Source organism: Sphaerodactylus townsendi, linkage group LG08 (assembly GCF_021028975.2).
Source record: "Sphaerodactylus townsendi isolate TG3544 linkage group LG08, MPM_Stown_v2.3, whole genome shotgun sequence".
Taxonomy (NCBI): domain Eukaryota; kingdom Metazoa; phylum Chordata; class Lepidosauria; order Squamata; family Sphaerodactylidae; genus Sphaerodactylus; species Sphaerodactylus townsendi.
Genome location: NC_059432.1, coordinates 47,499,919 through 47,571,125, shown reverse-complemented (window position 1 = coordinate 47,571,125; position 71,207 = coordinate 47,499,919). Strand labels below are relative to the sequence as shown.

The 71,207-nt window shown below is 45.4% G+C and overlaps 3 protein-coding genes across 6 annotated transcripts in view; all 3 read left to right on the top strand.

Annotated features, from left to right (window-relative positions):
- Positions 1–15,189: 15,189 nt before the first annotated feature.
- Positions 15,190–18,303, top strand: HMX3 (H6 family homeobox 3). Its single transcript, XM_048504990.1, has 2 exons — positions 15,190–16,010; positions 17,492–18,303. Exons 1-2 carry the CDS (start codon positions 15,668–15,670, stop codon positions 18,163–18,165), a joined length of 1,017 nt encoding a protein of 338 aa, XP_048360947.1. The 5' UTR covers positions 15,190–15,667; the 3' UTR covers positions 18,166–18,303.
- Positions 18,304–19,699: 1,396 nt separating this feature from the next.
- HMX2 (H6 family homeobox 2) lies at positions 19,700–51,284 on the top strand. The gene is made up of 3 exons (XM_048506269.1): positions 19,700–19,745; positions 48,920–49,206; positions 50,192–51,284. The coding sequence occupies exons 2-3, from the start codon at positions 48,921–48,923 to the stop codon at positions 50,743–50,745; spliced, it is 840 nt and encodes a 279-aa protein (XP_048362226.1). The 5' UTR covers positions 19,700–19,745; position 48,920; the 3' UTR covers positions 50,746–51,284.
- Positions 51,285–61,216: 9,932 nt separating this feature from the next.
- BUB3 (BUB3 mitotic checkpoint protein) overlaps positions 61,217–71,207 on the top strand; it is an 18,803-nt gene continuing 8,812 nt past the window's right edge. For 2 of the 4 annotated variants that reach the window (XM_048506358.1, XM_048506359.1), the window contains exons 1-5: positions 61,312–61,431; positions 63,764–63,958; positions 64,723–64,792; positions 66,573–66,724; positions 71,031–71,189. In XM_048506358.1, the coding sequence (XP_048362315.1) occupies positions 61,366–61,431; positions 63,764–63,958; positions 64,723–64,792; positions 66,573–66,724; positions 71,031–71,189 (642 nt within the window). In that variant the 5' untranslated portion in view covers positions 61,312–61,365. Of the gene's footprint in view, positions 61,432–63,763; positions 63,959–64,722; positions 64,793–66,572; positions 66,725–71,030; positions 71,190–71,207 lie in introns of all 4 variants that reach the window. The other 2 variants (XM_048506360.1, XM_048506357.1) reach the window with 2 other exon arrangements.

Here is a 71,207-nt window from a genome sequence, read left to right as displayed (position 1 = left end):
ATCTTGGACTTTCTACAACTGTTTCAGTTCTTGGCACTAATTTAAACACTGCACTGGAGTCTTTAAGCAAGCGGCACAGATTAATTTAGCACCATCTCTATAAATTTTAAATAATTATAATAACCCTTTTTATTCTCCTACTCTGCCAACTTCTGCGTGTTCAGAAGTTTCTTTTTAAGAACATCATATTCTTTCTTTAATAAAATTTATTTTACTGAATAAGATAGCATTGAAATTTTGATTTAAAATATATGTAGAGGTGGTGGGAGTGATGGTATTTTTATATTTAGTATCAAATGGAATGCTTTAAACGTTCTTGGATATAGGAAACCAACAGGAGATTTTTAAAAAATCATTTTTACCTAGGATAAATTTGTAATTGTCTAAATAAATACTTCATCCATATTGGAAGAACTTGGGTGTATTTTTTAAACATGAAATAAGAGGATGGCAAAGTAGTGGACATTGCTGAAGCAAACATCTCCAGTAATAGCCAGATCTGTCAAATATTCAAACCCAGATCTTGACTTGAAGGGGAGAGTTCCCAGGTTTCCTGAGCTCAGTGCTAGAGCTTAAGTCCAATGAAAAGCATGCAGAAGGTACCAGTCATTTTGAGAAGACAAGGGGAGAAAGCTGGTCTAATATTTACACCAGCTGTAGCCAGTTCAGAAGTTTCATACAATCAGTCAGTCACAGGCACTGAAATTTACATCCACCTGTTATGTTCATGTCTTGAAAGAGGTTCTCAGGCCTGAGTCCATACCACCCTAGAAATTCACAAGTAGGCCTCAACCTTAGGCCATACAGTTTGTGAGTCCAATCTTGAGGTCTTTGACAGGTTAGTAGATGTGCTGCTCCTCTTTTTCTTTTAAGCAGGAAAGAATGATTGGCATACAAGCATACACAAGGAGGAAAATGCTGAAGTCTGCAAAGAAAGGAATTGCAGGGACAAAACTCAAAGCAAAATGTTGACCACAAACTGTCAGTTTGCTGTTGGACCTACTGCTAACACTGAAGCACCTGATGGCTTGTGGGACCACTCTTTGAACTTGGAGCCTGGTTTGAAATGGAATCAGTGAATCAGTATTGTAAGCTTCCCATCCAATGTGATTCTAGCCAGGGGAAACAGTCTTGAGAGTCTATGTGACTTCCTCTAGCTCTCCCCTTAATCTGGGGAGACATGTAGCTCCCTTGAACTGCTTACTGGAGCTTTGGTTCCCAGAACAATGCTTAAGACCAATCATCTTATGTCATGACTAGACTAGAAGTCCAGAAGAAGCAGTGATTTGTAGCCCTGACAGAATGTCTAAAGAGGTGTTCTGCCTCCCTGAGGTGAAAATCTGTGATGTAACAGAGAGGCTGAAAAGACTCATCAAGCCCACTGACTGTTATCCCTTTTTTTGATCCAAATGGAACCAATGACATTGCAAGACATAACTTTCAGAATATCACAAGGGATTATGAGGCTCTGGGGAGCTGAAAAACCATGATACACAGGTCGTCATCTTGTCTCACTTCCCAGTTGAAGGATGTGGCCTAGGGAAGGAGAGAAGAATAGTGAAGATGAACTTCTGGCAAGGGACGGGTTGCACCTCATGGCAGTTGGCAGAAACATTTTTGCCAGAAGGCTTACAAACCTGATCAAGAGAACTTTAAACTAAGTTATATGGCAGAGGATGACAGTATTCAAGAGGGTAGAGGTTAATCAAGTACTGGACATAATAGTATGGATGTTACAGATATAACTGAGCAAATAGTTCAAGAACCCAACATGAGGGGAGACCTTAAATAAGCAGCCAGGGGGGATCACCCATGGTCTTAGGTGTCTCTACACAACTGCACAGAGCACAGGAAATAAACAAGATGAACTTCAACTCCTAACACAGCAAAGCAAATATTATATAATAGGCATCACTTAACCTGGTTGGATGAGTCTCATGATCAGAATGTAATAATTGAGGGGTATGACCTATTTCAGATAAATGGACCAAATCGGAAAGGAGGAGGAGGAGCACTATATGGCAGGGATGATTATACCTGTGAGGAGGTCCATAACTAAAATCCTGGAAGCCATGTTGAAAGCATCTGGGTGAAAATTAAGAAGGAAACAACAGTGATGGCATAGTAGGGGTCTGTTACATATCTCCAAACCAGACTGAAGATGTGGATGATGCCTTCCTGATAATGGGATATTTCAATTATCCTGATATTTGTTGGAAGTTCAACTCTGCCAAGACTGTCAAGTGCAACAAATTCCTCACTTCCCTTGCAGTCAATTTCATTGTCTAAAAAATGGAAGAGGTATGAAGGGGATCAACTATTTTAGATCTGATCCTAACCAACAGTGATGACCCGGTTAATGGGATGGAAGGAATGGGATCAACTGAGAGTGACCATGTTCTGCTGATGTTTGTTATACATCAGAAAAAGGTAGTGGTATAGTGTAATCAAGTAATCCTGTAACTGTATCTGTAACTGTATTAGAAGAAGTCACACTAGCCTGACAAGCTGTTTGGCTAGTGTTTTGGCGCCCCTGTAAATATAGCATATCTTGATTTCAGTAAGGCCTTTTGCAAGGTCCCCCATGATATTCTTGCAAAAAACCTAGGAGAATGTGCTACTGTTAGGTAGATTTGTAATTGGTTGACTGGCCAAACCCGAAGGTTGGATAGTGGGATACAAAACCTCTTTCTTTGGATGACCTGCAGAGTATTTTTCTCTGAACTTCAAGACAGTATGTGTCTCAAAAGGCAAAGTCATGCTGATGCATCTTTATATCATCTCCATCACTAACTTAAAAAACAACTTTTCAGTATTGCATCCATTCTGTCTGCCAGCTAGGCTTTCTAAAAGTAAAGTACAGTTTCCTTTTGGAAAAGAGGCCATGCCTGAAAGTTAAGTGAGAAGAATGCTGTAGTTTTTATTAGTCTGCTTTCTGCAATATATCTGGCTTCTGTGCTGAGGAAAGCCTAAGCAAATGGCAAGTTATTGGTTTTTCAATAACAAGGTTAAAAAAAAGGAAATAAAACAGCGTATCTTACCAGCCAGTATTTATGAAACAATTAATATTGCCAATGTGTTTTCCATTTTCTCAGTGTTTCATATACTGTATCAGCTTTGATATACCTAAGAGAGAGAGAGAGAGAAACACCAGCTTGAAAGCTACAAGAGAAGCAAAGCCAATCTCTTGGGCAGCAATACAATTTCCATGCCATCTTATCAACTTCTTTGATATGAAATTTAACAAAGTTGTAATTCTATTGAATTTTGAAGAGGGTTTTCGAAAGGCACAATCGACCACAACATCTTGTTTTAAGTCTGTTCTCTTAAAATTTATACCCAGATGTGGAAAATTTAATTATATTGTTTTTGAGATTTACAGTCCTGACATATTTCTAATTCCTTGTTTTTTGCCTCAAGTGACAGAAACAATTTAATACTCTCTCGCACAGAGAAAAACACACAGTAGGTCTCATCCTGCATCTTATAATACATGGAGTAATATTGAAGGCATCTCTACAAAACCCTTAAATATTTCCATATACATATCCTAGCATTGTACATTGCCATGAGTGCAGAACACTTTTTGATATTCAGTTAAGCAAGATTATGAAATGACTGTGGAGTATCAATAAGAGTTCTTTAGATAAAGGAATAAGGAACAAGTAATGATCTTCAGACCAAAGTAAAATAATTTGGGTCTGAAGATCTTTGCTTATTCCTTTCAGTGTATCTAGGAGGATTTCAAAACAAAACCAGTAGGAATAGCACCTAGGCCAAAAACCCTGATGTGGTCACTATCCATGGTGCTGAAAAACAAAACTATGTCATTCCCGGTTTTTGTGAAGCAGGTATCATATCACCTGGAAGGAAAAAAGTGGCCATTTTTACCACAGTACCATTAATAAAAACAGGAATTATCTTGTATTTGCATACAAATCACAAGTGTGTAAAGTTTATTACATCTTTAAAGTACTGCCATCTTTTTAGGGTTGCCATCTTACATTTAGGCAGATTCCGCATGGGCCAAAAACAGCAGTGTGAAAATGGTGTGAAAACAATGTAAGCCCTTTTACACCATTTTAAACCATTTTATACTATTTTCATACTGTTTTCACCCCACTGTTTTTGGCCCATGCAGAATCCACCTTAGAGTTGTGTTCCTTTCAGGTTGATACAGCACTCCTTCAAAATCTCCATTCATTTAGTGAAGACTGATGTAGCAACAACATACTAAAGGAATGTTATGATTAGAAGCTATTTGGTTTATTTTGTATCTTTGGAGTTTGTATCACAGAGGTTTTACAGTATTTGTATCATTATTGTATATTATACACTCTCATACACGCACGCACGCACACGCACACGCACACGCACACGCACACACGGTGTTTATATTTAGGATTTGCTAGCCAAGACCCTGATGGTACTGCTTCTGTTTACCCAGGGATATCTTTTAATGTAAAGTTTAACAGCTCCTATGTTCTTACTAGAGTCTGCAATATAAATCAGATATGAGAGGCTTTTTAAGAAACTGATTTTTGGCTCAATAGACCATAACCACTTTGAAATCAATGGTTATTTAGGAACTCTTAAAACTGTAGATAATTTAGCTGCTGTACACACAGATATTGGTTCTATTTTCTTCTTATTGGTTTACATGTGGATAATCTATAGTTATCTGGTCTCTACTACACAAGTGGTTGAGTATGGATTATACCAATGATTTTTTTCAACTCCAAGCAGTACAGTAAAATGCTTCAACACCATCCCCTTAGACAAGGATTTAGAGGGCAAACCTGGAAAAGTTTCATGTTACAGTGCTATTTTATTTCAATGGAACAGAAGAAAGTTCAGCATCATTCAGAAGTTACTTGGCATTTTGTAAGGCATCCAGTTCTTTTCATAGTTCCGGAAGTCTACATGGCTATGGTGACTTCTTGATAGGTCATTTTTCTTGATGCAAAGGTCATTTTTCCACCATCACTAGCATCTTCTGCCAGTAGAAAGATAACTTTTGCTGATTTTTTCCTTTGCTGCAGTCTACTGTCTCTCCGAAGTACTGTTCCTAGGAACAGAAGACCAAAAGGAACAGCATGGGAAATAAAGTGGAAATCTGCAGCAGGAAGACAGAGTCAGCAAAAAATTGCCCCTGTCCTGCCGATAACCTTTAGATCTCCGTCACAGAGGCCAGGAGTAATGAAAGGAATCTGGTAGCACCCTAAAGACTGATAGGTTAATTATAGTATAAGCTTTGTGAAATAAAGTCCACTTCATCAGATGTGTGAAGTGAATCCTCAGACAGCTTTATCAGACATGCATGCACAAACAAGTGGTGGGGATTATTGCAAACCATGAATGAGAGAGAATGAGAAATGGATGAGAAATGTCAGTGTCCAAATTTAAGCTCTGATTAATACAATTAAACCAATTGGTAAATTCTAACTATTTCCCTTCACAGTCTTCCTTTGAAGTCCCTTTATTGACAATTGGTGACTTTCAGGCCTAGTGTTGCAGTTGGCCCCTATGTCAACTTGGTTTTATGCCATTCAAATTTTCATGTATCGTTTGATGTGTGCATACTTGCAAGATTAAAACTGTCCCATGCCATCTAAGGATAAAAAAATGAGAAGGGCTTCAAACAGGAAAAATTGCCAGGAAAATCTCTTCACAGTACAGTACAGCAAGCAGTCACTCTAAATCAAATGAAGAAACTATCTCAAACAACACATTTACACAATTGATCCATGTAGAGATTAGCCAATTAATTCTGGGTTGAAGTAGCAATAAAAGAATTGTTTGTTGTTTAAATCCAATGTTATGTGAAATGCTATAAACACTAATTAGGCCTAGAATATTATTTATGAATGATGGAAAGATGCTAATTGATAAGGCATAAAAATTGGGCCCAGAACTACTTGAGAGAATAATGCTAGGCTTTCTTCAAATGGCCATGAGCCCTGGGTTTACACATGCTTCCCTAATCTAGCCTAAATATTATCTGAATAGCTAACATAATGAAAAACACAGATTAATCCCTCATGCTTATTTGCCGTTTAGTTACACTAAACAATCATGAAATGGATATTCTTTTCCTTAAAGGAGGTAATCCAGGTAGTTCGTTATTATTAAGTCCCACTGAAAGCAGTGGAATGGCAGAGTTGCAACTATTTATTTAATGGGACATCATGAATAACCAATAAATGGCTTCTGGAGATTTCATCTAGGGGACCCAAGAACTCAAAACCTGTCCAGTGTGGGGCTGGAGAAAACTAGGCTCGGTACCTTTCATGGACAGTAGAGAAAGGCCTCTCATTCCACACAAGAACCAGATGTGTTGCTATGAGTCTCACACAGTAATTGCTCAACTGAAAGTTGGCAAAGAAAGGAGAGGGAAATAAAAAATAATAATGGCCACAAGTGTAGTGCCACACTGGAACCAATTGATTATACCAATAACTATGGCAGCAAATGTTAATTAACTAAAGTGTCAACTGTAACTTAAATTGAATGAAAACTAAACTTTGAAACGTTTATTTCAAATTGAAATTTAAAAAATATTGAAACGAACTTCTATTGCTAAAATTAAATTCTATTACTAAGCCCCAAGCCTAAGCCCCATTCCACTGACGGTAATAACTAACTTTTAATAGATTGTGTCTCACATGGATAAGAGGGGCAAAGCCACAGGTAATTTATCTGAGCTCAGCACAAACATGTCATGTGGCCCTCCACCACATGATCCTATCACATGAATCATGAAAGAAAACAGATTTTATTTCTGACGTTGCATAAATAGTCCTAGTGATGGTAAAGGGCTTGCAGTTCAGTCTATGGTCCCATGAACCTAAATAAAGTGGAGCAATTCCTCTCCCCCAGGCTTGGGCTATGAACAGAACAGCATGGTTAGTAGTAGAAGAAGAAGAGAAGAAGTTTGGAGTTATACCCCATCTTTCTCTCCTGTAAGGACACTCGAGGCAGCTTACAAACTCCTTTCTCTTCCTCTCCCCACAATAGACACCTTGTAAGGTAGATGGGACTGGGAGAGTTCTCAGAGAACTGTGATAGACCCAAGGTAACCCAGCAGGCTTCATGTGTAGGAGTGAAGGAACAAATCCAGTACACCAGATAAGACTCCACCACTCATGTGGAGGAGTGGGGAATCAAACTCGACTCTCCAGATTAGAGTCCATCTGCTGTTAACCACTATACCATGCTGGCTGGTTTATGCCAATTACCCAGGGAATAGAAAAACACAGGAAAATGTGGTATTTTTACATGTGCAAATTAAATGCTAATTATTCTTGACATTGTTAGAAATACTGTTTTCTTTCCCTCCCTTTTCTTATATGTATAACTTGAACAAATAGATCATGCCACAAATAAAATAAAATAAAATAAAAAACAAAATGCATCATGCCACAAATAATACTTCAGTCCCGACCCCTCTACCCAGACATCACCTTGCTGAGCAGAACTACCTTGCTATCAAACAGATATGTCAGACTTTTCCCTAATCCCCTTGGCTGGTACAGCCAAATGCCCACCATCTCGCAACACAAAGTACCTTGGCAATATTTATTGCAGCATTCTGTGTAAGTAGACCTCATTCTGTTGTGTTCTATTACTCACAGTGTTCTAAAAAAAGTTATCTCAATTGAAAAATATATGATCAATGTTATTAGTGTAATCCATTCATAGCTTTATAGACCCCAAGTCTTTCAAGGAGTGTCATAAATCTTCAGGATGACCCTGGCAGGCAGGCATTTGCTTCACTGCTGTGATTCAATGGATGGTTTAAAAATCAGACTGCTGGACAGCTCCTGGTGAGATTAGAAAACCTGACAGCATTTAGCCCATCTTAATTAAGCAGCAGGAAACTCCCGTCAGCTCCCATGTTAATATATAGAACTATGGCCCACACTGCAGTAGTTGAAGACATCACACATACTCCCTTTGTAAACACTGCCATTGAATGCATATCCCAATAGCTATGAATGGCTTTTAGTCTTGATTGGCAGTCCAGAAACCACCATCCCCAGAAGTAACACATGAAGGTTCCAAGTTTCATACAGATGATCTAGTGGAGAATGTGCATATGAATGAATGTGTCTGTACATGTAGGCAAATACTGATTACTAGTGAAGTGGGGTGGCAACCCACATCTTCATGCAGAATTTGTAAGATATGTACATGCACGGACACATAAGCACACACATAAGCACACACATTTATATTGGCTTTACATAATAGCTTCAGAAATAGCAAAAAAAAACTTTAATGAAGTAAAAGTGGCCACAAGGAATATGTTTTGGCCCCTGAATGATTTCCACATCATGCTTTGACACAGGGGGACTCCAAAGCATACTGGGGACCAGTGTAGCTCTGAATAACCAAGCTCTATCTGATAGCTGAAGTGGGGGTACTTTACATGGGGGGTGGCAGAGATATAATAAAAATGAATGCTGCATTTAATCCAGTGCTGGATCATATATTTCCTGTGAAAGGTTGTGGTCTTGCATAGAGGTGGATTTATGCATTTTTTAGCTTCCTTCTTCTTCATCCTTTTTCTTTTCACCTCTGAACTGGTCACCCCCCAGGTTGAATGTCTCTCATTAGGTGTTCCCTTAAGGATGTGTTGGATTGTTTTGATAGGATGTGTTTTCACACTATGATTCTCTACTGCCATTTTTTCATTCCCAGACACTGCACATGTAATAATTGCATAATAAGCATGAGCATAGCAAGTAAAACTTTCTGTGACTACACCTTCATGCTGGAAAAAGTCTGTTCAGTGCAGTGGTTATGTCAGACTAGGATCATGGAAACTTAGGTCCAAATTTCCACTCTGTCATGGAAGCTTACTGGATAACCCTGAGACGGTCACACAGTCTTCATCGAAAGATCTACAAAATAAACCCGGCAGGCTTCCTAACATTAAGCTTCAGAATATAATGACATTTTTAGCAGCAGCTAGATAAAATTAAATAAAAATAAACCAATCAAGAAGCTTAAACTATAATTTTATTCATGGTTCCAGATCTTAGCATACTTCTTTAGGTGTAAATCCCAGTGTATGTTAGTTCTAAGTAAATCTGTCTAGGATTGGGGCCTTCATGTGAAATTCAGGGGTGTAGATTGCTCCCTCTACATTTCCCTGCTTTTGTGCCCCATCCCCTTTTCTGGTGCCATCTCTGCCTTTTTATATTATGCAGAGAAAGGCAATCCATATTTTAATGGTCAATATGAAGTGACATTTCTCTGGTCCTGTTAGTATTATTTCATTTTCTATGGTTCAGTGTTTCTTTCAGCATTGTTGTTGTCAGTCTCTGGGTTTCTATCATCATTCCTAAGCTTTCAAAGGCAACATTTAGTATATTCTGGCAGATTTTTTTAAAAACCCTGTTATCCAATAAATGCAAGCAGCACACAGTAGCCAACAAATAGGCACCTATTGCAGAAATCTGCAACATCACACTCAGCAACATTGCTAAGTTGAAAGAAAGTCCTCCTTTCATTTTTAAAATTTTGGCTGTGCTCCGGACAACTACATAGTTACAGCCCATTCTAAATAGAGTTATAACCTTCTAAGCCTACTGATTTAAATTGACTTAGAAGGGTGTAACAGTATAGAATTGCACCATGCATTCCACCACCTCAAGAGGCTCTGGGCTTATTTCTACCCAGCAGCTTCCCCAGTCCTTTGCCAAGCCACTGATGTGATATACTGGTGTTCAAAGAGGGGGTAAATGTCAGAATGACCTGTTTGTTTGCTGTGTTTATATACAGCCTTTCTGCTAATGCACATAAGTCAGTTTACAATTCCAAATATTAACTTTTTAAAAAGCTAAAAGACAAAATAATAAAACAACAAAGCAAAATTCTCTCAGGCCACCAGTGGATGCTAAAAGCCCTCCCTGGACTGGGCTGCTCTGTTATTGCCAGCAGGGTTTCTCTCTGGCAGGCTTTATAAGATGAGTTCTCTGGCTGGGATGAGTTCTCTGGTTTGAATTGTTCACCAATAAGTAACACATCTGATCCAAGCCTGCATTTTTATTACATAATTTATATTCTTAACATTTAACATTGGCCATACATTTAAAAATCAACTTAACAAGTTAAATACAACAGAACACGAACATCCCACCCCCGTTTCTGTACAACATAGGTGTCAAACTCGCAGCCCTCCAGATGTTATGGACTACAGTTCCCATCATGCTGGCAGGGGATTATGGGAACTGTAGTCCATAACATCTGGAGGGCCGCGAGTTTGATACCTATGCTGTACAGCAAGAAAACAAAGAACGTTTTCAGCTTCACTTGCAAACCTAGAATAACCTCTTGCCTTAGAACTTGTGAAGGGCAGTGTACCTGCTAATTTGGTTACATATCCCAGGTCAGCAAACCTCATTGGATCTTGGTTTAATCTCTTTGAAATCTAAGAATGTCACCTTAGCTGGGCTGGGTCTCAGAGGTGTTTGCCTCACTTTGCACTGTGTCCTGTTGCTTTCCCAGTCAAGTTTTGTCCATCTCCGCCTCCTTCTCAATCTCTTTCCTTCTAGGTGCCCATTCAAGATCACATGAACATATGAAGCCATTTTATGCTTAATCGGACCCTTGGTTCATCCAGGTCAGTACTGGCTACTCAGACTGGCGGCAGCTCTCAAGGGCTGTCCAATACTTGATCCTTCTTTAAACTAGAGTTGCTGGGGATTGAACCTGAGACCTTTTACATGCCAAGCAAATGCTCTAACGTTGAACCAAAGGCCCTCCCAGCCTTGATCCACCTTGCAGTTACAGGGTGGATTTTCTCCCCACCCTTTCAATGCCTGGGTGTGATAGAGATTCTAAGCCATGTTAGTGACATCCAAAGAATGCTGTTATTGTGGGGAAACTGGCATGGCGCACCAGAGAATAAAAGGATGCGTGCAGTGTCCAACACAGACTTCTTGGTTCATCCTTTGACTTAGTATTCTGTACACCTCTGCCTACTGTGTGTGTAAATATTCTCATATAAAGCAGATCGGAAGAAGGACTATTTCAAACAGTAATGCTTCAAATGCTCCAGAGCGCTTATACCACTTTGCTTACAATAATCTCTGTAACATTCCCTGCACTGAAGCTCAGCAATCGTCTCCCTGTAATGCAGACAGAGGCTTGTCTAAGCCTCTGAGACACAACACCTTTATAAGGTGTCAGTGCAACAGTGCAAAGAACACTTTCCTGGGAGTAAGCCCCGTTGACTAGGCTGGAGCAGACATGCTTAGGATTGCTCTCTTAGTGAGTTTTTGCCCCTGAGTTGACATTACACCACAGACCTTCCAAGTTACACTTAGCCATACTTCATTGCATCAAAAGAATCATGCAGTGAATAAATGAGAAGAAATCACTTGTTTTTCTTCTATACATTCACTTCTATCTTGCCTATCCAGCATGGTGTAGTGGTTAAGAGCAGAGGACTCAAATCTGGTGGCCCAGGTTTGTTTCCCCCACTCCCCCACATGAAGTCTGCTGTGTGACCACAGGTAGTCACAGTTCTCTCAGAACTCTATCATCCTCACATACCACATAAGGTGTCTGTTGTGGGAAGGGGAAGGGGCGGAAGGAAAGTGAGCCACTTTCAGTCTCCTTACAGTTGAGAAAAGCAAGATATAAATCCAAATTCTTCTTCTTTCTTCTATTTTAGCTGAAGCTGTCTCTCCTCATTTCTGTTCTTTGCGATCTATATTGCTGGGGGTTGTTGTTGTTTTTTTACACTTGTAGTACCATTGACCTGCCTTGTAACACTTCATTATATTTTTATTACAAATGTGGAGGACTGCATTCCAGAGAGAGCTAAGGACTCAAGTTCCACTGAGATAAATGGACTTTAGTTCAACCTACATCTGCAAGACCCAAGCTCTCCTAACTTTCTCCGCCTTGCACCTTCAGTGACCAGAGCTTTTAGTCCTTAGCATACATTTTTACTTTGTTTGTCTGTGTTTATAAATCTGCACAGTGTGATAGCTAATACTGCTTATATTGCAAACCTGTAATAGCATGTATATTATGGATACTTTCCCTTTCCCACAAATCTAGACACTTGGCAGTGTTTGGTATAAGCATACTGTATCTTTAAGTTGACAAAAATAATTGATACCTCCCTGACTTTTCTGCTGTGCCATAGTAAACTTAGCTCAGTTACAGAAGACATCTCTTAGAAATATCATTGCTGTTGCCCTACACAGGAGGTTGCTGAGATCTCGTTGAAGTCAACGGGATAGAACAGCCTGAAGGTCTGTAGGATTCGGGTCCCACGAGACTTCATCAGTTCTTAGCGAGCCCTCAAAATAGAAAGGCTTTCTGAAGCTAGAGCACGCTGTTCGGCCATAAATACTGCACAAAGAGGCTAGTCCATCCTACTCTTGGGCTCTTTCCTCCCTCTCAGCGATTGCCTGACCTTAAACTGGTTCTATTTTATTAAGTGGGCTACAGTATTTTGAAAAGTAGCCCGGTGTGACAACAGCCACCAGCATTACAGACGACATTCGGGACTCTTTTATGATGATAACATTAAGACCATTGATCTTTACAGAAGATTTTAGTCTCTTTCCTAGATCTTCGGGGCCGGGAGATTCTTTATACCGCCGTTTGTCCTTATTAATCTTCCCGAATCAGATACGTAAAGTTGTGATAGGAAATTCCAACAGAGGGCGCTGCGTGATTTAATTTTGCTGAAGGGAAACTTTACAAAGGGAAAGAAAATGCGGAGGATGTAGGTTTTTAAGATAAATCCATTCCCCAGCCCACAAACGAGAACGGAAGGCGCTTGAAACGCCATTCAAAACAACGTGTATCACATTATTGCGATATTTAAAAAAGAACTTGTGCAGCAAGCTTCGCCTGTTTTGGTCTTCGGTTCTCCCTTTTGAAAATAAGACCTGGGCTTGGTCTGACCAAGCTTTAATTTTTGATAAGTTCGGTGGGGAGATGAAGTGCCTGAAAAGATCCTGGTAAAAGGGAGAAATTAGTATATATATTTAGACAGGAAGGAAGGAAGGAAGGAAGGAAGGAAGGAAGGAAGGAAGGAAGGAAGGAAGGAAGGAAGGAAGGAAGGAAGGAAGTTAAATCTCATTATTTAGTTATTTAGATTGTGGGACTCAATTTCTATGTTTTTAATCTGTTGGGAATTTTTTCCGCGAGATTTCTGGCGTTGTGTCTCTTCGGGTTCTTCATCCGGATTGTCCTCCCCCAACCCCCACCCGAGCATTTGAAGAGTCCGAGATAAGGCAAGGCATCCCTGACTGTGGAGACGATGGAGACCCGTGTCAGCCAAGTTTGGTAGTAATTCGTCTCCAAAGAATGGCATGATCCATGTGAGCCTCCGCTACGCTTTGCTATTTATTGTTTTTATTAAAATCACCCGGGTTGGGCGTCTCAATTCAGAAAAGGAGGGGTACAATTACAGGGCTTTTGTTGATGAGAGTTAGGGGAGGAGCCTACCTGTTTTATCTGTTCACAAAACAACCTGACCCCTGTTATAAAAATAAGGAGGGCTTATTTCGCACCCTTGGTGCAAATACATCGCCAGGACGGGTGATGGAGGAAATGTGGAAAGGCAGGCAGACAAACGCAGCGGTTGTATTTTGACTGACTGTATTAATATACAAGCTGACCAGTACATTTGAGCCACTGCCTACCATCCCACCCTGATGGGGACCAAAACAGTTGGCTTTTAAATGAATGCGTGTGCTCTGGGATGCTGCAGAAGTATCTTTTGAAGCTTTTTTTCTTGTAAAGGGGGGCACAACTTAAAGAAAGATTTGCTGCCTCCCGATCTCTATCATGAACACTTTCCTTCCAACCTCCTTCCCAAATAAATTGCAAAATGCAGGACCGGGAGTGGGAGAAGAGTCTAGGATTAGCAAAAACCCACTGAACGGATTTCATGATTTTCTATGGTTTTCTTTTTAATTTTAAAATGCACGTTTTGATCTGTACAAGGTAGTTGCCTTTTTTTCAAGAAAACTCCCCAGACTGCCTGCACTAAATCTTGTGAGGCGTTGCTGGGGGAGCACCTGCAAACAGGAGACAAATCTCTCCCGCCCCCCTTAATGTGCAAGCGCACCTGAAATGCTGGGAGAGGTTCGGCGCCACCATCAAGGGACCGAATAACGGGTTTGATGCGCCTGAACCTAGAATCCACTCGAATTTTAAAAATCCCCAGAAAACTGGTCCTCAGAGGCCTCCACCTCCACTCCGCGCCAGAGAAATGCGCTTAAGTGGAAGACAAAACCTCTGGGCCTACACCAGTCCGAAGTGCTTCTGGGAACCGGTGCCTGACTGTTACTTGTGCGTAAATGCCGCGCTTTGCACACTTTCCGCCTGACTCAGGTCTGTCCCTATTAGAGTTGGCGACCCTCTGAGTCCATATTTATTTGACTTCAGTAGTATCCATCTGTGTTTTTTTTTAAAGAACTGTTGGAAAACAAACAACTCTTTGGAAAGTTTTCCCCCCCATGGATAAATTTGGCACGTAAATAGCACCTTTAAAAAAGAGGGTTGGGGAGGCTTGTAATGACTACAGGTGAGGTTCCCCTGGAAAAGGTGTAGGCGCCTTGCCCCGCACTGAACGATTCAGGAGATGGGAACCGGAGGACGTGGCGTGTGAACTCCTCGAGTTCAGGCACCGGATGGGAAGAAACTCCGGAGGGTCGGCGGCGCGCTTCGGCGCGCACGGGACCGGTTTGAGACCAGCTATCTGCGGCTGATGGGAGCTCCAGCCCGGTGGCGGGACTCTGACCTGTCAGGTTGGGAGCCGCCAAGCCGTGTGCCTCTGGCATCCTCCCCGAAGGTGCCCATGGCCTTCCTGCGTCCTCCCCACCCGTCCCATATTTAAAAGGGACGGCCGGGCGGACTGATCCTCGTCCTTCTCCAGCCAGGGGAGCTGCTGGGGGGGGGGGGGGGGGGGAAGAAGCTGGCGTGCGCACTGGAAGGGGGTGGCGGTGGGGGGGGCTGCTTTGTGGCAGGAGGAGCGCGGAGCACCGTGTCGTCGTCCCCCCTCCTGTTCTGGGAGCGGCGCTTCAGCCGAGCCCAGCTCCTTTTGTGCTAATAGGCCTGTCCTCATTTGCTGCCTAATTGGACTATATGAAGCCAATAAGAGGCGAGCTCCCGCCGCCCGGAGCCAGAGCCCCAAATCGAAGGGGGGCGTGGAGGCGCGGGAGGGGGTGCCTGGGCGGCCGGGAGGGGGCCGCCTGCCTGGCGCGCGCCCTCACTCGCTCCCTCGCCTTCGTCCTGCCGAGTGGGGCTGAGGGAACCCCGCGGTGGCCCAGCTGCAGCCGCTCCGGCCCCGACGGATGCCCATTTGCCAGCCCACCGGCCCAATCGCCGCCGCCGCCGCCAGTTAACTCGCCGTGACACTGGGATTTCATCATTCGCATTCGGCGCCGGATTGACGCAGGAGAAGCCGCCGCGCCTCGCCAGCCACCGGCAGCAGCAGCAGCAGCAAAGGCGGCGGCCCCCGAGGCCCCCGCTGGCTCGGCCCTCCAGTCGGCTGAAGGGCCGGGGGGGTCCGGGCGCAGACGCTCGCCGCCGGCTTCCCCCTTTCCCCTCATGCCCAGGGCCCCTCTGGAGCCGCCGCGGAACGCCGCCTAAACGCCGCCCCGCCGACAGGCGCTGAGCCGGCAGGATGCCCGAGACCGGCCCAGACGCCCCCGGCAGCCAAGCGCAGCCCCCGCCGCAGCCGCCTCCGCCACCCCCCAAGGAGTCCCCTTTCTCCATCAAGAACTTGCTCAATGGGGACCATCCGAAGGCGCCCCCCAAGCAGCCCAGGGCACTCTTCCCTCCCGTGGCCAAGGGCGCTCTGGAGGGGGCCGGCTTCGCCCTGTCGCCCATGGGAGACCTCACCTTCCCTCGCTTCGAGATCCCAGCGCAGAGGTTCGCCCTGCCGGCCCACTACTTGGAGAGATCCCCCGCCTGGTGGTACCCCTACAGCCTGACCCCCGCTGGAGGCCACCTGCCTAGGCCCGAAGGTACTGGAGAGACCCCCTCCCTCCCCCCCCCGCGAGCCCTCCATCCTGCCCTCTAGCCCGTAAAGTCCGGGGAGCCCTTGCGGGGGGGTCAGGATCTCCGTCAGCGGGCTGCGAGCTCCTCCCAAGCCACCTTCTCCCGGCTGCTCCCTTGGGTCCTCTCTTCAGGGTGCGTTAGGTCTCCCCAGAAGACTACTTGCCCAGCCCAAAGTCAGCCCAAGGGGGAGCTGGTTACGTGCAGGTCGACTTGAGGGGAGGAGGGGGCTCTATATCACTCGGCTCCCTCAAGAAGGAGGGATAGTCCTGGATAGGAGAACCGGCGCGCCACCCCGGTCCGTTTCAAACTCTTGAACTCCAAGGAAGACTCTTTCCAAACCTGTCCACCTCCCCGGCCCCACCTCTCCCCTCCCAGATTTGGGAACTTCCTTGATACTTTTGAGAACTTGATTCCCAAAGGATTTATTACCACCGTCTTCCCCCCACCCTCCCAAATGGTCGACGATGCTGTCCAAAAGATTACCTTGGTTGAGTTCTGCTCTAAACCCCATCATGTTTACTGGGAAGCAGCCTATTAAAACCCCGCGAACTTAGTTCCGGAAAAGTGATTAAAATGTAGACAGGTCGAAGCGTGGCGAGGAAGCGGCGGGGATTCTTTATGAGAAACCATCAGGGGTTGAATTTGTCAAAGGCGAGGCAGGAAGGAACGGGTTGGAAGTTCCATTTTTCCCCCAAAGCTGATTGTGACACTCATAAGAAAGTGAGTTTAGGGTCAGGGGGATCCATTGCGGTTATTTGTGTTCCACAAATGCAATTGTTTGAGAGTCAGTTCCACAGAAATAGAAACGGGCTGGCTTTGAAATACACGCAGTCAGGATGTGGAAGGGTCAGGTAAGAAGGAAACGGATGAGGCTGACTTCCGTGTGGTGAAGACCGCCAGCTGGTTGAACAAGTGGGGTGTAGTGGTTAAGAGTGGTCGACTCTGATCTGGAGAAGCGGGTTTGAGTCCTCACTCCTCCACAGGAGTGGCAGACTCTAATCTGCTGAACCAGGTTTATTCCCCCACTCCGCCAAATGAAGCCTGCTGGGTATGCTTGGGCCGGTCACCCTTCTCTCCAAACTCTCTCTGTCCCACCTGCCTCAGTCTGTTATGGGGAGAGGAAGGGAAGGGGAAGAAACTTGGTAACCGCTTTGCATGTTCATAAAGGTTGAGAAAAGCGGGGTATAAATCCGAACTCTTTTTCACAGCAAAGAAGTCTGGCATCGACAGGGAATAACTTCCAAGGAGACGCACTTAGGGAAAGTTTGCTCAGAAAGGGACTGCCCTTGTGTATACACCGGCTTGGGAGCAAAGGCCCTGAACTTCAATGGGGGGCGGGGGCGGGGGCGGGGGGCTTCTCAGTCAGGGCCATCAGGGCTGGCCTGTGGAGGCCCGGCCGGGCTCTTGACCCCGGCGGTGTGCCTGTGGCTTGTGTCTCCCTCTGCAGTTTCCCTGGACAAAGCCCTGCTGCGGGACTCGTCGCCGGCCTCGGCGGGGACCGACCGGGACTCTCCGGAGGCGCCGTCGCTGAAGGCGGAGAGCGAGGCCAAGGAGCGGGACTGCAAGAGCCCGGCCGAGATCGTGCTGGAGGAGAGCGACGCCGAGGAGGCGCGCAAGGAGGAGAGCGGCGCCGAGGACTGGCCCCACAAGGCGCGGGAGGCCGGCGACGAGGGCGCCGACAAGAAGCCGTGCCGCAAGAAGAAGACGCGCACCGTCTTCTCCCGCTCGCAGGTCTTCCAGCTCGAGTCCACCTTCGACCTGAAGCGCTACCTGAGCAGCTCCGAGCGCGCCGGCCTGGCCGCCTCCCTGCACCTGACCGAGACGCAGGTCAAGATCTGGTTCCAGAACCGGCGCAACAAGTGGAAGCGCCAGCTGGCCGCCGAGCTGGAGGCCGCCAACCTCAGCCACGCCGCCGCCCAGCGCATCGTCCGCGTCCCCATCCTCTACCACGAGGGCGCAGGCCCCGAGGGCGGCGGCGGGGGCGCTGGAGGGGGGCCCGGCGGCGGGGGGCCCTCGGCGGGCGGCGGTGCGCCCTCCAGCCAGCCCTTGCTCACCTTCCCCCACCCTGTCTACTACTCGCACCCCGTGGTCACCTCGGTGCCGCTCCTGCGGCCCGTCTGAGAAGGCTGCTCGGCCCAGCGGGACCCGCGAGGGCGGGCAGGAGGCGGGAGTCCTCCTCCGGAGCCCGGGCCGCCCTCGCCCGCCTCTCCCAGCCAGGCCCGGAGGCCGCCCCCTTTTCCCGTCGAGCCGGCGGGGGAGAGACGCCAAGCTGCCTTCGGGGCCGGACTGCCAGCCCGCTGGCCCTGCGGGAGACGCTCGACGGCTGCCGGGGGGGAGAACCGCCGCCCGGCCTGCTTGGTCCTTGTGGGGTTTTGACAAATGATGATGATGATTGTTATTATCGCGGTTCTTTTTATAAAAGCAACAAAACAAAACGCTGAGCCGAGGAATCGTCCCGGCTTGAAACGCCGCTCGCTCTCCTCCGGTGCCAAAACGCAAAGAGAAGCCGAGCTGATCGACCTCCCCGCGGGGCGCTTCGGCAGAGCCGGCGGGTCCGAAGGCCTCCCTGGGGGTCTGTTTGCATCTCCGGGGCTCTGGAGTGGAGCTCAGTCCCTAGAGAGAAATGCAGCCTTAGCTCTTAGAAAGCTCCACGGTCTACACGTTTTCCCTTATTTATGAACCTTATTTTATTCCGGGCGGATTTTTTCTTTAAATGAAAAAGGTCTTGTGTGTGTGTGTGAGGGGGGGGGGAGCTATAGCTTGATGCCCCCTCCCTTTTAAAAGAAAGCTCCTTTGGTTTGTACCGCTGACCTGTGCAATATTGTCCAATTCTGAAAGCACTGTTTGGGAGGGAGTGTTTGAATGACGAGGAGAGGGTTGCGTTTTATTTCCCACCGTCGGCTCTTCGAGGGGAAGGGGAGGAAGAGCACAGAACTGATGGGGGGGGGGAGCGATCAAAAGGGAGAAGAGGCCGAGGGAAAGGCAGTTGCTACTGAACTCTAAACTTCAAAAGGGGTCGAGTGGGGGGGGCGGGGGGAGCTTTAAGTGATGGACAATCAATCCGTCTGAGAAGAACTGTAATTTATTTGCTATCCTGTACAGATTTCTTGTCAGTTTCACGAGTGCGTGGGTGTCAATAGGCCGGCTGGAATGGGCCGCTCCAATTCTTCCCTCCCTGTCATTCTCACTTGTTGTCTGACAAAATCGGTTTCCCCCCCCCCCATATAATTCCTCCCCCCTCCCACCCTTCTCCCGTTCTCCCTTTCTAGTAGGGGATCAGTCCTATTTTTAAAAAAATATATTTAAAAAAGAATTGTCACAATAATTCAATGTCGTGATTGGAGAAGTAAAAGAAAAAAAACAAATAAAGAGAAGCTGTTCCTTAAGGATGCTGCTGACGCGCTTTCTTGATGGGTGGGAGGAGGAGGGGGGGACTTTGGGAAGCCGAGAGGGGTCTGGAGCCCTCGAGCGAGGGGGACCCGCAAGCCCGCCCCACCGGCACCCGGGGCTGGCTGAACCTGGAGCCCCAGACAGAGGAGCCATTGTTCTCCGACTGCAACCCGCCGGCCAAGCTGCCCACCCTGCGCAGCGACGGCCTTTCCTCCGCCTCTTGCCTTCCCTCCACGCCTGGGGCGGGACTCAGCCGCCTCCCGCCGGCCCTTCCGCTCCACCGCCTGCCTTTCCGGACCTCTGCTGCTCAGGTAAACCTTTCCCCTGCAGCTGGGCCAGTGCCCCCCACCCCCCGGCCAGGGATCCTGAAGGTCGGCCGGTTCTTGGGCTCCCCAGTCTCCAGGCTTGGTGGCCCGGGAGGGAGGGGCTGCTGGGGCTGCTTGGAGCCCTCATTCCCAAAGGAGACTTCAGATGCGGAGGCGGGGGAGAGCAATGGGGTGTGTGCGTGTTTGCCACGGCGGGGGGCGGTCGGTCTGATTAGGACTCTGGGGGCACTCTAGATCTGGTGGCTAGAGATTGGCGCCCCTCTCCGCCCGGGGTCTGGGAAGCGAGCTCCTGAGTGGTAGCCAGCAAAGGGTTAAAGCCCCTCCAGCGTCACGGCTAGGCCCGGAGGAGGGCGGGGGTGGGGGTGGCTGGCGTTGCAGCCCCATTTTGCGTCTGACGGGGTGGCTTGGGCCGCTGTTCTGGCCGAGCGAGACCTCGGAGACTTCCCTTCCCCTTCCGCAGGGCGACATTCGAACTCAGGACCCACCTGACTGCCCTTCCAGGGGCCTGCAGGCCAGCCCGCGCCTGCCTTTCCCGGAGCGGCCGGCGCCCAGGTAGCGCTTCTTTGCTGGAGAGCTCCAGGCGCTCCAGGCCCGGCTGAGACTGGAGCACATCCCGGAGCGCTCAGGGGAGGCGGGCTGAAGGTCGGACTTCCCGGGGCCAAGCAGACCCCCCCCCCCCCCGCCTCTCCTGGGACAGCCCTGCTGAGCCTCTCTGGGGATCTGCTTTCCCACCCGGTCTCCAAGGCAGAAGCCACTAAACGTCCGAAAGAGACGCTGCCCGTTTGGCACAGGAGGCAACAACTCGCTGGACCCTCTCGGGGCTGACCAGTCGGGAGCTCATTTCGGGAATTTGCTTTCGAGCAACTGGAAAGTCCAGTTCGTGTGTTTCTGTTGCTCCCACCACAGAAAACTTACCCGGAGAGTTCCCTTTTTTTGTTGCTGCTTTCTTGGCGGTTGTGTTTTGTTTCACCTTTTCAGCTCGATTGGTGCAGGGAGTGTGTTACTTAGCGGAGCTTTTTGGCCCGCGCTGAAAGATAATCTCGTTTTCCGTTTATAGAAAACGGGCATGAATCATCCTTTTTTTTTTTTTTGGTATGTGTATATACAGTTGAGGCAAGTTTTCACCATTAAAAAAAAACCCGACTGTAGAGAACAGTTCGCCATTTATTTCCCTTTCGTTTGGGATTGAAACCTTTTGGCCTGAGTGATAAATGGAAAATAAACAGACATTCCGAGTCAAAATCCGGTCTTCCTTGTGTCACCTACAAACACGCTGATGCCTTTTTGCTGTTTGCAATACTAACTTGGGGCCAAGCCACTGGCAATCCATTAAAAAAGCCTGTTGCAATAGCAAATACCTCCTTCCATTGGCCAGCGCCCGGCTGCAATGTTATCAAACGCCGAGAAAATAACTTCTCTATTTGTGGTTAGTGCCTGGAAAACGGTTCCTGGCTCACCCGGTCTTTACTCAATCGAGAAAGGACCAGTTGGAGGCGAGCACAGCTTGTCCCCCTCTTATTTCTCGATCTGGCTTTTATATGTTACACCTGCTGCTGTTGGCTACATTCCTCCTCCTCCTCCTCCTCCTCCCCTCCTCCAGCCACCCCTGAAAACATCCCAGATTAAGACTGCAAGAAGAAAACAACCCAGAGCCCAGCCTGGAGCCCATATGGACTTTGTTACGTTTATTATTATTTTAATAAAGGATTATTTATTTTTTTTGCCAGCCAAGAGCCAGGCGTTCCTTGAAACGCATTTCCTTTTCGCTCCTCTGATGTTCCCAGAAGCTTTCTGGGCAGGGAAATTTTGGACAGGCAGTTGCACGGAGTAGAGAAAGGGAACGACAGCCCCAGATTTTGAAAGGGGGGGGCAGAATGCCTCCTAGAGAGTGTAGATGCTGCCCACGGAGTCCCTGCTAGGAACACTTTTCTGGAGCTCTCCTCTCCTCCTTCCTGTCTGTTAGGCCAGAAGTTCCGTCTAGTGAACCTAAGGAGCCGAGGAGGGGGTGAGACAGACTCGCCTTTCCTTTGACAGTCCAACTTCTCTCCAATGGCCACCCCTTCCTCCAAAGTGCTCAGAGTTCCCCAGTTCTCTGCTTCTTCAAGCAGCCGAGCTCCTGTGACTGTTTTTAAGGCTGGTCCTATCCCAATGGAGGACGAACGAGTTGGCCAAGTCAAGCCAGCTCTTCCAAACCCCCAGAACTGTCCTTTTCCTTCCATTGAACAAGAGGTGCTTTTACATTGGGGGGGGGAGTCTTCCCACAAAGAAACACTTGCTGTGCGAGCGTGCGTCATGGCGCCGACTCCCGTGAGCGGGACTTAGTGGAAGACTTGGGAGTGCCTGTCAAGTCCTAGCCTTGTAGCACTGAAATAGGATCACGGGACAGTCCAATAATGAGCCACCCGGAGCAGCAATCTCTAACCCAGGGCTTTGGGACAGGGTCTTCCCTGGTCTTTCATCCAGAGGTACTTGAGCTCAAATTCTTGCCTTTTGCGTCAGAAACAAGCCCCCTGTTTGGGGCCCTGTTGAGGGGATCCAGGCCCTCCAGTTCAGATGCCCTCTTTTCGTGAAGACGTCCCATTGTAAGCTGCTGCCCCGTTGGAGAATTATTCCTTTTCTCGAAAACGGTTCAGAACAACTGCTTGGGAACAGGAACGGCCAAGCTGTTTGGTCTCAATTCAAAGGCCGTCGCTGCCATTTCTTAATCTGCAGCCACTCCAGGGCCACTTCTGTTTATTGCTGGAATTGGGCTCTGACAAATCTCAGCCTTTGTTTGCCAGGCAAGAAAAGGAGAGAGAGAGAGAGGAGAAGAGCGAGCGAGCGAGAGGCGCCTGTCCTCGTCTTCTTCCCTCTCTTCTTCAAAGCTCGAGCGAGCCGGAACGGTTTAGGGTGTTTGTTTTAGCAACACACATGTATTTTTTTTATTTGGGAGTAAACAGAGGCCGGCTGTGTATAGAAAACAGCAGGCACCAAGATATAAAAGTCCCCCGGCCTCCAGATTTGGTGGGGAAGAATTCAGAAGGCTGTGGAGAGCGGAGATTAGAACTCAGAGCAGATCCCCGCATGCCCAGGACAAGCGAAGCGCAGTAAAGTTTGAGCAGCAGAAAGGCAGGGAGGTTGGTACCCGTTCGCAGCCTGCGATGGCGCAGGGGGAAGGGCGCGTGGGGTCCTCGCCCACTCCGGATTGACTCCAGAAGGGGGAGGAGGCGGGGGGGGGCGATAACTCGAGTCCGAGGGAAGAAAAAGAGTTGACCCAATAGAGCCAGGCATACTCCGGGGTCGCGGGGAGGGGTGGGGGAGGGATGTGCCGCAGGATCCCCCCCCCTCCCCGAATCCGCTGCAAGTGTCTCTGTAACCATCACTTTGCTCTATCGACTTAACATAGTGTGTGCAAACGGAATGAGAAGCCCATTAAGAGCATTAACAGATTGGCCCGGCATAATACAGCGGCTCGTATTGATCGCCAAACGTCTGTAAAATATTGTTTCAAATGAATCTATTGTTCCTCTGTGCTCTTTTCGACAGTGTTGATGACCTTGGGAGGCTGGCAAACAGGCACATTATCCTTTCAGGGCGCCGATCTGGTTAAGCAGCCCTACCCACCCCCCTCCCCTTTGTATTTTTTTGTTCTTTTTGCCTAAGGAGCTGAGGGGGCTCCGGCGAGCCGGGCGTGGAAGGTTGGCCCGGGGTGGGGGTGTGGGGTGACAGAATGCCCGCCCTTGCCGCCCACGAGGGCCTTGCGCTCCTCATGCTACTTTGGGAGGGGACCACCCTAAAAGCCACAGTTTCGCCAGCATCTTTCCAGGTGGGGACTCTCACATCTGCCTCTAGTGCAATGAAGCCTAGTGGTCAGATTTGGGGCTTGGGCTCTGGAAAATCTGGGCTCACTCTCCTACTTCAGTCGAAGAGACATTGTGTGTGTATGGGGTGGTGGTGTTCCTTTCCCTTCACTCCCTCATCTGTAAAACAGAAGTAACTTGCCTTGAGGGCAAGGCAACTGGCCTCTGGGAAGCACCTGGAAATCCTAAAAGCGCGGGAGGAATTGGGATGAAGCCTGGAGGCTCCTTTGGGAAGTTGGGAAAGGGCTGCCACATCGAGGTTTGGTCTATGCGCCAAACCTCAAGGAGAATGCAGGACCTGGAATGTAGAACCTGGAGAATGCGGCTCTGTCCCATAAGGGGCTCTTAGCGTCCCATCCCAAATAGCCAAATAGGGAAAGATCAAAAGCACTCAGTTGCGCCCTCAGTTGCGCATCGGTTGCGCATCGGTATCCCGCCACTGAGAAGTCTTTCCTTTCTCACCATCAGGAAGGGCAAATGTTGTGCAGGAGGAAGTTCCCCCCTTTCAAGAGCTCTTAGAGGGGTGCTGCAGCAGGGGTCAGAGTTCACAGTGGTTTTGTTATTGGTCAGGCCTAGAAAAATAAAACAGAACACCAGAGGCGCTTTAAAGATTGACATTTTTGCTCAATGTGGGCTTTCCTTCTTCAGATAGATAGTTTCTTTTTTATTTATCTAAGGTGTTTATAGTCTACCTTTGGCGCTGAGACTCAAGGCGGATTTACATGTCCTAAACTAAGACAATCAACAGAATGGGATTTCCAATGAGCAGTGTAATTGGACGTTACAGAAATCTGAAGCCAAACAGAAATGTGAAACAAAATTGAAACAAGGCGTGTTGGACAATAAATTCAAGTATAAGACAACACTTTCCCATAAATTGATCCAGCACAATTTCCCTTCATATATCTACATGAAAAAATAGGCTGTGACTCACAAAAGTTTCTTGTTACTGTGTTAGTCTTTCAGGTGCTGCTGGACTTTAGTTTTCCCTTGGAAATGGCCTGGGGTGTGTGTGTGTGTGTGTGTGTGAAGTTTTAACAAGTGAGCCCCAGCCCAGAAGTGTGTGTGCTACTCAGGAGTCGTGCTACTCAGGAGTCAGGACACTTCAGAACAGCCATGCTATGTTTAGAATCTCTCTCCTCTCTGAAAAACAGCGTCAGCTTTCCTTTTCCTATTAAGAGCAAGCTGAAGCAGGCATACTCAGATGCAAGTCCCATTTTATTCAATGAGACTTATTTCTAGGAAAAATGCTCTTAGGATTGCAACCTTGGTCTGATGCAGCATGAAAACTTTCCTTGGTTTATATCAGGGCATTCGTCCTTTTTTCTGGTCTAAAGTGTGACTGTCCATGTTGCAGTTTGAAAACCCCTGAATAAACCAACCTATTTGGCTTAAAGTACAGACTTTTCTTATTTAGAAAAGTACTCAGGATCACAGCTCTGCCTGGCTTGGGAGGTGGAAGAGGGCAAGAACCGGAAAGATCTGTTTCCTTAGCATGTGCTCGTGGGAGGGGCACATACCATTAATGTTTCAAATGTTATCAACCTAGCATCATGACCCCTCCTCCAAAATTGGGAAGGAACAATAGCCCTGCCCCCATCCCTTCAGGTCCTATTATTGCAAGCGAGGTTGTATCAACTCAGGTAGTCCTTCGGTTTTCCACTGCAGGGGAAGGACTGCTTTTACTAATTAGTGGATAACCCCCCAATAGTGGATAACCCCTCAAATCCCTCATCAAGCATCAGCGGGAAGTCTGGTTGGAGTTTGTCAGGGCCTTTGGATACTATCCTGGCCATCTTCTCAGGAGAAAGATACAAGCAAGCAAGCAAGCCTTTATTGGCATAGACAGCAGTACAACAATAGTAAAAAAACTGATAAAAAACATATACAGGAGAAAGATACCCAAAAGACCCACCCAGCTATTTGCTCCATGGAAAGCTTTGCGCAACCTGGTGCTGTTGACTTGGCAGGAAGTCTGACTGAGTTCAATAGGGCTTATTTCTGAGGAAGTAAGCATAGGAATCCACTGGTGGTTTAGTGAGAAGGCACCAAATCTCTCAGTCCTGGGCATACTTCCTTGGGGGTTAATCTTTCTGAACTCCACCACTTCTAAGTGTACATGAGAAATATTGGGCTCTCAGTGTGCAATTGTGGGTCCAGTTACTTAGAAGATGGAGTCCAGTAGCATCTTACAGACCAAAAAGATCTGGAGATTTGGGGGTGGGTAGTGGGGAGGGGTATAAGCCTTGGACAGTGGACTCTCCCTTTGCCAGATACTTGACTTAACTTATCTGACAATTGAGTTTTGGCTCTTGAAAGCTTATACTCTGAAGCTTTTATTGATCTCTGTGATGCTACTGAGCTGGAGCTTGCTTCTGAGTAAATGACCACAGAGTCCCAGTGTAAGGAGTGGAGTTGGGCCTCTACATTTATGAACAGCATGAGAAACAATCCTCTCCCCACCCTCTCCCAACCCAAGCCATAAATTAGTTGGCTATTGTGGGCACCCAATGAAATCAGATGGTGCTTTTGTCAGGACAAAGAGGCCTATTCTCCCCCTGCCCAATAATTAATGTATGAAATTCATGATGTATAACATAGAAAGACTTATGGTGATCCCAAGGCAGAGACATTTAGAGGTAGTTTGCCATTGCCTGATTCTGTGGCAAGACCCTAGTATTCCTTGGAGGTCTCCATCCAAATTCTTGCCAGGGTCGCCCCTGGTTAGCTTTGGAGATCTGACGAGAGACCAGGGTAGCTTGGGCTATTAATATTATTAGCTACGTTTATCTCTCCCTTCTATCAAGAATCTATTGGATTTTACCACACAGAGAAACGGTTGACACACACTGATTAAATGTATGTTTAGAATATGAAAGAGAGAAAGATAGCATGCTGTTATCTTGCTAGGTAGGAAGAGTCTCTGCAACTAACTTCTGAGAAGAAGCAGGATATTAAGACTTGAGAGTATCAGTCTAAGGACAGAAGGCATAAAAGGCTGGAGGGGTCACTAACCTAACTGCCCTCTCTAGCTGACCACTTGCCCACCCCCTTCTGGGTCTTCTTCTCAGCTCCTTTGCACATTAGACATTGCTACATCCAACAGAATCATGGGTGTGGCCTTTTTTCTCTTCACAACAACCTTGTTGGGTAGACAGGCACAATCTGAGCAGGTTTGCTGGCAGGCGTTGGTAGGACTGCAGCCTCAGTCAGAACCGCATCTAGGTGGGTTCCACATTGGCTTTTAAGCTCCTACAGTCCAGGATGATGATTCGTTGCAAAGAGTTCAGGTCTAAACATGAGGCAAGCTAACTATGCCGTTTCAGACTGCAGGTGGAAGGATCACACTTTCTATTGGTCCCCTACATTAAAAAAAAATCTATTGACTATTTTAAAATTCCGCTTCCAGCTATAACGTCCTGAAAGAGCTTCACAGCACTCAAAAATACATTCAGGGTATCTCACCCCCGCCCCATACAATTCACAATGCATTATTATATTACCTCACTGCTAAATGAATGTATATCCGAAGATCGCAAAGTAGTTTAGGAAGAGAAGGGCTGTGCTTATACCTTTCCTTCTGAGGTGCTAGCCTTCCACTTGCTGGGTGTTATCCTGTGAGGGGGAGCTATAAAAATGGAGTCCCTTCAGAACTAACAGCCCGAAGGAAAACTGCAGGCGTTCCTTGGTCCCGATTCCAGCTCCATCGGCTGGCTGATTTGGGGCCAACTGCCTAAGGTTGCTGCTGATTTTGATTAGCAGACATCTTTCTTCGGCGGTTCTCTAGATTACATTTGGGAATGCAAACTGCCGGGAAGGAGAGCCTCACCTAACCCTGCCTGGGTGCGAGTTATTCCGGTTTATTTGCCACAATTTCTGGCAGTGTTTCATTTTGTCCCACAAGATTCCGATCTGGTTTCCTCTTCGGGGGCCAGGGGGAAATAGTTTCTTTTGGGGAATGGATCTGAGCGATGGATCTAGTCATGACGGCTGTTCAATCCGATTCGATCAAAGTTCAGTAGCACTGAAAGGGTCCAAGTGCGGACAGCGAGATGGCAAACGATTGCTCCCTGCGGCGATTTCGCCCTTCTTTAACCCCGAGTCGTGGCCTCCCCAGCGAACTGGACGGTCCTGTGGGGACAGAACAGTAATTCTGGGAGGCCGACCAAGATCCAGTGGCCAGCAGCTAGTCTGTCGTGGTCAGTCTGAAACGTCGAAAGGGCGGAGGGCATGACGGCAGAGACAGGGGCAGCCCACCTCTAAACGCCAGTGCCAGGAAGGCACTGTGTCCTCTGTCTGGAGAGAATTCTGGATTAAGCAAACCTCTGGTCTGAAGCAGTCGGGCTCTACTTAAGTACTGCTCCATAAGTAAATGTCCCCGAATGAGTTAACAGGGTGAGATAATTCAGGGGTGTCCAACTCGGGCCCTCCAGGTGTTTATGGACTATGATTCCCAATGGCCCTAATGGCAAGGCTAAGAGGAATGGTAGTCCATGAACATCTGGAGGGTCAGGTTTGGACAACCCCTCAGTTAACAGTTTCAGCTACAGAGAGTGGAAAGGGAAATTCCAGAATGGACATTATTATCTGTGCATTAGGACCCTTTGGGGTCAGGAAGCAATTTTCCTCAAGGCCAGATTGGCCAGGGTTTCTGTAAAGTGAGTTTCCCTTTCCCCCATTGTCTGGGCATGAAGCAAGAATTACTGGGGGAGGGGGGGGGAAGGTTGTTAAGAATTTTGGGCATTGTGCAGAAGGCTGGACTAGAAGACTCAGGAGGCCCTTTCCTTGATTTCTATGACTCACTAAAAAGAGACAAAACGATGAGCAAGCTTGGGAGCTGTCCAGAACGCTTCATACGATTGGATGTTAAGGGGGGGGGGGGCGGGGTAGGGAAATCTGACTGAGGTCTAAATCCTTGCCTGATAAGTATCCTGTGTGGGGTGCTGTGTGGTTTCCGGGGCTGTATGGCCGTGGTCTAGTAACATTCTCTCCATCCTGTGTGGAATGTGGAGCAGCAGGCATGCAAATTTAAAATGGCCTCTGCATACCTGGTCAGCATTCCATAGGGGATGCTTACAAAACAAGACCTGAAGATATCCACCCCACACCCCTTTTAACATCCAATCCAATGTTCTGGAGAACCCAAAAGCAGGCAGGCAGCTTCTGTAAATCTTGATTAGGCCTAATAAAAGTGTAACTTGGGCTTTGGTTTTTTTGGATTTTGCTTCTAACCAACGACAGCAACCTTTTTCTAATCTCTGCTAGTGGTTTTGAATAGACCGTGGCAAGAATTTCAATCCCATACTTCCTTGAGACCTACTGGAGTCGGGAAGGCTTACTCCAGAGTAAACATGCACGCGTTTAGTTGCAGGCTGTTTATTATGACTTCATAAGCAAGGGGTCCATAAGTCAATAATAATAATAGAAACAACAATAACAATAATAATTATAGTGCTAGCCTGTCATGGGGAAATTAGAGCGGTTCAGCTCTGAAGCAGTTCTCTGAAAAGAAGTCCTTCGCCGCCCTATTTCTCAGGTTTGGTCACCTGGTCTCTGCTTAAACTCTAATATTTAAAAGAAATCCGAAGGATCTCTGGCTCTCTTCCACCCCAGTCGCTTTCATGATGGAGTAGAAGCATCAGATTTTCATCAAAGTTCTATTAAGTGAAACATAGGTTGCGGGGCACCCTCTGATTGAAACAGTTTAAATTTTAATTGTGTTTTTAATTTGACATATAGTTGCAGAAAGGAATGACACTACAACGCCAAGGGGCGGTCGATTTTCTTAATTTCTCCCCGAGGAATTGATGAGTCTATCAGGCCACTAGATTGGAAACACATTAAAGCTCTCTGGTTAGGTTGTTAATTGGAACTTGATGGATAGGGGGGGCTCGGATAGGCTATGCTGATCCAATCTGCCTGACTTTCTGTTTTCCAATAAATTACACAATTCATTTTCCAACCACAGATTACATAAATTGTACACCGCTCCGGCTCTCTTTTTTCAAAACGGGGGAGCCTTCTCTTCTCTCCCTTCTCCCGCCTCCCCCTCTACGCTTCCAACCAAAGCCTATTGCGAGATGTCATTTGCACCAAAAAACGGGCAGCAGAGCTTCTTGAATGAAAATCGAAACATAATCAACGTTTATACTTAGAAAATTTATTGAGATCATTTTCTCTGGTATTTCCTTATTTTAAAGTTTGGGCGCTCCATATATCATAATCCACACGTTGCAAAAGGGGGGGGGGAGAGCGGCGAGGGGGGGGGGAGCCTGTGTTTAATATTTATCGAAGCTTGATTCGGAGATCAAACTTGTTTATGACTTCATCTGTCATTCCAGGGGGGAAACCTGCTCCCGAGATTACAGGCTCTCAACAAGCCTATTTTCCAAGCACCGCAAAAGCAGGGGAGATCAATTTTTATTAGGGACCTTTGAAAGCTTGCTCAGGGCCACTTGAAGAACGGAACCCGCTCCCCAGCGGCGGGTGCTCCACTCCAGAGCTCCTTCTGCTTTGGAAAAGTTGCTTCGACTCGCCCGACCTGACTTTCCCTTTTAACTCCTCCTTCACTCAGAGGCTCACTCGCTACTGGGGGAGGGGGTGGCCCCAGAAAAACTGTTGGAGGTGCGCGTGAAATTAATCGTGAGAATTCATCTCGGCACGTGCAAAAGGCGTTTCTCCTTATCAACCCACTGCTATGGGTGGATAATCTGGAGGACAGGCAAGACTTCCAGCTGGCCTGGCCTGGCTTCTTGGCAGGGTTTAGGCCTGGCATCTCTAGGTAGGTAGGTAGGTAGGTAGGTAGGTAGGTAGGTAGGTAGGTAGGTAGGTAGGTAGGTAGGTACTGTAAGAAAGGAGGAATTTTTTGGGTTTTTTTGTTTTTGTTTTCCTGGCTGGATATTTTTGAACTGCACTCACTGCCCAATACTGCTTGGTGCAAGGGGATCACCTTTGGAATCGCCTTTTCCAAACAAAACCGTTTCCTATGGAGAATGATGCCTTCACATGGTTATGGGTCGCTCTGTCGCCTTGGGGGTCCAATAGGGCAGTCAGTAACAGGCCAACCCAAGTGGCCAGTCAGTTAAGGCCAGCGCGTCTTGGGAGTCTCCCGCGGGGGTTCATCCTTAGGCCAGTCCGCGGAGGTGGACAAAGGAATATCATCTGTCCCATCATTGCCTCGAATTAATTTGATTCCCTCCGCCTTCCTCGACTAATGTTCAGCCGTGGAACGTGTGAATTGTACTATTATTAGTAGTAGTTCTATTATGCAGTGCCTACTTCTATGCACGCTTATACTTGGGAGCAAGTTCAGCCCAACCGTGGGGGGAAGGGGGTTAGGATTCGGCTAACAGTGATCCAGCTGAACTCCCCAGCAGATTTCAGCCCCGGCACCTCTCCCTTTAAAGGAGCCACCCCCAAATCCGGTGTGTGGGGGGGGGGAGACCCCCATGATTCCCCCCCCCCCCCATCCTTCCCGCGCTGTCCTCCGGCTCTCTCTATCAATCAGAGGCGTCCTCCTGGAAGGCAGCCGCCGCTCTCCGCCATGCCGAGGCTTCCCAAACAAAACAGCAGCAAAAATCCATATAGTAAAATGACTGTTGGAGCTGATGATGATTTCCCGGTGTCCATAAAGGCCGTCCACCACGCTCTTCTCCTTTCTGCTGACAGATGTGGCCATTTAACAAGTTTAGGCTGAAACGGGTGTATTAAAAAGCACCCATTTAGCTGTGACAGGGCAGATTTCACGCCCTGTCTGCCCCGGCTGTAAATCCCCCGCCACCTCTTCGCCAGGCCCCATATATCACCCTTTCACCCAGGGCTCCTCCCGGCTGGCCGGAGCGCAGCAGCAGATGCCTCGCTGGAGCTGGCCGCTCTCGGGCGAAGGAGCCGCCGGCCAAAAGGAGAGGGGACGCCGCCCCGGCCACAAAGGCCTCCGCCGCTTTCCCAGCCGGCTTCACTGAGAGAAGTCAGCTCCAGGGACTGGGATGGGAGGGACCTCCAAGACAAATCCCCTTTGGCTTCCCCTCGCAGTCCACCCGGACCCAGGCGCCCCGGCCTGCCTCTACAATAGGAGTGCAGAAAGAAGCAGCAAGGGCTGAGTAACAGTTGCTGTCGTTGTCCCCCCCCCCCCCTCCTTTCCCCCAATTCCCCTCGCTTTCCCTGCAGGAGTCCGTTCTCCTTTGCGGCTGGGCGGGTTTGCTCGGAAGGCCCCTTTGAGATTTACTTCAGAGTAAGGATGCCCATACTTAAAACTTAATGAAAACTAAGCCGGATTACTGCTTTACCTCGCAGCCCCGTGCCTCTTTACTAGTCCTGTTTCAACGGGGCTCGACCCCTAACAAGGGGAGTGGGTGCTGCTGGCGCGCTGAGTTGCCCGATTCGGCTTCTTTCTTTGAAGAAGGCGGCTGTGTCGTTTCAGCAGCACCGTCTTCCGCCAGCAGCCGAAACGGGGGGACACTGATCACTCTGGTGCTTCAGCTGCGAAGCTGAAGTTGCCGGAGGCCATCGAAGGAGTCAGTGGCACAGGCGGAGTTGGAGCCAACCAGGCACAATTATGCCGCTTTATGAACTTCTCCTTACCAGAGGGGGGGCAGAGAAACAGTGAGAAGCACCTCTGCCGTTCGGCTAACAGGAGGCTGTGGGTGACTGTAAGTACAAAACCCCGTCCAAATTCGCTCAAAGTGAAGTTGCAGTCCTATCATAGGCTATCAGCGCCTGCTTGTGAGTGAAGCATCAAAATAAACCAGCCTTCCTTTTGAGTAAACAGGAACACGAAAACTATTGCGGTGTCTGTCCCGAGAAGAATGGCAGAGGTGCTTCTCACTGTTTCTCTGCCATTTGGACGGATTTTTGTACTTACAGTCAGCCACAGCCCCCCCCCCTCCGCCCCCAGTTGACTCTTTCTGTGTATATTTTACTAACGATCCTAGATGGTAGCTGTGGGGATAGATCTTAAGAGGGCCCCTTCGGAAGTTACATTTTATGAGACGGGCGAGATTCTTCAAAAGGACAGAAACGATTCTTTTTCAGGCTTGTACTGCTTCCTAGGGTCTGCTGTTTCATATTTCCTGTAGCACTATGCTCAGATTGAACTTGGTGCGGTTAAAGGTGCAATACCGACCGCAGCAAGGGGACAAACAAAATATCAATGTTCATGCCTTTGTGTGTATGCGGAGTGCTTGATACTCAAAGATAAGCTAACTCTGGAGCTACCTTATGCTGAGTCAAGTCAGTGATCTGTGGCACTGGGATGGGCACTACATGTTTCCCAGTCTTATCACCAGAGATATTTTAAAATGTGACCCTCACCGTTTTCAAAAGCACCAACCCCACCTCTTGCAGCATTGGTTTGATCAATATCAGTGTTGAACTTGGGATTTGGGTGACAAGAAATCACAGGTTCTAAGAAACACTAGAGCTGCCAAGTATAAAACAGAAGTACAAATTTCAGTTCCTTTTTCACTCTCTCTAAAGGAAGCTATCTTTTACAGTCTGATGCCTTGACTAGCAAAAACACTGCAAATCTTTTAACTGGAAACTGGATATGAGATTATTTTTTTATCGACAAGTAAACAGTATACATTGCATTAACAATATAGTCAGCTTATCAGTAGGGGAGAGGGCAATGAAAACAAGTGGGATATGTTTGTCTTTGGATACAACATCTGCATGGAATCCATACTGGCATAACAATGGAAAGTCATACTGGCATATTTCAAAGAGGGCATAGAGACTAATAAATGAGTGGAGCAAGCTCAACAAGTGATGCAGGGGCCGATACACTGTTACTTGCTCCCCTATAACTCCGAAAGAAAAAGAAAAAACTCAGGGAGGCAACCAGAGGAGAAAATGGTATGATAATGGGCATCTTCAACTATGACAAAAGAATGTTCAGGTCAACCCTAGATTGAATCCTGATTGGTTCCCAGGATCAGATGTAAGATATAAGTCTTGTCAAGCCATTTGGGAACAGTGATTACAGCAGTATTAAATTTAACATACACATGTCCACAAAGTCCAACAGTCACATTACATTTCAAAAGAAGAACCTTCTTTTTTAATGAAGGAGTTAGTTAAAAGGAAGTTGAAAGAGAGGGTCAGATGGGTCAAAGGAAGCTTGAAGGTTATTTAAAACCACTATAATAGCAGCTCAGATACCATGTACACCAGACTACTAAAGGTATAGACAGAGCCTAGGGTGCTGAACAAGGTAAGAAGTCTTCCTTTTCAAAAGTGGAAGTCTTGAACAAATGAGGATAATTAAAGGAGCCCATACTCTGCTCCCCCCCCCAAAATCTTACACCAAGATAAAAAAGTAGAAAAATCAAAGAAATAGTGAGTTATGAAAACATGAATCTTCTAAGTAATACCATCAAAACTGATCTCTTTTCTAGAGGACTGGAGCCAACCCAACAGCAACTTTAAAAAATTGATCCAGGGGAAGTCAGGAAATTGTAGACTTGTTAGCAGGCTCAGGTCAAACAAATGAAAAATTATTAAAGCCACAATGATTCCAAATGTAGGATAATTAACCTTGTTGAAAAACCAGTATGGCTCCTGAAAAACCAGTATGGCTCTCATTAAATATCTAGGTTTTGTTGTACTGTTGATGTAAAAAGGCATAATCCAGCAGACATTGTACAACTGGATTTTCAAAAAGTTTTTGACAAAATCCCTCAGGAAAGGTTCTTAGGTAAACTTAGCAGACAAATGATAAAATGACAGGTCTTCTTGTGGACTCTGAACTTCAGGACACAGAGAGTAAATAATTTTTAAGTGGAAGGAACAAAGCTGTAGGCTAGAACAATGAAATACATGAGATCAGTACTACACATGTTCTAAATGTACAATGGATATAAATTGTAAATGATCTGGAGTCAGGGGCATGTAATGAGATTTCTTCATTTACAGAAGACACCCAGTTATTCAGGATGGTTAAAACTTAGGCTGATTCCGCATGGGCCAAAAACAGTGGTGTGAAAACGGTGTGAAAACAGTATAAACCCTTTTACACCATTTTAAACCCTTTTACACCATTTTCACACTCAAGCCAAACTGCTGTTTTGGCCCATGAATCAGCCCAAGTTGGACCATGGAGCCAAAAAACAGTGGTGTGAAAACGGTGTGAAAACAGTATAAACCCTTTTACACCATTTTAAACCCTTTTACACCATTTTCACACCGTTTTCAAACTGCTGTTTTTGGCCCATGCGGAATCAGCCCAAGTGGACCATGGAGAGCTCCAAGCTGGTGTTGGCAGAGTGCTAGTTATGCAGAGAAGAAGCAGACTCACTGTTTAAAGATAAAGTTAAATGTTTATTAGGGAACTGCATTTCAGATAAGAAAGCTGAGATAGAGACAGCTTTCAGCTATTTCACTAGCTAGGGAAGGAGAGAGAAAAGACTTCCAAGAAGGAAGAAGAAATTAGACCTGAGATTATAGACCTAAGGACAGGCATGAAGGGACATTAACAGTCCCATCCAGATCAGAGAGTTGAGGGCAACACTGCTCCGGCACTGCACTGCCCTCTCCAAAGGGCTTCCCTGTGGGACAGGAAGCCCCCCACCATCAAAACCCAACAAATCAGCCAACAAAAATGCTCCATAGGGGATAATGAAGATAGGCTACAAATAAAGTGTAATATTTCCAAGGCCAGCTACATTGGTATGCAGGGGCTGGGTGGGCAGTGAAAGCTGACTAAGGTTGGGTCCACCCCCAGAATGCCCCTAGCCATTCAGATACTTGCCTGTCTGGGCAAGTCAATCTCTGCCAGTGTATTTGTCCCTTGCATGGTGGGGTAGGCACCTACACTGGTGCAGGACCGTGCCAGTTCCAGAAGTAGGTCTGGCCCCAAAAAAACTGATCTGAAAAGGATGGAAGGTTCTCTAACTTTACATAAGATTCATCTTCTTAGGTAGACTTTCAAACTTGTCTCTAGGTAACAATTTAGTGAATGAATCTGCTATCATTTCTTCTGTCCAACATTACTACAGATCAACACAGCCTGTCTTCAGACCTATTTCTCATGAAATTTATATCCATATGCTTGGTTCTGGATTTTATCTTCTCAATCTGTGCAAGTTTTATGCATCCTTGATAGTTCTTGGGTTCCTCTGTCCAGAAGTCCTGCATCAATTGCAGTATCCATTTAAGTTATTTGCACACCTCAGTTGCAGACATATATTTGGTTTCAGTTGATGATATTGCTATGCTTTCTTGCTTTCTTCTGTTCAGACTTATCACTCTCCTTCCATAAAAATAACAGGTGTCTACTGGTTGACTTCCTGTCTTTTGTACCCCCTGCATTCTGCATCCATGCATCCCACTAGCCTGGGATTGTCACTTATTGGCAAATTTAGCTTCAGATGAGTAGTATCACATTGATGTCTGGCAAGTCTCTTGTGTTTAGTGACTCAGTCTTCCTGCATAGTATGCTCATAGTATATGCTATGTCAGGGCATGCCAACATGCTTATGTATTGCAATTTTCCAATTGCTTCACTGTAACTCTTGTTGTCAAATAGAAGTTCATTGTTTCCTTTCTAATTCAAGGGATGTGTTTTCATAGGAGTTCTGAATGGTTTAGTGCCTTTCATATTAAAATCCAGGAATTCCAAGATTTTCTGATTTTGGTTAAAAAGATAGCTCCCATCTTCTTCCATTTCTATTTGTATTCCAAGATAATGGCTGATATTTCCAAGCTGTTCCACTTCTTTATTCAAAATAATTATTTAATAGTCCTCTTTGCTCTCATAGCATATAATCAGATCATCCTCTTACATCAAAATGTAAGTCCATTTGTTGTCTCTGTATCTTGAGAGGCAAGGTTCTGCTTTGCCTTGTTCAAGTACTTCTTTCGTAAGCACTTAATGAAGTTTCCCATTCCAGTAAATAGTAGCTTGTTTTTGCTCAATGGTGCTCTTTTGCAGTTTGTACATGAGCAGCATGCCTTTGGGTTGCCCAAATCCTTGCGGCTGTTCTACCCTGTTTCCCTGAATATAAGACATCCCCGGAAAATAAGACGTAGTAGAGGTTTTGCTGAAGTGTGAAATATAAGGCATCCCCCAAAAGTAAGATGTAGCAAAGTTTTTGTTTGGAAGTATGCCTGATGAACAGAACACAGAAATATAAGACATCCCCTGAAAATAAGACATAGCTCATCTTTGGGAGCAAAAATTAATATAAGACACTGTCTTATATTCGGGGAAACACGGTATGTAGACTTTATCCAAATACTCTCAAATTATTCACACTGGATTTGTTCCAAACCACTTTTCACATGGTGACTACCTTTTGTAGGTAGTCTGTTTTGTTGGAGTTTTAACAGCTTCTCTCCAGTATTTTTCTGGCAACTTTACTTCATGCCACATGCATCTAACTATCTCAGGCCATGTTTTTCGCACTCTGCCACTCCATTCATTTAAGGACTAACATGAAAAGTCAGATGATGCTGTACTCCATATTCAGCCGAAAGATTCTTCATGTCACTTCCTATTGGTTCCCCTCCATTGTCAGTGCATATTGCAACCAGCATTTTCTGAAACCTGTTATCAACCAGTGCACATAAGCCTCAAATTTGTCTGGTGGGTCATTTTTAAAGGTTAATAAATATTTGATCCCAGATAGCCTTTGCATTTTAAAAGGTCCACAGACATCACTGTGTATTAATTCCAGAGGAAACTAGGTCCTGGTTTTTCTCAGGAGCTTTGAAAAACTTGCCCTGACATCTTCTGCTTTAATACAAATTTCACATCAGTGTTCCTGAAGGACTCTAACAATTTTCATATTCTTAGCTAAATTCTGACTTTTGCATTGCTTCATTGAATTGATGTTCTTGTCTCTGTACTGTTTGTGCCATACATTTATGCCATGCCTATGAAAAAAAAAATCTCTGAGCCAGATTTGTTCCCTGCATATAAGATGATACAGTCTATCTTTTCTTGTGCCCTATGCAATAAATTCTGCCTTGTTTGTCAGATGTTTTTGGCCAAATGATGTAACAGTCCCTTGTCTGTTAAAGCCTTATTTGAAATCAAGTTGTTTTCAAACGAGGGGATAAAAAACCAGTCTGTAATTGTAGTCTCTCTGACAAATCCTCCTGGTGACAAACACTTAATGGTAACTCATTGCACACCCACCGCTTCTACAACATTTTTAAAATTTTCATCCAAAATATTAAGTGAACTTTTCCATCCACATAAATAGGTTGCACAACCACTGTTAAGAATCCACATGTTTGATTTTATTCCTCCAGATTTTACTATGCAAGTTTTCTTTAATTGAATTTATCTGAGGTTCCAGCACAGCTATCTACAGCTGGAGTTGCTCTGTTCTGATAATTATAGTCCTTTATTTATAGAGACAAATGACCACCTGCTGCTTTCTGGTCAGCACCAGTATTCTTAAGGACTGAATTCTTAAGGACTGTGTGTCTGCATTCAATTGCAAACTGGCCCATTCCCCCACAGCAGGGGTCTTCAAATTATGGCCCTCCAGATGTTCATAGACTACAATTCCCATGAGCCCTACCACTTGGCCATGCTGGCAGAGGTTGATGGGAATTGTAGTTCATGAACATCTGGAGGGCCATAGTTTGAAGACCCCTGCCCCACAGGCATGACACTTTAGTTTCCTTTTATCTCGTATAATCAAGGCTGTGAGACTATTTGTGACTTGAAGGTATTATCTTCTAATATGTTTCTCTTGTAATTCTTTGTTAAATGTTGGCAAAAGCAGATTTTCCTTGCTTTGAATTCTAGCAACCAATTTTTTATAACACTTGGGAAATAAAATCAGTTATAACAATATCATGTTTTTAGATGTTCTCATCTAAAATTTGTGTTACTGCTGTTTTAGCAGATCAACCAGGCCAAGCATTTGGTTTAAATGTTTCTTTAGAACTTCCCCTTCAGTTGTGTGCATAATAAATAACTGCTGCTGAAGTAACATTATCGTTTTTGATTACTTCTTTCCTAGCACCTTATTTAATTCAACCCAGATTTCCTTGGCTTTTCAGCTGAAATTATGATACCTTTGGCCTGGTCATTTTTTATCCCATGATGCTTGGTAGTCTGCTTGTGCGGGTCTGTCTGATGAGATAGCCTCTCTTGTTGTAAAACAATTTCTTTCTGACACACTAGGTGCCATGAAGAGCTCCAAGCTGGTGTAGGCAGAGTGCTAATTATGCAGAGAAGTGGCAGATTCATTGATGACAGTTAAATGTTTATTAGGGAACTACATTTCAGATGGGAAAGCTGAGAGAAAGGGATAGACTGAAGCTACTTTGCTATGTAGGGGAGGAGGGAGAACACAACTGCTGAGAAGAAGGAAATTGGACTTGAGATTATAATTCTAAGTACAGACAAGAGGTGAGCCAAAAGAATGAAAGGGTCTCTACAGTCCTATCTAGTAGACCATTTGCACGACCCCCTACTGGGTCTTCTTCACAGTTCTTTCATATGTTAGAACTGTTCCTTCCAACAATTGGGTGCTAAAAGTGACAACAATTCAAAGTAAATATTAATAGATTCATACTTAGGGCAAATCTCTTAACTTTACACATACCCTGATAGGGTTTGATGAGGCCATACATAAGAAATCCACCTGGGGAGGGGGGGTTGGGGGGAAATGCAAAACTTATTTGTGGTGTCAGTTAAATAGGTATATGGCTAGGAATGAGAATGCAAATAAAACAACAAGCCTCATAATACGTTCATGGTGGTACAGCCAAATATGACCACTCAGTTTAAGTTGCCACATCTCAAAAAGGATAGTGCAGAGCTGAGAAAGGAGCAGAAAAGGCAACCAAGATTAATTCTTAAGGACTTAAACAATTTCTTTAGTAATGGAGGGAGAGAAATATTTGGGACTTTATGGAGGGGCAGAGAATTGGAGTTTACCACACAGAGAAGTGGCTAACGCGCTGACTGAAAGGGTAAAACATAAATGTTTATGAAAAACTATATTTAGGGTAGGAAAGAGAGAAAGATATCATGCCATTACCTTGCTAGCTAAAAGGAGTTACTGCAACTAACTTCTGAGAAAAAGCAGGATATTAGACCTGAGAGTAACAGTCTAAGGACAGACCAGAGGTGACACAAAAGGTTGGAGGGGCCACTACAGCCCTCTCTAGCTGATTAGTTGCCTGCTGTTTGCTGGATCTTCTTCTCAGTTCCTTTACACATTAGACATTGCTACATGTCTAGTAAAGTCCACAAGATTCATATTCTTAGATAGACTTTCAAACTTCTCTGCAGGCAAGGGTTTGGTGAATGCATCTGCAACCATTTTTTTCTGTAGGACAATACTACAAGTCATCAAGGAGCAGCAGTGGCGTAGTGGTTAAGAGCAGGTGTACTCTTATCTGGAGGAACCGGGTTTGATTCCCCGCTCTGCCGTCTGAGCTGTGGAGGCTTATCTGGGGAATTCAGATTAGCCTGTACAGTCCAACCCACTCCAGCTGGGTGACCTTGGGCTAGTCACAGCTTTTCTGAGCTCTCTCAGCCCCACCTACCTCACAGGGCATTTGTTGTGAAGTGGGGGGAAGGTTAAGGAGTTTGTAAGCCCCTTTGAGTCTCCTATAGGACAGAAAGGGATTATATAAATCCAACTTTTCTTCTTCTTTTTCTTCTTCTTCTGTGTTCATACAGGTTTCTCATGAGATATTTCATATCCATATGCTCAGCTCAAATGCTGAACTATTTCATCACAGTCTTCTTTGCTTTCATAGCATAGGATCAGATAATTCACATATGTCAGAATGTAAGTTCATCTGTTGTCTCTGTACTTTGAGTACAGACAAAATTCAGCTTTGCCTTGTTCAAATCCTTCTTTGGTAAGCATCTGATGAAGTTTTTGGTTCCAACACTGGACTGCCTGTTTTAATCCATAAATGCTCTTCTGCAGTTTGCACACAAGATGCTTGCCCTTCACTTGTCAAATCCTGGTGGTTGTTCCATGTAGACTTCTTCCATTTTTTCTCCATGTAGGAAGGCAGTCTTTACATCTAGGTGCTCAACTTGCATATTCCTTGCAGCTGTGATGTTCAAGGGCAGTTTCATGGAAGCGTGTCTGACTGCTTGTGAAAAGGTTTCATCATAGTCTTCTCCAAATTATTGAGAGTAGCCTTTTGAAATCAGTTTTGCTTTGTTTCTTTCCATTTCCCCTTCTGCATCACACTTGGTCGTGAAGACTCACCTGCATTCTATTGCCTTCTTCCAGGTGGTAGTCCATGTTTTGTTTTGAGTTAATGCTTCAATCTTTTTTTCTGTAGTTTTGCTCCTCTTCTCTGTTTCTCCTCACAATGTCCTCCCATGTGGATGGTTCTGGAACCATTGCTGACTTTGCAAGACAAGCATATCTCAAAGGTGATACACACATATCTGTTGTAACATCTGAGGCTTGCAATGCCTTCTGGTTGAACAGGCTCTGCAGATGCTCCCTGCTCCCTGTGTGAATTGCTTTGCAAAGCTTGGTTCTACCCCGTTTCCTTTAAGACAAATTTCACACCTCTCTTTATGCTGAGAGCAGTTAGCAATTTGGATATCTTTGCTAGATTCTGGCTCTCAAGTTGTTTTATTGCTTCAAATTATCTACATCTGAAGCATCTGTGCCACAGATTTAAAGTACACTTCTGGATTCACTTTCTCTCTGTGTAAATCCAGAAAAATATAGTTAATTTTGCTTAGTTCCTTCGACCACTATTTCTGAGTCATTGAAAATTAGATATGTGTCATCAAAGGACAGAAAAGCCTTTCTCTGTTAAAGCACTTATAGACATCAGGTTATTTGCAAATAAGGGAGCATATAAACAGCTGTGATAGTGATCTCTCTCACAGTTCCTTTTGCACGAGCACTTTTTATGGTCAGGCTTCCAATTCCTTCTGCTATGATCATCTTATCATTTGCAATGTAGGTTGATTCTTTATTCCCCTCATCCAAAAAAAACCCCTTTTATCTTCACAAAGGTGGTTACTGCTTCCACTGTCTAAAATTCAACTGTTTAGTTTTATTTCTCCAGATTTAACTACAAAAAACTTCTTAGATAAAGTCTGTTTGCCTGCAGTTCCAGCTTTGCTGGTCTTAGAAGAACCATGCTAACTCTTATTGCACATTGTTGTAAAAAGTAGATGGTGCCCTGGTTGCAGACTTTCAGTATAATCTGACGTGAAATTACCCATTTTATTACATGCATGACATTGTAAATATTTCTTGTTGCATATAGCTAACACTTGTAAATCATTTGTGCTTTGAATTAACTTTCTGTGGGCACATTAGTTTCTCAGTTCATTCATAACTTGTGCCAATGTTAAATTTTCTGTAATCTTAATTATGGTCATCAAGTTCTCATAGCTCTTTGGCAGTGAACAAATAAAACATGAATTCATCATCTTCTCAAACCTTCCAGGCTAACTTCAACTGATCAATTAACTTCAGCATTTCATTCATATGCTGATTAAATTACATCCTTCTAGCAAACATTTAGCAAGCAATTGGTACTGCAAAAACATAATTGTTGTTTGAGATTTCCTTTCTAAATATTTTTCTAACTCTTCCCAAAGCTTGGCTGCTGCTTCAAAAGTTTCTCTCTGTTAATAATTGATCTGAAAAAGTTGAAACAATAATACATCTGGCTTTGAAGTTCTGTTTGTTCCAATTTTCATCTGGATAGTTTGGTTTTAGTGTCTAGAGAAAGCTCCATAGGTTTTCCTGATGAACGATTGCTTTCATGTGTAAGCTCCATGTTGAAAAATGTGCATCTGTTAGCATTTCCATGTGAATTCGTTACCTCTTTCCACCAGAGGAGGCCATCTTTGCACCTTTGTCTTTGTTCCCTGGCTATCTGAACCTGGGGCAAAAGTTTCCTTTTTCTTTTAATCATGCAATTAAGTCCCAGTGCCCATAACTAAAGTGTTGGAGTTTACCACACAAAGAAGCAGCTAGTGCACTGATTGAAAGGGTAAAAGGTAAATGTTTATTAGGAACCATATTTAAGATATGAAAGAGAGAAAGATAGCATGCTGCTACCTTGCTAGTTAAGAAGGTATCTGCAACTAACTTCTGAGAAGAAGCAGGATATTAGACCTGAGAGTATCAGTTCAGGGACAGAAAAAAGGTGACACAAAAGGACAGAGGAGTCACTAACTTTACAGCCCTCTCTAGCTGATCACTTGCTCACCTCCTGCTGAGTCTTCTTCTCAGTCCCTTTGAATGTTAGACATTGCTACATCCAACAGGGAGAAGCACAAGACCACAGATGGGTATGATATTTGTGAAAGTACTCATATAGACTGAAGAAAGAGGGTACAGGAAAAAAAACCTCTTTTATATCACTTGATCTACTGATTGGCAGTAGGTTCAAAACAAAGAAAGAGCTTTTCAAAGAATGCCCTCTTCTGTAATAAAGTGAGGGCCAGTCTTTTACTCGGCTGTAAGGGGGATGGGGAAGGAACTTAACAGTAAAGCAAAATAAAACAGGACCTCTGTGGTACCTTAAAGGCCAGGAAAATGTATTCCAGCATGAGCTTTCCTGAATCAGAACTTACTTCATTACATGCATTAAGTGAGCTCTGAGTCAGAAAAGCTTCTGCTGGAATATTGCTAGCATTGAAGGTACTCCTGGGTTCCCATTCTATTTTGCAGCTACAAACTGGCACAATTACATGCTTGGGGCTCACAGGATCAGTTGTCGTGGATGGGCAAAAGCCAGAATAGCTGTGTAGAATGACCATTTTCAAGGCAGTCCACCTCTGAATACCACATGCTGGATACAAACCATAGAAAAAAGTGCCCCTTCATAAATGGGTGTGCTGCCCTAGATTAACCTGCAAGGCATGCCTTTTCTAAAGTTGGTCTACAGTAGCAACCCACTCCACCAGACACGTAGTGGCAATGGGGACATCCGGGCCGACTTGTCCTGGGCACTGCCATTGCCGTCACGTGTAGGGGGCAGGGAGGGGAGGGGACCTGTGGGCAGCTCATGTCCCAGACGCAGTTCCCCCTCCCTTGGTCACTGCACTCCATCTCTCCTCGTTATTCCCGCACCTGCTTAAACCTGGCCTGTGCCAGCTAGCCTCAGGCTAGGAGATGCAATGTGATCCCTGGCCCCAGAGTTGCACCTTCCTGGTCTCCCATAGGAGGAAGAGGAAAAGAAAGAGTTTGGATTTATATCCCCCCTTTCTGTCCTGTAGGGGATTCAAAGGGGCTTACAAACTCCTTTCCCTTCCCCCCTCACAACAAACACCCTGTGAGGTGGGTGGGGCTGAGAGAGCTCCAAAAAGCTGTGACTAGCCCAAGGTTACCCAGCTGGCATGTGTGGGTGTGCACAGGCTAATCTGAATTCCCTCAGAAGTACTCCAGGGCAATGGTCACACAAGTTGTCTGCTGGCTGAAAGGAGGATGGCTCAGCTGGTAGCAGATGGGCTTCCTTCTGTCTCATATAATAAAATCCTGGTTGCTTGCCAGCCAAAGGTCAAGCAAGCAGATCAAGCAGACCCACAGAGGAAGGTCTACCAGAGGTGGAGCAAGGGAAAACTGCACCGGGGCACAGGAGTGTCCTGCACCTCTGCCATGCTGCCCACCCTGCCCTAGAACGCCCCTGCCACGCCCCATCTATGGCCAGGGCATGCCTCCACCATGGCTCCACCCAGGGTTTCACGCCCCCCTGCCCCATGGGTGTTACACCACTGGGGTCTACACAGGGCCAGTGACAGGTTGAGGCTAGAATGTGCTGGAAACTGAGAACAGGTTCCCTGGTCAAGTCTACTGGAAGTAACTGTAGAAGTGGAGGGGCGGAGCTTCCTCAGAGAAGCATTTGGATACACACTGTGCGCTCCTCTGGGTGATCCTTCCCTCCTCTGTTAGAATTCAGCCATGATTCTAAACCCGATGGTGAGCTAAGGGCGCATGAGATGCGACTGGGCCTAACTGCTCTCCTTATGATTCATCAGAAACCCAGTGTTTATTTATTTATTTTATTTATTTATGGGTTTTGTATACCGCCCTACCCCCCCCCCCCCAGAGGGCTCTGGGTGGTGCACAACATAATTTCCTCCTTTTCACCAGTTCCAAAGCCTCCAGTTCTTTCACAGTTCTTACTTACTGTTGTACATTAGACACTTAACACAGCCAGAGGTTGTTAAAGTGGCCTTTAACCAAAAGGAGATGGAAAGGCTGGCTTATCTGCATCATTGCAATAGATGAAAGTCAGCGGGGACTTCAGTCACTCTGGATCAATTAATCTAGAGTAGAGGGGTGTGACCCAGTGAGTGTGGCTTTTGGATTCACCCCCAAGCCTCCTTGTGCTCCTGGGCTCTAGAGAAGCTGCAGCTCTGCCACCCCCGCCCCCCTTCTCCAGGCAGGCTTTGGAAGGGGCCCGGCCGGCTGCAAAGAGCTGAGTGAAGGACGATCCCTTACATTGTGTTTCAGAGCGGGGTCTTTCCGGGTTAATGAGCTGACATCATGATTAAAGCTGACCATTTGTAATGTGTCTGGAGCCTGTTGAAAAGCACTGAAAAGGTTAATGTGGTAAAACAGGACAGCACCTGCCCCGCACGAGGAGGGGAGGAGCCGGGCCACTTTCCCCTCATCAATTAGCCCCCTTAATGAGTCTATCTAGTAGTTAAGGAGTGAATGATCGCGCCGCTGCTCGGCCGTCTTCTCGCGATCCCTAATTATTTTATAAGCGCTTGATTCAATATGCCAGGCCGAGCACGGGGGCTGGGAGTTAATGAAAATGTCATTTGGAAACGTCTTGACATTTGTCTGTATTGATCTGGATCTTGCTTTCATCTCTCAGGATGCGTTTTGGGGGGAACGGGAGGGGGGAGGAGAAGGGGATAATCACCCTATTAGGAAAACCCATCTGGCCCAAGAGGGGGCTCCCTCAAGTGAAGGGGATGGCAGGAGAGGAGGAACTTGTCTCCAGTCCCAGTTTGATGAGCGAGGGTTTCTCGACCCTCCACCCCACCCCGGGAGGCTCGTGGGCGAGAGCAGGGTCGAGGGGGGCCCTTTGGACGAAGCCCCTTCCTTAGCCACAGCCACGGGGCTGAGGGAGCCAATTTGGACCGTTCCGGTGCTTGGCTTCTAGGAACAGCTGAGGCTCAATCCTGGCTCGAGGCCGTCCCCTAGCCCGGCTCCCCTTCTTCCCCACACCTCCCCTATTCCACATCAAAGGGGGCCTGTAGGAAGAAAGGCGCAGCCCCCACGCGCTCAGGGGCTCCGTTGTCTTTGTCGTCACCTCATGTTTTAGGGCTGAACCTTGGAAATAGGCTCGGAGGGGATAAATTACACCCCGATGACGACGGAAGATAAATAGTAGATTTCAGCAGGACACGTGGAATCTGTTCAGGACCGTGGCGAGCAAATGATGCCTTCCTGGCTAGAATGAACACAAGGCTTCTCAACGGAGCCTCTTCAGGGCAGAGCTCAGCTAAGAGTCAGTGAGGGATTCCGCATGGGCCAAAAACAGCGGTGTGAAAACGGTGTTCACACCGACATCTGTTCTAAGTGGGATCGTCCTGTCTATGACTTCGGGAGCCCGGGAGCCCCTCCCATGTGAGTCCTGCAGTCCCGAAACAGCTCGTTCCTATTATCTCTGGCAGGCTAGCAATGCTCTACTGAAGCAGTCACACCTTTCCAAATCCACTGAAATCAAATGGGTTTACAAGGGTGCGGCTCTGCTCTTAGTGAGGTAAGTCTGGCGAGGAATCCCAAGCCAAATCTTTCCTCTTGGACCCAGGAACGACATCCACCAAGCCCATGTGAAAGGAATTACATTTTAGCACTCAAGAGTCCTAACTATTCTTGGGTTTTCCTCTCTAGTATCTCTTCACTTGTCTAAATGTGCCTCCTTCCTCGTTTTAACAGATCCAATTTGAATCTCAGCGAACTATGAGAATAATGCAGTTTCAATCCACTTTCAATCCACTTTGCAGTTGGATTTTACTGTGCGGAACAGCAAAATTCCCTTACAAACAATTATGAAAGTGGATTGAAAGTGCATTATTTTCCACGTGCAGAAGGGGCCTAAGTGTGCAGCTAACACAATCCGGATGCACACTGGATTGTCAGCTTTCCCACCACCCTCTCTTACGATTTTGAAGAACAGTGGGAGACAGAAATATTGAATGGTCCCTTTACACAACAGTATCATGCCCAGTTCTCCCAGTCCAGGTTGTTAGGGGAACTGGGCTTGGCCCGAGATGCCTCGTTTAAGGATGTCCGCTAAGGATGTCAGGTTGGGATATTTGGGACCATCCAACTGCTTCGTTATGGAAAAGACAAATAGGTCAGCCCTTCCCAGTTACTCACATGAACCACATTGCATCGCAAAGGCAATTCCGAACGGGTGTGTGTGTGTACTAACACAGCAACGGTTTTAATTAAGTCACAGCTCCCAGGCATGTGGACTAGTCTCTTTCTCCATGGCACAGCCTTACGCCAATAATAAAAAAAATTAGAAAATTGTATTGATTTTTTTCCAGCGCCACCAGGGTGGGTGTCCCCCACTCCCGAATCGGCCCCGGAAACTTTCGAACGACTTTTATTTTTACCGACCAAGAGTTCTTTCTTGACTGCGATCAAAGATGTACAAGCCCAGAAAGAGGGGAACGATTGTATTACACTCCTCGGAAAGCATTTTTGTCGATCCCATCAGAAAGCCCGAGTAATTGCATATTGTTATATATGTCCTTTTTTTAAAAAAAAAAATTGACAAAGTAAGGGCTGCGCCTTTGGGGATGGATTACATCCCACGGGGAAGATTAGAGATGTACCTGGCCGAGTTTGGGAACGGCAAGACATTTCTCAGCTTGCATTGCAAGCCCTCATTGATGCGCCTTTTGCTGCCAACTCCTCGCTAGGCAGCTTGGCGCCAGACAACTTGAATGCGTGTAGTCTTTTCATTTCTCCTGCAATCTCCCATCCATGGAGAGGCTCCGGCTCTGGCTGCCCCCTCCCCTCCGGGATGCAGATGAGTGCCCAGCGAGCGGTTCGTTTGGTATCTACCCCTCCCCCCGCCCCGCCGGAGTTTTGGACTGACATTGCGAGACAAGATATTATTGGGGTAAAGATGAGGGTGATGATGAAACAGACATTTCATTCGGGGAGGGGGGGGGGTTGTCCTGCCGTCCTTCTGTTTTACGTACAACTCTGATTCCTGCGATGTCTCAAGTCCTCGCACTTTTCTTCATCCGCATCCCAAGTTCTGGCGGACTCGTAGGCTTTTGTTTGAAATTGAATTAAGACCAAATAAGTGCGGCGGCATTTGTGAAATCTATGTTGCAATAAGGAAATGGGGGTGGGGGTAATTGTGATATGGAGCTATTTTCATTCCGGAAAAAAACAAACCCCGGATATTTCATAGGCACCTATTTTAGCACTATCCTCCATTGTTGGTACAAGAGAAGGGGGGGGGCACATCTACCCAAAAGATGTTTTAACAGTTTCCCGATCCATCTCATTTCTTGCAGCACATTCCTGTCGAAGTAAGTCCCGCTAGTTCCAAATGTATTTATTTCCAAGTCAAGGACTGCAGAGAGCAACCTCGGCTTTCTTGAAAATATTACTGGAAGCGCAGCCCTAGCCGAATCTCGTGCGCGGCGAATCAAATGCTACAATTTACAAAATAATCCGATGCTACCGATGCTCTTTCATTCCATTCCTAACATTCAGGCCACATCAATGTACCCAGATTCCACCCTGGAAGGGTACAAAAAATGGGGTGGTGTGTGGGAAGAGAAATTGCAACCCAGGGCAAAGCTTTGTAGAGGAAACGCTTGGCTTTTTGTTTTAAAAAATCGCCCAATTAGACCGTATGTTTTGCTCGCTCGCTCGCTCTCTCTCTCTCTCTCTCTCTCTCTCTCTCTCTCTGTGTGTGTGTGTGTGTGTGTGTGTCCGCTCGTGTGTGTTGTAACCGGACCGCTTCCTTTTTGCTGGCTTGCAAGAGGCTGCGAGTGGCTTGCTGGGGTCTGGTGGCCCAGGCCAGTCAGCTGGCTGGCGGCGTTCTAGAATTTTGAAACTTTCCGGGGCTGCCTGGCCGCCTGTGATTGGCCGAGGCGGATGTAACCTCCATGCAAATGAAGCCACGCCACCCCGCCGCCTGGAGATCAATAGAGATCTGAGAGAGAAAGGAGCATGCATTCCGGCTCGGCAAGCTCCAGGAAAACCTGCCCAGGCGCGCCAAAAATCGCCCCCCAAACGGGTCCCCCCCAAGTCAGGCGAGAGAGCCCGTCCCCCCCGGCAGCCCCCGCGCCCCCAGACGAGCGTCCCCAGCGTGTCTCTAAAGCGAGAGCTCTTTCCCTCTTGTTTCTTATGAGCCCAGGATGAGCAGCAAAGACGACCCGAGCAAGTGTTGTCCCGCAGCAGCTCCGCTCTCCAGTTTTACGATCCAGTCCATCTTAGGCAGCGGCAGCACCTCGGAAGGAGGCCGGGAGGCCGCTCCCAAGCAGGCAGCCTCCGCCTGGCAGAGCAGGAAGAGGAGTCTGTCGGTGTCCTCCGAGGAAGAGGAGCCTGAGGAGAGCTGGAAACACCCCGCTTGCTTCTGTCCCGGTTCGCACGGCCCCAAAGAAACGTGCCACAAACACCAGCCTATCAGTTTCACGTGTCTCAGTAAGTATCTGACAAAGACTTTGCTTGCTAATGAGGAAGGATGGGATCTGGGTCCATACGGCCGCGCAGGCACTCCCGCTGGAGGGGGTTTTGGGGGAAAGTCCGAGGAGGGTCTGTCTGGGGGTTGGGGCTTTTTTCTCTCCCCGCAGCCTGGTTTGAACCGCAGCCTTTCCAACCACCCCTGCTTTTAGGAGGGGAAATCAACTTCCAGATGAGATCTGGAACGGAATAGGTTGTAGTCAGATCGGAAGCCTGGAGCATCAGTGGCTCAGAGGTCTTGCTGAAAGCACGATGCAGTATTCAATCTATTTCAGTTGTTTGATGTTTTAAAAATGCCTTTGTTCTTGGGAATCCTTTCCTAAAGGAAGCTCTTATTTTAGGGATGCCCCCTCCCCCCATCCAGGGTTTTGGAACTAACGCTGTTTCATTACGATGGAGAACGGTGATTTTTATTTAACTGTCTTGGACAGAAGGGTACGAATTGCTTTTCTCCTTGATTCCCAAGAATGGGATTTCGTGACACTTTCCAGCAGGATAGGAAAACAAGCACCTTAAAGCAAGGCACGAAAGACTTGCAACCAAATCCTAGGCACGGTTACTGAGAACCAAACCCCACCAACTCATTGCGCCAGAAGGTGCACAAAACAGCAGCTTTAGAAATGTATATAAAAATTGCTGATAGGTGAAACATTAACGGCTGCGCGTCTCAATAGACTTTCTCGTGAGTAAGGCGTTGGGGTAACGAGGGCTGCACTCTGCGTGCTCCTTTATTACCCGACCTCTAAGGAAGGAATGAACTCTATTTGGAAGGGGTGAAGAAATGGAATTTCTTTTTCCCTTAGAAAGATGGTTAACGCTCAGCCGAGCTGGGGGAGATCTCTGTCCTCGGAACAAGTTGGCTCCTTTTTGTGTGTGTTGAACTCCGCAAAGTCAGATGCGAAAAGGTGTGTTTCTTTTCTCCTTTTCTGTTCCTCTCCTTCGCAAGGCAACCCGAAGGGCAGCGGTGGGGCGATTGGCTCGGAGAGGGGCCCCCCTTTTCTCTCTCAGTCCCAGCAAGACCTGAAGGAAGAGAAAGAGAAGCATTTCCCTCCGAACTCTCCGGCGGCTGCGGCGTCGGGGGACCGGCAACGGGACGGGGCGGACCGCCAGGCGGGCTCGGCCAAGAAGAAGACGCGCACGGTCTTCTCCCGCTCGCAGGTCTACCAGCTGGAGTCCACCTTCGACATGAAGCGCTACCTGAGCAGCTCCGAGAGGGCCTGCCTGGCCTCCAGCTTGCAGCTGACGGAGACCCAGGTGAAAACCTGGTTCCAGAACCGCAGGAACAAATGGAAGCGGCAGCTCTCGGCCGAGCTGGAGGCGGCCAACATGGCCCACGCCTCGGCCCAGACTTTGGTGGGCATGCCCCTGGTCTTCAGAGACAATTCCCTGCTCCGAGTGCCCGTGCCCAGGTCCATCGCCTTCCCGGCTCCCCTCTACTACCCGGGCAGCAACCTGTCAGCCTTACCGCTTTATAACCTCTACAACAAGATCGACTATTGAGAGGGGACCGGTCCTGCTGGCCCCCCTCCCCCCGTCACTGTACAGCCCCCCCCCCCCCCCCGACCTTTTTTCACCCGCTCGTCTGTTATTCCTACGGGAGGAGACATGTGCTTCTTGCATTGTTCAGAAATACACCATGTGTATTTTATTATTATTATTATTTATGGGAATCCTGTCTGGGTCGGTCTCGTTTTGCTCCTTTTCTAGGTTGGCGTAGAGTGTGTGCTCTCTCCCAATCTCTCCCCTCCCCCATATCTGGCCTCCATTCTCTCCAGACAGAAGTGACTTCCTGACCCTAAGCAGGACCAGGCAAACCCCCGAAAGATGAACTCCTGTTTAAATAACCGCGCGAGTCTGCGTGTGCAGGTAGGAAATTGCAAGGGCGCTCTGAACCAGTCTGCCATTTAAAAATAATAATAACCGTCTCCCTTTTTCACTATTTTTTTTTCACCCTGAGTATTATATCTGCGGGAAATAAAAAATTTAAAATAAAGCATATTTCAGATCTGTACATATTTTTAAAGAAAATAAAGCATTTTAAACACCGTTGTTAACTTTGACTCAGATTTTGCTCCTGTGTTTCAGTCTCGAGGTCTTTTTCCAGATTAGATGTTTGGATTTTTAGGCATGAGAAGCGGGCCACCTCGGGCCACAGCCGGCTTCGGAGGGGGCCAAGAGGTTGGAAGAAGGAGCAAAGTTTGGCCTTGCTCGACGGAGGGTCACTTCCTCGGGGGCCACAAGGGATCCCGCTCCATCGTCGACTATGGCCCAACCCTGCAAGCTGTGCAGCAAAATCTGTCGAATAGTAGGTGGGGCACTGGGCCAAGCAACACGGGAATACTGGGTATTGCCTAGCTTTGAAAAGTGCACCTCCATCCCACGTGGGGTCTACTTTACTTCCATGTACGTTTAGGACTGTGGGGGAGGGGGGAGGAACGTGAGAAAAATCTAGCGGGTACCTAGATCACTATTAGCCCTTCGATGTGATTAAACCGTGCTATTTCCTTGGGACCGAAGGTAGGCTCCAGAAGGATTCATTGTAGTTGCACCGTGCGTTTCATCCGATACAATTTAGTTTAAGCAGGCCTTTAAATACTGGCGGTCTATGTGACACTTAAGCCAGATTCCCTCGCCCCAAAGTTTGTTTCTCAGTTCGTGGCTAAAACCACGAGTCGATTCCTAAACCTCTCAGCAGGTGGTGGGGCGTAAGACTGTGGAGGAAAGACTCTGAGGCAACTGCACCCTAGGCATGCATTTGGGAAGTGCGTCCCACTGGATTCAAAGAGGCTTACTGCTAAGGAAGTGCGCAGGCTGTCACCTCAGTTGGAAGCCACGTCCTTGGGGGGGTCAATTGCGTTCGCAGCTAGCAGAGCTGACCGGTTTCAATTGGAGGCGATCGGTTTTGGATCGGGCTTTCCCCCCTTCTTTTTAATAAGCAGGCTACGTGAACCGCATCCAGCTCATTGATATGAACTCCTGCGCCGCATTTGCGTCGGTGTCCTCCTCATAAAAACCACAGATGGGGCCCATTTTCCTCCTCCTCCTCCTCCTCCTCCTCCGCCACCCCCTCATTAAAATGAATGGGAAATGTAATCTATGCAGCAAACCCGGGTAAAGCTTGCAAATGTCAACCGCGTCCGGATGAAAGCGGCTCCTGTATATAGTTATTTGAAAAGAAGATGAACGTCCTTTATTAAGTGATCCGAGCTGACAAGTGTTTCCGGGAACGGGCTTTCTTCCTAGGTTGAGGTATAGTCGGTTAAATGCCACGATCGCACGCAAAGTACCTTCGCCGGCTCCTTTTTAAAAAAGAAATGTGACATTATAGCCGAGCCGTGATTGATCTGAGCGTTCATCCCGGCGCTGAGAAACACCTGCAGCCTCGCAGGCGCCCAAAGGAGGAAGAGAATCGTTTAAACAAAAAGTAAATACTTCATCAAGTGTTATTTAAATTGCCGGCGCCGTTATGTGGTTTATCACAGCCACCTGTTCCTTAGTTGCAGGATCTTAATAGGGGAGGCTATTTAAAATGCAATAAGTAACTACAATCCCGCTAAAATTACGTTTACGGCGTTGTTTAAACGGAGAATGGGGATTACACCCCATATGGCCCTTGTAAATAACAAGCTCGGGATACGTCCTTTTTCGCGCAAAAGAATATTTTAGTCATTATTCTGCAACCATTTGATCAACAGGAAGAAAGAGATACTTCACGGTAATTGCGTGGAATAGCTCTATCGCAAAAACTAAAGCCCCTACAAGCTGCGCCCTTCCATTTATACAGTGCTTCTTAAACGTAAACGATGAAATATGTTATTTACACGTCGATCACATTAGTTAAGTTCTTCTCAAATCTATGGGAAGTACATCCGAGCAGCTTTGCTTTAAGATTCGGGTAGTGACTGACACTTGATATTTGCCCAAGATTTTTTTAATCAGTTCTTTAGGATATCACTTGATCCTAAACGCAATCTGAGGATGTATTCATTCACCATTTCGTTAGAATTTGTGCTCAGCCTCACAGCTGGTTCTCTCCCCCCCCCTTTACAAGGAATGGATTCTAAATATTCTTCAAAAAGGAATATTTTAATTATCACTATTTTCGGTTTTATTATGTCGTTTGGTTTTTCGGTGTAATCTTGTTCACCAGGATAGCTGCAAACCTGTTGAACGGTGTGGAAGGGGAATTTCAGTCTGCATTTATTGCATTTTAAAGGTTCCCTCCTAACATTTCAAGACACACTGGTCATAGTTTGCAATCCTGTGCAAATTTTCATAGGAATAAACCTGAACTTATTTCTGAGTCAACACAACTAAAATTGTATTGGTGCACCACGCAGGGCGCATGGAATCACAGAAGCATGGATTGCAGTTATTCCCGCCCCCCCATCTCAATTGTTCAATAGGCAAGGGACCTTATTCAGTGTTGTAGAGTGATCCCCAGCACAACAGAAAGGGAGGGCCAGCATGGTGTAGCGGCTTAGAGCCCCTTCCGCACATGCAGAATAATGCATATTCAATCCACTTTCACAATTGTTTGAAAATGGATTGTGCTATTCCGCACAGTAAAATCCAGCTTCAAAGTGCATTGAATGTGGATTGAAAGTGCATTATTCTGAATGTGCGGAAGGGGACTAAGATCTGAGAAACCCAGGTTCAAATCCCCATTTGCAGTGTGGAAGCTTGGGCCAGTCACACTCTCTCAGCCTCAACGCCAGCTAGTACTTGCAGGGGAGACCTCCAAGGACTACCAGGGGCATGACATAGAGGCAGGCAATGGCACACCACTTCTGAATGGCTCATGCCCTGAAAATCCTACCAGGTTGCAGTAAGTCAGTTGTGAACTTGTGACTTAATAGCAAAAAGAAAAATACGAATTGTATTGAGGATCAGTCCTGTACTACTGTCAGGCAGCCAACCACTTCTTCTTCTTTCTGAACTGGTTTCCTGCACGTGCAGGGTCAGTTTTGTAACTGTCTCTTCCAAAAGCAGTCAATCACACCAGGAGTGCTAGATAACTGAGAGATAGACTATTAATAAGAAAGTAAGTTGACCAGGGCAGAAGATATCCTGGTGGCTTGGAACTCTGCAGCAAAGCTGGCCTCAGAGGAAGTTTGTTCCAAACAGATTTCTTTCCTTCTCTCTCCTGTTAGGGTCTTCTGTGAATGCATCTTAGCAGTTTAGCTGTCTTTACCACAGGGTGGGTTGATCAAACCCAAACAGCCACAGCAGTCTGTGTGTGACACCCTTGTCCCAATTTCCCCAACTTGCTACTGCCTTGATCTGAGGGGGTGGAGAGTAGCAATTGGAGCAATATTTTTACACAACTGACTTTCTGGCTAGCCCTTGCGAGCATATGCGCGTTTTGTTAATTTCCACCTGATACCATTTTTACTATTCTGTCAGAAGCGAATTGTCCTGCTGTGCGACCATGCGATGATGCAAATGCGTTTCAATTCAAACAATCTAAGGAGTGAAGCTGCCTCAAAATAAAGGGTGTTGAATGAGGCAACACAGCAGCTGAGTAACCCTGGCAGGCCAAATTTATTATTTCACACTTTATGTCCCATTTGATTATGTCCCACATAAGTATTTAAGTACTGTGTTGGCTGGTTGTATATACACATTAATTCCACATAGAAAGCAAAATGACCAACATTTTGTGGTATCTACAAGATTAATTAATGTAGCATAAGCTTTTCAGTTCAGTTCCAATAATGTTTCCCTGGGAGTAAATCGTACTGAACAGCTCTGAGTAGGATTCCCAGTAGACCTGCTTAGGCTAGCTGCTGTCAGAGTCAGCTTCACCAGATGTTGAAAACAGCAACAGGAAAGGAGATAGGCCAGTGGTCTGCATCTGTCATAGATACAAACTAAGACTTTAATTGGGAATTGCCAAGGGAAAGCTCCTTCCCTCTGTGTATACCACAATCACCCCAAATGAAGATGATCCTGAATGTAAGAAGACCCTGACTTTCAAACATACACAAAACTGTTTTAATTATTGGAAGTGACTGTAACTGATAATTTTAAATTATCTTGTTTTTAATTGCATATCTGGGGGGAGGAGACACACACTTAGTCTTGCATTTGAGTAAATACTCTCTCTGTGTACGCACACATGTGCATAATGAAAACAAGAGCCAAAAAATAGTGTCCATTCCTTTCCAAGCTTTTTCACTTGCCTATATACATACAAGGCCATACAAGCTATTAAAAACCTATTTTATTGCAGGCTGAACTGTAACCAGAGGACTATGAGGAGTAAGCCTGAGCAAATCTATTCAGAAGACCCATTTTATTCAGTGGGCCTTACTCCCAGGAATCTGGGAACCTTATGAAAGAACTGGCCATCAAAGTACTAATTTGCAACATTTGCAGAAATATATTAATGTACAACGCTGTTGCAGATATGTATTCAAGTAGGGGCAATAGGTGTATGCAGAATAAAATCTGGTTCATGGAGGAAGTGGATCAGAAGACAGATCATTCAGAGACCTTGTATAGGATTTTTTTTTCTTGTGGCAGTCCTAAACACACTTTTTAGGATGTAAGCCTCATTGATCTCAATGGGACTTGCTATTTAGTAGACATGTTTGGGACTGAACTGGAAAAGTTATTCCCGTTGAAATCAAGGGGACTCCTGACTATGAGAGGGGCCTCATTTTGTTGTAGTTATGCGTGTGTAAGTATAAGTTGTCCCAAGCATGTGTGAAGCAACAAAAAAGAAGTCTATTGCTGAAGCTGCCAGTCTCCTGTGTGCTAACTGGATAGCTTAGTCTTACACACCAGACAATACCACGTGGTAACAGATGTTAAAGTCTGCAGAAAGGGCTTTCTGATTGGGACTCCTGAACTGAGCACAAACAGTGGAACATTTTAAGCCACCTTCTGAGCTAAGCTTCATTGGGAATTTTGGAGAAAACTGGAGAAAAGAGGAAAAGAGGAGCAGAAATTAAAACTGTATGTACTGTTATGATTGGGGGTCCTGAACTCATGGCAAACTATTTATTTTCCCAACAGGGAAAGAGTCAGGAAAACAGGAACTTCAGCTAAGCCATTTGGGCCTACTTGCCAAAGGGGATCTGATGAATGGACAATTGGCCATCATAACATTCAATCACAAGGGCTACATACCAAGGGACCCACTGGCAGAGAGAAGACAGTTCCCAGGAAGGGCAGGATTCCTAACTCTGGATTTGGGGTGTGTGGGGGGTTGTGCACCTAAGCAGGCAGAAGTGTTAAAAGTGAATTCTTCCTTTGTTCTGTGTTCAAACACTTCCTCCAAATGTGGTGACCAGGGATGTGTTTGCTCCATCTGAAGGTAACTCGAACCATGTAAGTCAGATATATGTTTTTCTTTTATTTCCTTAGATCTGCACTTCTCCTGTTATGATTTTCCATCTTTAGTAATAAAACTTCTTTCCTATTTAAGAAAGCAGACTGTGTCTGAAATCTCACTCATATGCTAAGACCATTTATATCCACTAAGGACATGCATTTAATTGAAGCGGCTAAGATAACTGGAAGCTCTGCCCATTGTGCTTGCTCAGAGGCAGACTTACCAGTATACCTCAAGATAGTGGTAACTGGGAGGCTGGTTTTATATCTTGGAGTAGTGGCGAGAAGAAGAAGAAACATGATTGCACATGCAGGAAACCATATATGAGAACAAACAAACCCAATGTGGGAATGTGACACCTATGTTACAGAAGCTGATGATCAGTCAGAGGGTTATACAATTACTGTACAATTGCACTGCATAGGAGACAAAGCATTGGAAATACATAACAATTTGCCTGATATCTATGAAAACCCTGCAAACAATCAGTGTGAGCCCAGGAAAACACTGTTTTTGAATGATTTCAGTTCAGCAAACTTTCTTATGAGACAGTAACATAGACTCCTTGGTTAAAATGCTCATGGCAACATCTCAGCAATGAATCTGGGGTCTTCACAGATTTGATATTAAGAGACAAGATTGTCTTCAGCATTTCAGATAGCAAGGTCAAGCAACACTTTGTGGAAAACCCTGATTTGACTCTGGCTCACGTAATATTTGTAGAGCAAAGGTCCTTACCAGGGCTCCGGTGTTTGAAATAACTGTGGAACCCAAAATTCTAGCAGTTCAGCATAGGAAAGAACTCAGGTACCCCCTCAAAGAAAGAAAGCCACCACAACACTCATCCAACAGAGTCTTTTTTTTTTTTTTGCAAGAGCAATTTTTGCAAAATATGTACGCATGTCCACAGGCCACTGCAATGCCCAGTTTTTGGGGAAAGTTGCTAAAAGCATGCAGGGAGAAATCATTTTCAAAAAAAGAGCAAAGCACAACATGTGCCTTCTCGTCTTGCTAGAGAAATGAATACTCTATTCATAGGAGCAGTGACTGCACACCAGCAAGAGCTTAGCACAGATGATGATTGGTATTACACCGTAACTAATGCTGGTTTACCAGTTCATTTCAACTTAGATACCGGAGCTGAGGTCAACACAATCCCCCTGGACATTTCAAAACACCTGCAACACAAAACACACAGGGGTTGAAGGGAAGTGATGGAATTCAAATAATTTAACAACCGATTCCAGTGGTGAGATTCAAATAATTTAACAACTGGTTGTTTACAAGCACCATTTTAACAACCGGTTCTGCCGAAGTGGTGTGGACCTGCTGAATCCGACCACTGCTGAAGGGTCAGGAGAGGTGTCATCATGATCACTGCAAGAGTGGCCCAAATGTCAGCATGATGCTAGGTGTGCAGAGAAGCAACAGTCATTCTGATTAAAAAGTAAATACATATTTTTTCCATATTAAAAATATTTATTAAGGGATCTACATTTCAGACAGGCAAGCTGACAGAGAGAACCTGCAGCTATCTTGCTAGCTAGGGAAAGAGCACAACTTTCTAGAAAAAGGAGAAATCTAAGGACAGACAAGAGGTGACAAATGAGGACAGAATAATCTTTAACCTTACAGCCCTATCTAGCTGACAACGCTGACCCCATCAGATCTTTTTCTCAATTCCTTTGAACACTAGACATTGCTACTTCCAACACGGACCACATGCAATCCCACATTCTATGGCCTATTGTGCACTTACCGCTGCTGCGCAGTTGGATGTCTCGTTCTGGGTTTTCCCCCAAGGTTCCCTGTTTTGATGTAGTTTCCTGCTGCAAAGCTTCCTCCATTTTGGCTGCCAATCACTTTCTCCTGCATCTAAGTGCCACCTTTATTTGGGTGGTGATGGTGGTTGGGCTATCAAAAATTCAAGAGATTTCACTGGTTTGTTGAATGTTCACTGGCAGCAGCCTGAAAAAACCAAAGAGTAGTGTGGCTGGAAGAGGTGATGGGCAGGCAGGGGAAGGTATGGAGGAGTGACAGAACCTGGAAATAGAGTAACACATTGTTTAATTTTGCGGGGAAAATGAAGTGACAAGAAATGTCACATTTTGTCCACATTCAGAAGCTGCACAGTTTCTCTGAAAGGGGGATCCACTTTCATTTGGCAGACCAGCCTGCATGGCCCTTCTTGATGAGGAGCACCTTTTCATATATTATACTGATGGTTTTGAAGATCTTGGGTGTTTTCCAGGTGTGCATCACATTTATGTACACTCCACAGATACCACCAATAGTGCATGGCTACAAAAAGATTTCATATGCTGTCCTTGCCCACCTCAAATTAGTCCTAGAAGATTTTGGGGTAAAAGAGATCATCACAAGGGGGACCCAACCAACAGCTTGGGTAAGCAGTTGGGTGATAACAGAGGTCTAGGCTGATGCATCCACAGGCAGGCTGGGGACATATCTGTTCCAGAATGGGAGACCATAGCACATGCATCCCACAGATCCACCCCCCCATCACCTCCAAAAAGGCAAAGACATGTTTCTAGTGGACACATTCTCTAGGGCCACCACAGACACCATTTTTACTGATGAGGAACTCTTGATGAAAGAATGGGTGATTTATGGCTACTCTCAGTGATCACATACTTAAAAGGCTGCAGGATCTCATTGCTTGCTAGCCCTAAAGACCCCACACATCAATGACTAGCTCAGGAAGCACAAACAGGTCAGGCTGGAACTCCATCCTTGATGGCCACTTCGAGACAACATCAAATTTGAAAATGACCTATTAATGATAGGTCCCAAAATCATTATTCCAAAGGGTACTAGAGAAAGCATGTTGAAACTGCTGCGTGTACCACCCCAAGGAGTCAACAGAACCAAAGTATGTGGTAGAGCACTGATGAATTGACTAAACATGAATGCACAGAGAGACCATTGGGTTGTCAACTGCAAGCTGTGCCAAAACTCCAGCTAGCCAATCACAGAGAACCAATGATTCTGCATAAAATACTGGACCTGCAATGGTTGAAGGTAGCCTCTGACATATCTAAACAAGAACACAACCACCTAGTAGTTGTACACTACTTTTCTAAGTTCTCAGAAGTTCTTCAACTGGTTGACAAGACACCTATGACTGTAGTAGCAAAGTTGAAGGTAACATTTGGACACCATGGCACATCAAAAGAGATGTGATCATGGGCCATTCACCAATTGGGTTAAAGAATATGCTACAAACTGGGATACTGCCTTGATGCATTTGAGTCCAGGATAACCCCTGTTAAATTGGCAGGCAGAGCACACAGTTCAGCCCATCAACTACATGATCCAGAAAGCGCTACAAGATGGCTCAGACCGTCATCTTGTGATGCTAAATCTGAGGAATACTCCTATAATTGGGTTGGATGCCACTCCAGCCCAGTTTCCAATGAGAAGGTTGTTGAGGACGGAGTACTTTACCAACCACAACTGCTGTCCTGTGACTCAGGGTACCACTAGGAGTGCATGCAAGATTACTAGAGCCGCAACAACATCAAAAGGCCCAGTATGAGAGAAACAAGCGCCTATGACCTTTTTGTTTCAGGAAGGAGTTAGGCCCCTTCTGAACATGCAGAATAATGCACTTTCAATCCACTTTCAAAGCACTCTGAAGCTGGATTTTACTGTGTGGAATAGTTAAATACACCTGCAAATAATTGTGAACGTGGATTGAAAGTGCATTATTCTGCACGTACGGAAGAGGCCTCAGAGTGAGGATACAAACAGGCATAGGGTGAGGGCCAGCATCAGTAACTGAAAAAAGAAGTGAGCCACAGCTCCTCAAGGTCACAGATATCAAAGGAACAGAAGGCATTTTTGCAGAGACTTTCTCTGTCCCTCATAGAAACACAAGTATCAGTAGGCGAGGAGCCCCTTGCTCAGGCACCATTTCCAGCAGAAAGTAGGCCAACAAGGTCAATGCTCTCCTTGCAGTAGCAGAAACAACACAGAGTGGGCATACAACATACAAGGACTGGGTTATGGGACAGCAGTAAAGACCAGTACCCAACGAGTCAAGTACTAGTCACCACTGACTCCCAATTCAAAAGTGGTTTTAATAATTTGATAGGTAATTGGTAATATAGTATTAGCTTGAAGAAGGGGGATGTGATATATATGCGTATGCCTTAGTGAATCCGCACAAACCACTTTCTGTTCAAACTAAAGAAGCCTGTTGATAAAGCTGCTGTGTGGTAACTGGACAGATAAGGTGAACTCTACACGTTAGACCACAGAGTATATCACTGGTTGCCCGAAACACACCTGAGAGAGCCTAGAAGAGTTGGCTTTTCACATATTCTACCCCGAGATTCCCAACGCGCGACGTGAAAAGCAAGGTCTTTGGAAATCGCCATTGTCTTTTTGCAATCACAGAACCCATTTAATAGCTGCATTTCACGCGCGAAGAGAAGCAGCAAAGACCGCTCAGAAGCATAGAAACAGAATAAGGGGACGAAAGCCGCGAAAGAACCGTCGCCCGCGGCATGCTGGGCGTTGTAGGCCAGTCGCAGCAAGTGGTGCATCCTGGGTGTTGTAGTTCTCATGTTCAAATCAACCAATCCCGGGCTGCAGCGGCGGGGCGTCGCGCTGGGGCTGTTGGGAGTTGGTTGCCGGCGCGCGCGCGCACGCGGAGAGGGGAAGGCGGTTGATGCGTGGAACGTTGTGAGCGGGAAGGAAACAAGGTGAGCGGTTGGGCCGCGTGGGAGCATCGGGTGAGCGGTCTGTGGTGCGGCATGGCTGACCGTGGGTCGCTCTGGCGGGGGCCTGTTCCCTTTGAGCACGGGGCTGAGAGTGGCGCGGTACGAACCGAAGAACCGCGTCCTCCATTATTACGTTTTCTCTCTCTCTGCTGATTCGAGTCTCTTCCAGGCCACGCCCTTTATCTCTGCATCCTTTCCCTCATCTGTCGCCCCCAACCCCGGGAGATGTGTGGGTGGGCGTCAGTTCCAAGTCGTTGGGTCGCGAGCCAAGGCTATCCCCAGCCTTCACTGTTTAATAGCTGCTTAACGCCAACCATGGGCCAAGAAGATCATCCAAGTATTGGCAGAGCAGGAGGGGAAAAGTTCACCAGCCCTGCTCGCCACTTTTAGTGGCTCAACAGGGCTGCTTCTCATCGGCATTGTTTTAGAGAAATCTTAAAAATAAGAAGCAGTGATTGGGTGTATGATAATAAGTTTCGCTGAAAAATTCTGTTTGGGAGGCTTGTGTCTGCACTGAGTCTTTTTTGAGAAAAGTGGGCAATAAATACTCCAAATGTATTTCTACTTTTAGTGTGTTCAGTTAGAAAAACATGGAAACTGACTAGTGGACAGAATGCATAACATCGTTTTTGTGTCCTGAGATTCGAAATAATTTTTTCTGTGACCACAAACAATCACAGACAATTTTTCTGTAAGACTGGCAATGATGTCATTTGAGTTTCTGTTTACATCCGTTTTAGAATTATCAGGGGTATGACCAGATACTGTAATGTTGCAGCTGTGCATCAGCCTATGCATGCAAAGTTCATTTACACTTCATTTGGTGATGTACACTTATATTTACTGTGCATAGTTAACCTATTATTTCACCAAATTAATATGAAGACCTTATTTTAGTAATGTGTTTAAGTAGTTCCTGTAGTGCTTGGTTTCAGTAGCAAAGAGTCTTGTGTATTGTAATCTTTCTGTTCTGAAAACTTTGGCTTCCCCCCCCCCCCCCCCCCAATATTCTTGTGTCTTTTGTGGCCTGAAATAACAAGCACATAACTACTATAATTGACATTGTACAAATGCTGAAATAGTAGTAGTAAAATCTATTTGTGCAGCTACAGCTTTGAAGATTTACTATTGTGCAGCTACAGCTTTGAAGATTTGTACTGGAAATGTCAACTTAGGTGATAGGACGAGTCTGTCTTACACAGACAGACAAAAGGCACAGCGACATTTTAAGAAAAAGGCAATTTGTTCAGTATAGTCTTTTTTCATCTTCTAGAAATTAAACCAACTGTTTTGTTCTTGACATATTTTGTAACTAATAGGTAGATTTAGTTTTCCAAAATGGTATGTGTGTGTTCAATAGTCAGTTTGCAGCCCATTTTTGTGCATGCTTAGTTAGCAGTAAAGTCCCCTGAGTTCAATATGATTTATTCATAAGCCAATGTGCACAGGATCTCAACCAAATTTTAATTATTGTTAATAATTAGGGTAAAGTTGTTATGACTTGTTTAGACTTGCAGTCACTTAAGAAACCTTGAGCTGATCCTTCCTGTCATCATTAAGCTGAAAGCTGGTTAACTTGTGCATGCTTATTGCTCATAACTTCAAATCTCAAGTAATTAGTTGAATGCATGAATGATCCATCACAGATGGAACTTTGTCTTGTATTTCACACATCCAGGTGCTAGTTGTGTAGTGCAGAATAATTTTGAATACAATTCTGGTATGATTTTCACTATTAGCCAAAATCAAAACTTAATAACAACCAGTAGTTAGGATTGGAGGATTCATATTTAGAAGGTGCCAATGGAAGTTGCAGAAGGATTGATTCTGTCTCCATTCCTCTTCCCTCTGCAGCCTTCCAGTATGCTTGGCAGATAGACTGTGTGGGTCTTGGTGGGATTATAGTTCCTTGGGGTTGGAAAGGACTGCTAAGACTGGAAGGATCTGTCATCCTTGGGTCTGTGGATAATGGGATCCACCTCATCCACTCACAGCCTGTTGCCTAATAAGACATTATTTTATAAACATTAACTGAAACATTGCTTTCTTCTAGGGTTTCAGGGCTTGTTCAGTAGAACATCCATGCAGGTTGGTTTGCTGGAGGAAGGGATGTGAAATCACTCCTTCTAAGACTTCTGTTAGTGCATAGAGAGGATATTCACACTCTTCCCCCTCACGGTAGCTCTTTGACCTGCACTGCTGTTTTGTTGTGTTGTCTTACAACTCCATGAGTGATCTTTCTGAGGTTCAAAAAGAGCTGCTGAAGAGGAGATGAAAATGAATTAACTCCATACACCTTCTGTCCATTCATAGTTGATTACAGGCCGTAAATATAGTTTCTGAAATATTCCTGTCTAAAAATTACAGTCAAATACCATTTTAGGAAATCTTTTCAGAATGAGTGGTTAACTGTTGTACAATCTTTATTCAGATGACTGGGTCAAATGAATTTAAATTGAACCAGCCACCAGAAGATGGAATCTCGTCAGTGAAATTCAGTCCTAACACATCTCAGTTTCTGCTTGTTTCATCATGGGATACTACAGTTCGATTGTATGATGTCCCAGCCAACTCCATGAGACTTAAGTATCAACACACAGGAGCTGTACTTGACTGTGCTTTTTATGTAAGTGTTTTACTTCATCACCACGAGGCTTAGAATATGGTTGCTCTTGTAGTTTTCAGATTACGTTGATAGTGCACAGGGTTTATGTGAAGATTAATATATTAAAGCTTTAGGTTGGGATTAAAATCTATGTTTGGCATTCTTGTCTATATGTTTTTATTTGTCTTTTCTCCAAGGAACTCAAAGTGTCATGCATCATTTTCTTCTCTCCATTTTTGCCCTCTCCAAAACCCTATGGGCTTCATGATTGAATTGGGATTTGAATGTGGTCCTAGTCTAGTTCTCTAACCACTACACACAAGCTGTCTGAGCCACTGGTATCACACATGTAGAGAATCTTTTCAGGTCCTTCTGGCATCACACCCGTTGCCCCCCCCACCCCCCGCCCTTTGTTAAAGCCAAGGGAGCAAAGACTTTTCACTAGAAGGAAAAGGCCACCTAGTCTTTTTTTGTATGCACAAAATCACTTTTCGTGGGCATTCAGACCTTTTGGGATTTCAGTCTCAGTGTTCTGTTTTGATGGTGACCTTGTAGTGTTACAAGGGAAAGAGAAAGAAATGCTGAAGATAACCTTTCCTTCTATCATTCAGTGATTTAATGACTATTTATTGTGTTTTTTTATTTGATTATTGCTCTGTTGAATTTGGCACTTATCACTAGTGTTGCTTTGTGGATAGGCACAGACTTTTAAAAATGCCTTTTGTGATTTTTTTTACATCTTTAAAACCTAAGTGAATGAGATCTCTCTCTCTCCCTCTTTGAAGGACCCTACACATGCATGGAGCGGAGGATTAGATCGACAGTTAAAAATGCATGACTTGAACACTGATCAAGGTAAGCTAGTCCAGTAGAGGTAAGCTAGTCCAGTGCTGAAAGGAAAACAGAAGACACTTCAGACACTGAACATTAGTTCTTCAGAAATAGTTTCTTGAAATCTCGAAGTATTGTACAGTTGGCTATTTAAAGTATTCATATAGATGGTAGTTGTAGATCAGGGGTCTGCAACCTGCAGCTCTCCAGATGTTCATGGCTATGGTGGCAGGGGCTGATGGGAATTGTAGTCCATGGACATCTGGCGAGCCGCAGGTTGCAGACCCCTGCTGTAGAGTCACAAAGCATAAGACAAATGTTTTTGCTTTCTTGAAATTGAAGATCATATTTCTTATGCCATATGATTTAAGTGAGCACTTTCTGTAGCTCCATTTATTGCCATGCAGTACCACTTCGGGGTTTTTTTGTGTGTTTAATGATTTATCAGAGAAATACAGATTTTTAGTCTGCTTAAAAAGAAGAGAGTTGGTGTTTTTTCCCAGGACTATGTAAAATTAGCATTGTTTATTAAATTATAATCTTAGTTTTGCTAACTTTTTTTTCTCGATTGTGAGTAAAACTGTGAACATCATTTATGACATTGTTACATGCAGTCCTTTACCTACCCTTGATTGTTTCATTTGCTGTTCGCCCATCTATGTATTTTTAAAGGAGAACTTCCTGTAGCATCTCACAGTCTTTCAAATGGTATTGATGTGAGATTTTGAAAGATGGGCCTTATCCTGTTTTTAGCCCTTATATGGACTGATGCATACTTACCATCTGCATATATAGCCAGATGTTTAACATATTTTAGCAGCCACCTCTGGGAATGCCCATTTTGCTCTTAAACATTGCTTATACTTAAAAAACAGGGTCTGTGGAGCTGTTTAAAGGCAAAATGTTGTGTGTGCCCATGATACCTGCCTCATACAAATATATAAAACTGATAATGCTTTTTAAATTGTATTGAGTGCATTAAAAGTGTGGTCAGATTTCTAGATATTTGGAAGCATAATAGCTGAATGTCAGAAAAGCTGCTTAGGTGGTCCTGCCAAGATAAAATTAGATGCTGTGACATTGTAAAGGGATAAGAAGTTTCCAGACAGTGCTTTCTTGGAGTCTTGAAAAGTAGTGGAGAATTGGGCTATTGCTATGGTACAGAAAGCTATTTAAAATAACTTCTAGAGGATTAAAAATGTACTAATTTGTTTCTTTCCCTAGTTGGAGGGCTCAGGTAACAAAGCAAGGTATTAGAGGATGAGTACTCAACATCACTTTAAAAGATTCTAAAACTGTTTAATAATATAGGGCACAGGGATAAAATGGCTGATGGTGTGGAATAAAGGTTTTATTGACAATGTTTTGTTGGAAGTGCCTAATTTACTCACAAGTGGCAAAGGTATGAACTAATGTGGTCATGCTCACTCACTGATTATTAGATCTTTCTCACATGCCATTCATGGCTTGGATTTTCAGAGAAGCCCAGCAGAGTTAGGTGCACAAATCTCTTTTGTTTGCTTGAAAATCTCTGCATGGGTACCAACCCCCCTCTTAATCTTCTTTGAAATACCGAGTTGATATCTATTAGTCTACATTTAACACTTCAGAACTGTATATCTATTGCAAAGATTAGAGGATCAAGCGTCCTTTGAAAGACGTCCCAGCATGCACATACATTAGTGAATGGCAGATTAAACCCTGCTACTGCTGTATGAATATTGCTGAGTTCTTTTTATTAAATTTGGTTGTTAGTAGCTCTACTATAGCTATGTATTCAGATTTGCCCCACTTCTTCCTACAGAAAATCTTGTTGGCACCCATGATGCTCCTATCAGATGTGTGGAATATTGTCCAGAGGTGAATGTAATGGTAACTGGAAGTTGGGATCAAACTGTTAAATTATGGGATCCCAGAACACCCTGTAATGCAGGAACATTTTCTCAACCAGAAAAGGTTTGCATTTAAGCAGTAAGATTATATTGTTTTTCATGTGGTTGGCAAATGTATTTTAGTAAATTCCAGGACAGTCCTGTGTAGAATTTCTCTGGTCTCAGACTATTGAAAATATTATCCATATCCACTATTTGTTCCCTCACATTTTATATCCCATCTTTTCTCCAAGGTGCCCAAGACAATGTGCATGGTTCTGCCCTTCTCCACTTTATTATCTCCACATATTCTTTTGCTCAGTAGACAATAATTTTATTAGTCTTTATTTTATTTATTTATACCTGCTTTTCTCCCTGCTGGGGACCCAAAGCATTTTCACATCCTGCATGTGAGCTCCCAAAGGTATCTGGTGGGCTACTGCGAATAGCAGAGTGGTGGACTAGATGGACTCTGGTCTGATCCAGCAGGCTCTTTCTTATGTTCTTATTTTACACCATTCTTCTCTCCTTCAGTTTATCCTCTGAACAACCTTGTGAGTTAGGTTAGTGTGACTGGGCCAAGGTCACCCAGCAAGCTTCCATGGCATGAGTGGTGCTTTGAACCTGGCTCTTCCAGATACAAGTCCCAGACTACTAACTAATACACCACACTGATGATTTTTATTAAGCGTTTATTAAGTTTTAATATGCAAGCTTTCTTGTGTTCCTGGCCAGAAGCTTTCTAGTATTCCTGGTCAGAAAATATTGCACTATCTCCAGCTTATGAACTTTTATCCCTTTTAACATTTTACAGTTGTATTGAGGGACTACTATTCTGTATCACATAATTTCTAAGTAGCCAATATGTAGCTAGCATATACAACCTGAATATTCTTCTGGCCACAGCTGTGTTCTGAATAAAATAGGATCATTTTTATATGTGATTTATAGTTGTATGTAGCATATAGAGAACTGTGATGAATTGCTTGTAGAATGCCATATAATAGACAGTCACATTGAACCAGGCATCTTCTTGGCACACCAGGGTTCATTATGTTGCTTTTTAAAATGCTGTTTCTGATAAATGTGTATACTCGGCCTATTTCATGACATTGTCTTTGTTTGAGTTATGGCTGCTGACCGTAGAAAGAATACTTTACAGGTGTGACATCAGTTTGCAAAGAACATTTAAAGTAATTAATATTCCTGATCCAACATTTCTCAATACATAGATTGTACATTATCACATTTTATATTGTGTTCAAGAACACTTTGTATAATTTGATTGTCATTTATGTTTGGACTTTATACCATCTGAAATATGCTTTCTCTAATGCCCCAGCATGGTAAATTAACATCATGTGTTTAAGTTTTATTGATCCCTGTAGATGTTGACGGCCTAAATTGCATCTCAAGTATACTGATTAATCAGAAGATAAAATTTTAAGAATTTTGAATACTTTTCAAGAGCAAATATACTAATGGTTATTAGTTCATGTAGTGTGGATTCTTAACTAAGGTTTTAATTTAAACAAATGTAGCAATTTTGCTAGACTATGTAGCAATTTTGCATAACTACCGTATATGCTCGTGTATAAGCCGACCCGTGTATAAGCCGAGGCACCTAATTTTACTGCCCAAACCTGGGAAAACTTATTGACTCAGGTATAAGCCGAGGGTGGGAAGCCAGGAGGCAGAGGGAACTCCTTATTTGGGCAGTGACTCCCCCTGATGTCACTACCCGAATAAGGAGCTCCCTCTGCCTGCAGGCTAGCTGGGCTTTGTCAAACCCAGCCGGCAGGCAGAGGGAACTCCTTATTTGTGCAGTGACTCCCCCTGATGTCACTGCCCAAATAAGGAGCTCCCTCTGCCTTCCGGTTTGAGGAAGCCCAGCCAGGGTGCCTCGGGGTTCCCCCCCTCACCCTGGAGGAGGGCAGCAACAAGGGGCTTCCGGGCAGCAGGGAGGTTGTCCCGGCCGGCCCCCAGCCTGCTTGCCACTGATAGAAAATGGTGACTCGCGTATAAGCCGAGGGGGCTTTTCTCAGCCTTTAAACAGGGCTGAAAAACTCTGCTTATACGCGAGTATATACGGTATTTTTTTTCTCAGTGCACAATCATTGGCATGCTTATTTAGTCCTGCTTTATGCCATGGTGCTTCCTCCCCAGTAAGTGTGTATAGGGTGGCACCCTTTGTTCCGTAAACTGAGATGGCAAAATAAATGACAAGCTATCCAGTATAACGTAGCTTTTTTGGTTGTAGATTTTACCTTAATGTTTTTAATTAAATATGATGTGGGTTATTGTTTATTTTAAGAAATAACATGTGTTAGGTTTTTGCAAAATGGTTTTTGTTGAAGGCATAATGCCATCAGATCACATAAACTTAGGAGCTGGGAAGAGCGACCCCTCTTTTTCCGCCTTAACACTGGTAAATTCCTTTCTTTGCTTCTAAACCAAATTATGTTTCACTACTGCATTTGCATTTGTTTTTATTTCATTGTTAGTTATTATATTTGTACCCCAGCCAAAGGCCAGGCTCAAGGTGACTCAGAAGTTAAAACTTCCAAAATAACATATAACATAAACCATTTTAAACATTTAAAATACAGTGATGTGATGGCACAATATATTATAATCCCAGCCTAAAAAGTCATTTCACCCCCCCCCCGCTTCTCAATAGGAGTCAATTTCTATTTGTCAGAGAGAGAGAGAGAGAAAAAAGCAGAAGCGTGCACAAAATGGTAATGTTCTGGATGAGGGAGGCCAGCATTAGGTGGATCAACTGGACTTTCTCTGGGTGGTTTCAACCAAAGGCCCAGTGGAACATCTCTGTCTTGCAGCCCCTGCAGAATTGAGTAAGGGGCTGCAGGGCCCTGGTATCAGCTGATAAATAGTGTTCCACCAGGCTGGAGCAAGGGCCAAAAAAGCCCTGGCTCTGGTTGAGGCCAAGTGGGCCAAGGACCACCAGCAGATTACTGTTAGGGAAATGGAGTGTCCTCCAAGGGCAGTGTGGGGAGATACAGCTCCATAAAGCCATACGGCTAACTTCAAGCCTTGATCCTGGTTAGAGCTTGGACTGCCCTGCCACCATGGCTTGTTGTTTTGGGCGAGGGAAGTGTGGTGGGGCAATGGGGAGTGTTCCTGCCATCCTCCCCACTAGGCCCAGCTTGCTGCTGGTTTATGGGAAGATGGGCGGAGGAATGGTTGGCCTGTGAGGGATGCACCTTCAATGAATGGATGTGTAGGACTCATATAGTGAGTCCTGCATGTCCACTGGTGGGAAATGCATCGCTGTAGTATTCCATCCCTTAGACAATTATGTCTAAAGATTTTCCGCATACCATATTTATATGTTGCTAGCTGCCCTGAGCCCAGCTTCTCTGTGTTCCATGCAGGCCTACCCTTGAGACTGATCTGGAAGTTGAAATTAGTCTAAAATACAGCAGCAAGGCTTCTCACTGGCACAGTGGTGAGGGGGCATATCACGCAAATCTTATGTCAGCTTTACTGGTTGCCAGTGGAGTTCTTGATCATGCTCAAGGTTCTGACCTTTGAGGCCTTGAGCAGTCTGGGGTCCCTGAAGTTTTGAAGCCTCATCTCCCTCTATTTCCCACAGAGGACACTCTGATACTCCACTAATCTCCTGGTGGTCCCTGGCCCCAAGGACATTAGGTTGGCCTCAACCAGAGCCTTTTTGGCCCTGGCTCCAGCCTGGTGGAACACTCTGCCAGCTAACACCAGGGTCCTGCAGGACCTTGAACAAACAGTTGTTCCAAGACAGAGTTGTTCTACCGGGCATTTGGTTGATGCCACCCACGAGTCTGTTGAACCTATGATAAGCTGACATTCTTAACCTGTGCATTACCCACTAGCACCTCTCCTCCCCTTCCCCCTCCTGATAAACCAAGAAAATTTCTTGTCAGGATAGGGGTGGAAGGGATTTTAGGCCCAATTGGAATGAATAATGTTCCATTAAATGTGCGGTTTTACCTATGAAGTTTTGATTAATTTATTATGTCACTGATTGTGATTTTAATTCTATTGTGATCCACCCTGAACCTCGCCTTGACTGGAAGTTGGGTGTGGGGGTATAAATCCAATAAAACAAATAATAAAAGAGCAGGGTAGAAAACGGAACAAAAATAAAATAAACAGGAATAAAGAAGAATTATCTATCTTATATGACTGAGAAATGTCACCAAAATATTGAAAACATCTATCTTGCATTTTAGTGTTGGGCCTCTTGAATCTGACAGTTCTTTGTTTTTGAATTCCTGCTGCTATTGCACTTGTCAATGGAACAGATAATATATTACTTTAATCTGCCAACATAATAATTCCAAAAGTGAAGTTGGAAAGTGTAACTTCACTCTGATTTTTTTTCCCCAAAGGTGTATACATTGTCTGTATCTGGTGATAGATTGATTGTGGGAACAGCTGGTCGGAGAGTTCTGGTATGGGACTTGCGGAACATGGGCTATGTTCAACAGAGAAGAGAATCAAGTCTTAAATATCAGACCCGTTGTATCAGAGCATTTCCCAACAAACAAGTAAGTCAGCTATGCTTC

Coding starts and splice junctions, on each gene's coding strand:
- HMX2 (XM_048506269.1), top strand. CDS start 48,921: ATGAGCAGCAAAGACGACCCGAGCAAGTGTTGTCCCGCAGCAGCTCCG. Junction 49,207..50,191: donor TATCAGTTTCACGTGTCTCA/GTAAGTATCTGA, acceptor CTCCTTCGCAAG/GCAACCCGAAGGGCAGCGGT.
- HMX3 (XM_048504990.1), top strand. CDS start 15,668: ATGCCCGAGACCGGCCCAGACGCCCCCGGCAGCCAAGCGCAGCCCCCG. Junction 16,011..17,491: donor CCACCTGCCTAGGCCCGAAG/GTACTGGAGAGA, acceptor CTCCCTCTGCAG/TTTCCCTGGACAAAGCCCTG.